At 40.3% G+C, this 63,387-nt stretch overlaps 3 protein-coding genes across 6 annotated transcripts; 1 reads left to right on the forward strand and 2 right to left on the reverse strand.

Annotated features, from left to right (window-relative positions):
- Positions 1 to 26,446: 26,446 nt before the first annotated feature.
- supt7l (SPT7 like, STAGA complex subunit gamma) lies at positions 26,447 to 32,058 on the reverse strand. Of its 2 annotated transcripts, XM_027001441.2 has the most exons (5): positions 30,991 to 32,058; positions 30,461 to 30,785; positions 29,606 to 29,843; positions 29,121 to 29,417; positions 26,447 to 28,880 (listed from the first exon to the last, which is right to left on the reverse strand). In XM_027001441.2, the coding sequence occupies exons 1-4, from the start codon at positions 31,437 to 31,439 to the stop codon at positions 29,155 to 29,157; spliced, it is 1,275 nt and encodes a 424-aa protein (XP_026857242.2). In that variant the 5' UTR covers positions 31,440 to 32,058; the 3' UTR covers positions 26,447 to 28,880; positions 29,121 to 29,154. The 2 variants fall into 2 exon arrangements, with proteins under 2 accessions (XP_026857242.2, XP_026857241.2); XM_027001440.2 differs by having other exon boundaries at positions 26,447 to 29,417.
- A 69-nt stretch (positions 32,059 to 32,127) lies between these two features.
- slc4a1ap (solute carrier family 4 member 1 adaptor protein) lies at positions 32,128 to 38,373 on the forward strand. 2 transcript variants are annotated; one of them, XM_027001437.2, is made up of 14 exons: positions 32,128 to 33,006; positions 33,091 to 33,310; positions 33,423 to 33,551; positions 33,640 to 33,700; positions 33,823 to 33,962; positions 34,211 to 34,371; positions 34,459 to 34,528; positions 34,631 to 34,820; positions 35,030 to 35,138; positions 35,322 to 35,538; positions 36,060 to 36,191; positions 36,280 to 36,326; positions 36,475 to 36,544; positions 37,390 to 38,373. In XM_027001437.2, exons 1-14 carry the CDS (start codon positions 32,170 to 32,172, stop codon positions 37,437 to 37,439), a joined length of 2,433 nt encoding a protein of 810 aa, XP_026857238.2. In that variant the 5' UTR covers positions 32,128 to 32,169; the 3' UTR covers positions 37,440 to 38,373. The 2 variants fall into 2 exon arrangements, with proteins under 2 accessions (XP_026857238.2, XP_026857240.2); XM_027001439.2 differs by having other exon boundaries at positions 36,087 to 36,191.
- A 980-nt stretch (positions 38,374 to 39,353) lies between these two features.
- Positions 39,354 to 60,207, reverse strand: si:dkey-16j16.4. 2 transcript variants are annotated; one of them, XM_027001489.2, is made up of 5 exons: positions 59,553 to 60,207; positions 48,533 to 48,614; positions 47,756 to 48,234; positions 45,803 to 45,856; positions 39,354 to 41,162 (listed from the first exon to the last, which is right to left on the reverse strand). In XM_027001489.2, the coding sequence occupies exons 1-5, from the start codon at positions 59,622 to 59,624 to the stop codon at positions 41,037 to 41,039; spliced, it is 813 nt and encodes a 270-aa protein (XP_026857290.2). In that variant the 5' UTR covers positions 59,625 to 60,207; the 3' UTR covers positions 39,354 to 41,036. The 2 variants fall into 2 exon arrangements, with proteins under 2 accessions (XP_026857290.2, XP_026857291.2); XM_027001490.2 differs by lacking the exon at positions 59,553 to 60,207 and adding an exon at positions 49,781 to 49,848.
- Positions 60,208 to 63,387: the final 3,180 nt, after the last annotated feature.

Genomic DNA, 63,387 nt, shown 5'->3' on the forward strand with positions numbered 1-63,387 from the left:
TGACAGAGCAGTCATTTGTAGGCTTTGGTTGAGGTACTGATACTGTGCCACTTTGACATGGTACAGTATTACAGTTTATGTCACCCTGACAGTTTTTAATATGCTGCCCCAGCAAATCACATGTCCTATATTTACAGGAAGGTCTGGGATCAGTGTGTTCTGTAAGCACTTGGATAGTGTAGCAGTTAGTTTACCTGTATATGATGCACCAAGGTTTGATCCCAGGTTTTCGTGAGTGCCCAAACATTACTAATGTCAATAAGAGTCCCTGGGGGGAATGTTACAATTTACCTACCTCTGAATCAAACTGCTGAATCACTTCTGTAAGTTGCTCTGGACAAGAGTGCTAAATGCTGTAAATGTGTATGATTTGCCTCAGTTAAACTCTGTCAGGTTGCAAAGCTAAGTTACTATATATATATATATATATATATATATATATATATATATATGCACAAAAAGATTTCAGGTGAGTAGATTTCAGTGTACTATAGTAAAAGATGTAGAGAAAGTGAGAGAACTTTGCTTGCACAGCTGATGAAGGACCTCTGTCCAAAACATCTTATTTCTCTGGAAACCTTGTGTACTTCACTGCAGTTTTAACTATCTCTCTCTCTGAATCCAGACTGCAGATGAGTAACTGCAGTGCATATATATATAGTAAATAAATTAACAAGGTCTTACAGCTTAATTAGTTTATTAGGGCTATAGCTTAATCACAATTATAATTAGGAAAGGCCAGGTGGCGGAGGTACTCTGCCTCGTCAAACCTTGTCCCAACAATCAGCAGCTTGACGCAGTGGCCTAGTTGTCACAGAACGCTCCTCCCCCCATGAGCCGCGTGCAAGGGGACTCACAGTTGTTGTTGTAACCACGCCCACTTCGGATAGCACACACCTGTGCTGGGTTGAATATTACATGTTTGTCAGTCTATTTAAACTCCTGTCAGTGTGTGCCCTGTGTTGGTCATTGTTGCTATTTTGTGTTTACGTCAATCTCTATGTACATCGCTAACATGGTTTTGTAACATGGTTTTGTGTTTGTCATTCATTCATGTGTACTTGTTTAGTGTTAAATGTTTAATGATGTTCTCCATAGATGTTATATGTGAGTGCCACTGTTGTTTTATGTTGTATACACGTCTTTCACAGACGAGGGGGTCTGTGCATCCTGCTCCGTGCCCATCGGCACTTGGGCAGACCACGTTACACTAGTACTCTGAAAAGTAAACTAATTGATGCCAACAAAGCAGGAGAAAGCTATAAGAAGATCACAAAGCATTTTCAAGTAACCATTTTTTCAGTTTGTATTGCAATTAACAAGAACAGTGGAAATCAAGTTGAGGTCTGGAAGACCAAGCAAACCTTCCAAGAGAACTGTTCATAGGATTACTATGAAGGCAAACCAAAACATAATTTGACTGCAAAAGGCCTTCAGGAAGATTTAGCAGACTCTGTAGTGTTCTGTAGTGTGACTCTGCGCTGTTCTTCTGTGAAGCAACACCTGCACAAATGTGACTTCTATGAAAGAGTCATCAGAAGAAAATCTTTTCTGAATCCTCACCACAAAATATAGCATCAGAAGTTTGCAAAGGAACATCTAAACAGGCTTGATGTATTTTTGGAAGAAAAAAAAATCCTATGGAGTTAAAATAGACCTTTTTGGCCACAGAACATACAGGAAATGTATGTTTGGAGAAAAGTGTGCAGAATTTCATGAAAAGAACATTTCTCCAACACTTAGTATGGAGGTGTTTCAATCATGCTTTGGGTGTATGTTGCATACAGTGGCAGGGGTAACATTTCACTGGTAGATTTCAGCAAAGTCTGGAAGCAAACATCACAGTGTGTGCAAAAATTTAAAGGTGAAAAGCAGATGGCTTCAACAACAGGATAAGGACCCTAAATGCACCACAAAAGGTGCAAAGTGAAGGTTTTGCCATCACCATTACAATCCCCCAACCTAAACATAATCAAAAACGTCAAAAGAAGAATGCATGCAAGGACGAATGTGCAACCTTTTGCAAGGACGAATGTGTGAAAAATCTCCTTAAAGAAGAATTAAAACTTAACTGTCTATAAATAGCATTGGCGAGCTTTACTACATGCCAGAGGGGGTGTTAGTAAGTAGGCCTACTGACCACGTAAGAGTGCTTAAACTCTTGCTTCAGGCCATTTTCCCATTTTTATTATTTTGAAACTGTAAAAGCTGAAACTAAAATGCAATCAACCTCAGTATATTAAAGAAATGTCATCTTTAACTTTGTTTTTAAAGTATAATAAAGAAATGTCTTTAACTTATAATATTCTTAACAGAACATCTTTTGAGAGATGTATCAAAACTGGTATTTTAAACATTTTATATAGATAGATAGATAGATAGATAGATAGATAGATAGATAGATAGATAGATAGATAGATAGATAGATAGATAGATAGATAGATAGATAGATAGATTGTAATACCTCTTTCAAAAGATGCCCTATTAAGAAAGTCTTTGAGTCACCGCTGGAAAGTGGAATAGTTAAACAACTTCCAGCAGCTGCCAATATCCACAATAGCCGAAGGTGCATGTGTAAGAGGTTGCATACAGTACCTCCTAGATTTTATTACATTTTGCAGCCAGTAATAATCTTAAATTACTATCAATTTGATTAAGACTATTTTTGTAGATTTTCATTTGCAAGGTGTACAAAACAACCTAATTCAAATTATGTCTTTAAAACACATTTCAGCTGCAAATTTATTAACACCCGCTGTCAATTGGAGGCTGCAAATTACGACATTCACCGTCTTTATGTCCCTGGGTGCTCGTGTCTGTCTCTCGCTCTCGCTCATTATACAAGACAAGCTGGTTTTGAGTGCTTCTGTATTCAGCTCCGGGAGGCTCCTTGCCCACACACTCGCCATCTTGCCATTTCCTTTTGAAGCTACCACCACCTGCCTCATGCGGCACATACATGATTGACCAAAACCTGCATCAGGAGAGCTCACAGTGTTCAATACAAACAAAGGGTTTAATGGAATTTATGATTGGGAGAAAAAGAGAGCATTTGAAATGGACAAGAGTATATACACATTGTTTTTTGCCTGCTTGTACATTCGTGGGTGCAGTAAATATTATAAGCCTATTTATTTGACTCACACCATCACAAACCATGTCAATGCCTCAGGGTTGCCCTAATTAAAATGAATCCAGTGTTTCCGGAAATGTCCCAGAATAGCTCTTTAACATGTTTGCTAAAGCTGGCAGCTATTGATTACACGCCACTGGAACTGTCCCACTTTCTAATATCATTATTCATTTCCCGCATCACACTGTTTGTTGAATGCAACCTTCCATGATGATTAAACAGCAGCCTGAAACAAAGCCATGATTGTATGTTGATGCGAGCAGCGCTTCACTCTCCCCTCAGAGACCCAGCTTCCCTCATGCACCACACCGGAGGATTTAATCCGCCTTGCTATTCTGAGCACGTTTGACTTTCAGCAGCTGACAGAGGAGGAGCTCGGAGTCTTCTGCACAGCACTCTTCTTCCCTCCCGCTCCAACTACAAGGCCCGCCACTCGAACGCTGTCTTCCCCCCATTCTCTTCTTTGAACATGCCAATTGAACCGTTTCGAACATTTTGAAACAATATCTATCTCCCTGACAAGTAATATGTCAGAATATATGATATTTTGAATGGGCATGAATTAGCACAGGCCTACACACAGAAAAATGACTCAAGCAGCATTTGAATCAGCTATAAAGAACTGAAGTATTGTCATAATATTAGTTTTACTCTCTTACCCAAGAATAAACATCCATGAATAACAATTAGGTTAAATAGACCCTCTTCTCACTTCATCATTATTTTATGTATGAAAGCGCAAATAAAATTAGAAAAGCAAGTAACCATGGCCCTGCAAAACTATGTTTAACACTGAATTTCTATCATTCTATTTTCCTTTGAGGATATAAAATACAAATCTATGGGTTTTAATTTAGCTTACTACTAACTCTCACAGGCATCGCATTGTTCCTTTTTGTTTAACTCTGTGGCAGGGGGCATTTTCTGAACAATACCAACAGCTGTGCTGTCTCTGCCTGCGGAAGTTCATCAAAATCCTCACTCCACTTAGTTTCTCTTCTCCTTCTAATTCGGTCTGCTTTCCATGCATTTAGATTCCATCTTCTTGAATTTGGCGCAAATCTTCCCAGACTGATTGAGCGTATGTTCAACCTGCATGGGGTGAGTCTGAGTCTGAGTCTGGTCCATTTTTGGTATGCGGCACCCAGCAGCTCTGTGCAGCTGAGAAATTGCTCTTAAATGTAACAGAGGGGGAAAGTGGAAGAGACACTAAAATTGTTCTCCACAGACCTTCAAAGCTGATGAATAGCCTTGTTTGTTAAAAATACTTTTGTTTCTGTAAGAGTTAATGAAAACCTGTGTGTCTACAACACACCTACAAGTTCTCTTGGGTTTGTTTGTTCTTGAATCCGGGTTTGGCATTAAAATATCCTCCCTGGGCTTCTATTGAACCTTTTGTCATAGGTTTTCTGATTTTGCCTTCAAAAGCTTTGGTTTATTTTGAGACATGCTCCTATCTGTTTCCACCTGTTGGAGGCCAATTGCTTATAAGGAGGAATAACAATAACAATTAAAAAGAAACTGAAGCCTTATGTAGTATGTGCTTTTCCACGGCCTTGCTGATGAAAACATAGCATCAATTCATGGTCATTACCATCATCATGTTCATTACCATTTTGTCATTTAAAAAAGTGACAGGCATTCTGCTTCAATAATATGACACAAATATAACATTATCTGGTATTACAAGAGACACCAGTACTTGATGTAGCAAGTCACCTCTAAATGACTGCAGAAAAGCTTGCAAGACAAATACTATTAAACTGAGGTCTGACGCACTGATAAAGGTCATTGCTGCTGATATAGCTCTTTTTTTATGTCACTGTCAGCTTTTTCAGACAGTCTGGTAACATCTTCACTGAAGTTTATGCGAATGGGAGTGGTTTATTGTGCTGTTAAATACATTCTATTTTCAGCCTAATTCATTTGGCTACTTTTGTAAGATTTTGTGCTTGCAGTAACCACAGTAATTGTAGGTGCGAGGGTGCAATCACTTGAAGGTGCAGTTTGTCACGACCTTTTCCGCTACTGTTAAAATGCTTTTGAAAGAGTTAAAATCTGAAGTAGCACACGTGCACACTCCTGAGCGGTATGACACAAACAGATTCTTTTTGTTCCTTTTGTAAGCTTCTTTTGTCTTCAGCTCAGAGTTTTGCATATCACAGCATATGAGACTACTAAAACTGTAACATTCAAACACATTTAACATTCCAGCACACGTGAGATAATGTATCATCTCTGTCTTACATGGAGTCTTTGTCTCCCCCTTTTGTCATGTTGTCATTGGGGCTTGAACAGGATGTATGTGAAATGATGAAGACAGAGCTCTCAATTACATTCATCACACCAACATATCATTACAGTGTAGGCGTTACTAGTGTTAAAATAAAATGTTCCTGCTGCTGTATGTCATACAATGTAGGCACTATACTGGAAACCTTCACAATCCATTCTAGACTAAACTTTACTTATACAAAGAATATGAATGATGTAGGAAGGCAAGAAAGGAAAAGGCCAAAACATTATTTGAATCCACTGTTTAACAAAAACAAATGGTCGGTGTACTGAAACTCCTACAGTTCAACTAAGACCCACTTTGAAAGAAATATGAGGTTAAGCCAAATTGCTGGAGCAGGAGAAAAACTGAGGAGGCACGTTAGTGTCCACTCTGTGACCACTGCACCATATACCTGGGATCTAAACATTGCTACAAACTTGTTAATTGGTGGTGTGCATGCGTGCTCTTGTCTGAAGATGAATCAATGTGAAGTGGGAATCTTCAGTTCAAAATCAAGATGCTACAGTTTTATGATGTTCTTCCACATTACCATGCAATTAAACTGAAGTGTGCTGCAAGTACTTCAAATACAGTCCAAGAGATGCTGAGAGGGACAAGAGAGTGTGATGTGGTAATTAAAGCAGCGAAGGTAGTCATGCGTTCCTGTCTCAACAGACATGCCACATCACGACAATTTGGTAATGTCACAAAAACTCTGGAGCATTTACATTAATATTTTCAACACAAATGATTCTTTTTAATGTAAGAGTATTTCTGATTAACTTTCAGGGGTTCACAAGGTGCTGTAAAATCTTATTCACTTCCATCATCCATCACTACAGCTCTCATTTTTGCCTAACAACCAAAAACAAGAAGAGAAACAAGATATTATGGGAGCACACATAAGTTACTGAGAGTGTAATTATTTTAACAAAAGTGTGAACTCAGTTTAGCATTTGCTACAATGGCCAGGATTTGGGGCTGGACTCTATCATTTTTATCATCTTTCATTTGATAAATTATACAAACATATGCACTTGTCTTTTAATCTTTTTATTGAACAAAAGTTTACTTAAATAAAGTAAAATACATGGACTAAAAAAAGATCTAACCAGATTAGAATGACCCTTACTGAAATGAACTCTAAAAAATGATTAATCCCTATGATTGGTTGATTACATTCTTGGGAAGCTCATTTGATGAGGGGACCTTCTCAAAAATAATGATGAAAAAAAAAATGATTAAGATTTTTGTGACCTGTATTTTATGACCTGTTTTTTGTGTCAAAAAATTAGTACATTTGGTAAACAACTTCTGTAAGTCAGACACAGGTTTCTGAGTGCCTAGTACTAAAAAAGAAAGTAAATGGCCATTTCTAACCTGGGAATAATGACTTTTTATCAGGAGTGGGAGAAGAAGCATGTCAAATGTACTAATCCTCATTTTCCAGCACACAAGTTCAGACATTTTTATTGAGACAGTCCCCGATCAAAGACACCTGAGCTACTGAGAGCAGATCTTTGAAATACTGTTGTGTTTGTCAATTTTACTTATCAAAATATTTGAAATGTGAGATACATTCAATTTCAGTCTATTGCATTCTGTTTTGCCACTGGTTCTCTTTTCAGCAGTCACTGGACTTCTTATTTAGAAAAAACAATATGACTTTGTATGATTAAACAACCCAGAATAAGACATGATACCCATGGAGAATGCTTCCTGATAATGAAAAGGTAATAGCTGAATATAAAATAAACTGGCAATGTTTTAATTGGATTGTACTGAAAGTGTTAAAATATTCAGTTTGCTTGTGTCACCTTCAGTTTTGCATAGATGGCCAAAAATGGATTGATGTATTCGTAATACATGATAGTTCAAACCCAATTGCAGAGGTGTTACATGCATTCCAGGCCAGTAAACAAATCCCCACCTTAATGGATCTGTTCATATGGCATATTTACAAGAACCTCCACTGAGTGGATGAAAAACAGGTGTTCATTTTCTCTAGACATTCATCATATCCCACATACCTACCTGCTTCCTGCAAATTGATCAATGCACTGACAGCAGCCACAACAGACCCCCACCCTCACCCTAAGTTCCTCCTTGTGAAGATTTGTGATTGAAGGAGACCCCAAAATTGCTGATTACCTACCTCAGCTCTGGGAGAGAAAAATGGTGATGGCAACAAGCCAATGCGCCACTGCCTGAGGCCTTCATCAGTGGCTGCCCCACCAACCTGCCAATCATAAAATAAATTAGCATATGGCCAGCAATGGAGATATGTTTGCTGAGAGTCATCGGCAGTGTGAGCTCTGAGATCTCATTGTTGTCTAGCATCTGGTCAGCTTCTCCAAGTCATAAAACCATAGTGTACAAAGGGCCTACCCTCTATAGCCTCCTTTGTTCTACAAACAGCTTTAAGAATTCAGAATAGCTGCAGTTGTTCTATAATGTTTGAGCCAGCCAGTGGCATTTAGTGTCACTGTACTAATGGGCTAATTATTCATATTCTGGAACACTTTCAGTTTTGATCTATACCCAAACAGAAATGAATTACAGATTTCCTTCTGGCTGAGACACAGTGAGACTCCCTGCAATCAGACATGGCTATTCTCTGTGGGAAAAGGAGCTCAGTACAGATAAGAGTCAGATGTCTTAAAGACGATCCTATAAAAGCATTTGGGTTCAGTGGGGTCTGACATTTCAGCTTCTCTTGATCATAATAATATCTTTGCAAATGACTGACAAGGGCATTAGTTTTTTCTTTGACTTTTCATCTGCTTAAGATTCTGCCAGCCTGCTATACTGTATATTGATGTGATAACATGTTAAAGTTTTATTTATATCTTTTCATTAGGAAAGTGCTGTTCTAATTACTTTAGGAATTATAGCAGATGTGCCAGATCTGCTGTTAGCAAGAGTCTTCACCGTCGATACAGTTCACTTGAGAATTATTTATTGAATGATGAATTAATGTGTCTTACACCGCCCTCCTTGGAGATTCCCTTATACAGAGAAAACAAGCAGGAGGTGTTTAATTAGGAAGTGAATCAAATACACAAGACCCTTGTGACTTATGCCCTTTTCTAATTCATAACACTGCTGTGTTAGCTTACAAAGTAGTGTTTATGACAAGAAAATTGCTCTGTACTGATGTTGAGAGTAGGTAACAAACTAATTCAAATTGATTATATCCCAGCCGTATTCTTGAGACTGTGCAGTGGGTAACCCATGATTAGTGTGGTCAGAACACAAGGTAGATTACATTCCTTGGTAAATATGGCATAATATTAAGCTTTTAATGGTCTCAACAGCAAATAATTGGAACATTTTGAACACCTAGATGTGTTAGTTTAAATTTTATTTTAAATATTTACATTATTTATGATTTTGTCTTTGTGAATATCCCTGTTTTCAACATTTTACTGTAGCAAATGGTGGCACAGGTCCCAGGAGTGCACTTTTTAAGCTGTTATTAATTTTCTAACCAATGATTTGTTGTTAGGACCATTACATTTAATTTTGGGTTTCGCCCATATTAGCCCAGGAGTGTAGACTACGGCACTACAGCCCATGGGTATTGATTGGTTGTCTTACGGGTAAGAAAAATGGTATGTATAGTGGCTGACACTATATGTATGTATGGCACTATAGGGCCATCAGCACTAGGTGCTGTCAGCCACGCCTGTCAGTTACAGATATGTTGGCTTCCAGTTAGGCACATTACCACTGCAAACTCAGGCATCTTTCTCTGCCAGAACACTTGAGCTTAATTTAAAAGTATCTCTAATTTCCATATATAATCAAAGTTATGCAGTACAAACTGTTTTAGCAGGTAAATACATCGAGACCTGACTGTACTGTCTTGAAGCCTATTTTGGACTGTTACATAGAAATGCTATTGGGGACTTTTGTGAATTGTTATTTGGACGAGCCTCTGTCTGCACTTAAATAAGTTATCCATGGTACTCACAAAGGCCTATCTACAGCAGGTTTAGTTCGGTGCAAAGTTGGCTACAAGTCCTCAGTAACCCTCCCGTCTCTCCTCACCTGAAAGAACAATTTGCAATCTTAAAGCAATTTTACAGAGTTCAGTACACAATAGGACCATGTAGAGAGACATGGGGAAAGAAATGACAGTATAATATTCAACCAAAGTGAATATTATAACTGAATGAGTAATGAACAAGTGTCTGGAAGTCTATCTATTGACATTTGCTTAAGTTGTTCAAAAGGCAAATGATTAATTATTTGCCTATCTACCATGATACCTTTGGTGGAGCAGACCACTTGACTGTGGTTTGAATCATTTTTTTCCCACTTGTCACTGAGCTTTTCTGCTGGTTTCCTGGGCTGTCAGCCACTCGCCAGAGTTCACTGCCGGGGATTATTCCGCAGAAAACGGCACGACAAGCCACATGGTGACATTAATTGGGTCCACGCTGAAGCATAGCAAGGTTGCTGGAAGAACGCTGTAGAGAGTGACAGTGTGCCCAGTTTTCTGTGTCTCTCTCCTGTCCTGTATTGCATTGCAAGTCCAAAATCCTGCCTCATATATCATCACCATATTACAGCTAAGCATAGCACATTACATTCTAGCAAGCCCATCACCCCCACCCCACCACTGTTTCTGCAACAATATTTCTAAGCCATAATGGAGGAAATTTGATTTACTGATGTTGTAGCACTGAAAATCAAAGACCTATTAAAAGTGCTCTGCTTTTAAAGTTAATCTATTTAACTGTTATCCATTTTCAAGAGTTACAAAAGGTTGCAAGGGGACCACAGTTTGAAAACAAAAACATAAACATGGGAGTACAGACTATCTCTATATCAGATAATCTACTACACACTCTCTGTAGACCAGACACCAATACACTATACAGAGCATGAGTGGTAGGCCTTTCTCAAAGCCACTATGACACATGTTGTGTACCATTTATTAGGGGCAAGTGTGACAGATCACTGTGTGCTGTGTCACTGGCACATTGTCACTCTGTCAGATAAACAAGACAGAGTAGCGAGCTCAGACCAATATGGGGTCAGGATTGGACCCCTCACTACCATTGTACACTGACACCATCAAACTGACTGCTTTTGCAGATTCATTTATAAATTCTAAAAATAACACCTAACCTTTGCAAGCGATTTTCTCACCTAGTCAGTCATTTGTCAGTTTTTGTGCAAGGCGTTCAGGTGATAAAATTAAAATAAAGCACAGTTCAAAGTGAGAAATGAAAGCAGTATTATAAAATAAAAGCAGCAACTGCTCTTTTTAAGAGGTATCTGACCATGTCAAAACATACTTGTGCCTCGACATATACAAAATATTTCTACGCATAGAAGTAAATGTCTCAAAATGGGGAGATTGCCATTCAATCTTTAATAAAAGTAGATGAAACCTTGAAATCTGTTAATACACAAGTATTTAGGAAGCGGAATCACATGAGTAGAACCTAAAGAAGTTAAAGGATGTTACTAGGCACTTCTTACTGAAACTGAAGTAAATTAAAATAGCCCTCTAGAGTGCCCTCTCTAGGCCTTTATGGGCAATATATCTTTGATCATACTATATGTAACAATATTACAATGGGATTTTCTGTGGTTCACAAGCATAAAAAACAGATTTAACAACAAAACAGTACTGCCACAATTATGAGTACTATGAAAAGAGTTCACTGTCGGTGACTATGAAAAACTATGTGCTGCCGACAGTACTTTTTAATTCGGTGTTTGACTTAATAAACTATGTAAGAACAAAAAGAGTATAAATCAAACCACACATTTTTTTTTTTTTTAAGTTATAAAAGTTACCAAATAACATAATGGGCTAACATCCAATCATGTAAACTGTGCTATGTTATCAAATAACTTAATGGGCTGATAATGTTCTAGATGTTCTAGATTGTTCTAATACCCCTGATATGCTCAAAAAAGCTTCAGTCCTTCACAATAATGATAACATTATTATATTGTTCACCTCAACTTGGGATTCAAACCAAATAAAAATGTTTAAAGATGGGCAAAGGGTTGTGCAGTAAAAGAACAGTATCATACCTTTTATTCAGCATTGTCTCATTCCTCACATGGAAAATGCAGTATCAGTGCAACAACAAGGTAACCTCTGACTCACTTCTGGTGCAACCTGAGATAGCTTATGTGACCTTAGACAGAGTGTACAAATGGCACCATAGTTTTTCAGCAACTTACATTTTTCATTTTTACAATCTACCTTTGATGGACTACTAGCAAATACAGTTTAATAAAGTAAATAAATAACTGCATGTAGTATTGACCAAATTTCATATGTGTGTAGTTAGGCTACAAGGATAGCCTAAATTAAAATGTATTCACAATAAATTACTTTTCCTTTCTAAGTAAACCAGAACATATCTAAGTGGAGAAGGCGCTCTCAGTGAATCTGATTGTAGGTACTATCATAAGACTCAATTATTAAATCATAACTACAGATTTCCCACACTGTGTTGTGCTGAATATTGGATTTATTAGTGTTTATTCCCAGGTGTAACCTTATCTTAATGAAAAGCACAGTGTTTGATGTAGAGTCACCAGTCCAGTGGCAGGAACCACAATCAGATCAGGGGCTAGCCACATAGTCGGTATAGTGTAAATGCACTGAGCAGCCCAGCTCATAATGCTGAAACAGAGGGTCTCTTCTGTTGAAATCCACACTCTCTTACAATGGATACCTCGCTGGCCATCAATCCCCTAAGGCCAGAAATCCAATTTAATGGAAGTATTCAAACTGAAAATGGCAATAAAAAAGGAGTCAGATGCAGAAAAATGTAAATGGGGCTTTTAACCCCCTCCTGTCCTATTATCTAGAGTCAGATCCTAGTCACAATATAGGGCACAGGTTCAGTACTATTAACGTAACTTAAGACTTTGCTTGATTAGCTTATGAGGGACCTCTGAAATGTCCTGTTGCTCTGGAAACCTTGTGTACTTCACTGTAATCTCACATCTTTTATTACAGTACACTGCACCTGTAATCTTCTCACTTTCTCACTTGCAATCTTCATATATATATATATATATATATATATATATATATATATATATATATATATATATATATATATATATATATATACAGGATATACATACTCCCTCAATGGTTACAGACATTTACTGACATAAAATAGACACAGCAGCTCTCACATACACTATATTGCCAAAAGTATTTGCTCGTCTGCCTTCGCACACTTATGAACTTGAGTGACATCCCAATCTCAATCCATAGGGTTTAATATGATGTCAGCCCACCCTTTGCAGCTATAACAGCTTCAACTCTTCTGGGAAGGCTTTACACAAGGTTTAGGAGTGTGTTTATGGGAATTTTTGACCATTCTTCCAGAAGTGCATTTGTGAGATCAGACACTGATGTTGGATGAGAAGGCGTGGCTCACAGTCACCGCTCTAATTCATCCCAAAGGTGTTCTGTCGGATTGAGGTCAGCACTCTGTGCAGGCCAATCAAGTTCTTCCACACCAAACTCAAACTCACTCATCTTTATGGACCTTGCTTTGTGCACTGGTGCACAGTCATGTTGGAACAGGAAGGAGCCATCCCCAAACTGTTCCAACAAAGTTGGGAGCAGGAAATTGTCCAAAATCTTTTGTTATGCTGAAGCATTAACAGTTCCTTTCACTGGAACTAAGGGACCAAACACAACTCCTGAAAAACAACCCCACACTATAATGCCCCCTCCACCGAATTTTATACTTGGCACAATGCAGTCAGACAAGTACCGTTCTCCCAGCAACTGCCAAACCCAGACTCGTCCATCGGATTTCCAGACGGAGAAGCATGATTTATCACTCCAGAGAACACATCTCCACTGCTCTAGAGTCATTTTACGTGGCCTATCACTTCATGACTGAGTTGCTGTCATTCCCAATTGCTTCCATTTTGTTATAATACCACTGACAGTTGACTGTGGAGTATTTAGTAGCGAGGGAATTTCCTGACTGGACTTGTTGTACAGGTGCCATCCTATCACAGTATCATGCTGGAATTCACTGAGCCCCTAAGAGTGGCCCATTCAGTGGGAAGGGGAGTGTTCCGAGACACTATATATATATATATATATATATATATATATATATATATCCAGGAATTTGGACACTGGAAATTTGTTTTCAAACTGGAAATGTTGCTGTTGCTGTGTTGGCATTGTATTGCAGAGCACATTGGGTTTAGAATAAAACAGTGACTAACAGTTTAAAGCACAGAATGTCAATTGTAATGATTTGGGCATGTCTCTGACCATTTTATTCCGATCTTTTTGACTCTTGATGGCCTTGTTTATTGGCACTTCTCTGCTCTATGCTAGGATAAAAGGTTATGTGTACACTCATCCTTAGAACTTTTGTTAGCTCTCTTGTGCATAAAGCATTTCAGTATGAAAAGAATAGACAACAAAAAACTGAGCAGCCAAATGTCCAATTACATTTGGTCCAATTTATTTTGCATGTTTAAAAGGTGGTATTTCCTACACAGATATGGATGTCTATACCCTCAAATCAAGATTGTCAGTCTAGCTTCTTGGTCAGTTATTGTTGACTGTACATTTTGATTTGTTTCTTGTTTTTTTCTAGCCTGGATCATGTTTCATTAAGTCTCAATTTTTGGTTTGCATTTCTTGGTTCCTATTGTTTGCTACTTTATATTCATTAAACTCTTTCCTGCTTTTGCATCCTGGCTTCCTCCTTGTCTCATGTTACAACCATTACCAATTTAATGGAGCACATGCCCCAGTAAAATGTTTCTATGCCTCACTATAATCATATGGGTAAAAAATGAATCCAAAAGCTTTAATGCTTCATGCTTTAACTTGGATAGTTGAGCAGAGCTACACAATACAATCATTAGCACCACACAAATTCAATACAGGTACTATATTTCCCATAATCACCCAGCATCTTCCCAAACGCTTGAGTGGTTGACACTCTCTGTCAGAGCCAGCTTCTTTCAGTTTCTCTGTTCACTTTGTGGAGCTAGCAGTCGAAATTGGCCAACAGTAATATCTAAAAGCAATTAAGAGAACACAAAAGACAAGATAATGATAATGCATACATTTTAAGTCTGCCATTTAACCTATCAAACCCACAAAAAACTCATATGAATCCACTAAAGCAAAGGCAACACTACATATGTTAGCAAAAAGGGGCACTGCTATGTAGAACACAAACTTGTAAAATGTAACCAGTAAACTGCTCATTTTGCAAACTTGTGTTATCTAGCTAGCATGAACTGATGATACAAAAACAAAACTATATAATTCACATGTAGTTGTACAATGAATAGCCACTTTATTAGAGTCACCAAGCTACTAGTGCTCTGGACCTCTTTTGGCCTTCAGAACAGCAGCAATTCATCATGGCATAGATTCCACTAGATGTTGAATCTTGGCCAGTGTGGACAGGATAGCTTCTCGCAGTTGATGCAAATTAAACTGCCCATTCTACCTCATTCCAGAAATGCTCTATAGGATTAGGATCTGGGGACTGGGAAGGCCAGGGAAGCAAGCAAAACACTCTGTCATGCTCCTGTCATGCTCCAGGAGCTCTGTCATGCTCCTGGAACCAGTCCATGACTATATGACCCTTGTGGCATGGTGCATTGTCCTGCTGAAAGTGTCCAGCGATAGGGTAAAGAACTACCACAATGCTTTGGTAAGCCCTACTGTCCAAACATTCATCCACAGTTATGAGAGGAGCTAGGGTCAAATACTGGTCCTCATTAATCTAGCACTGATGACCATGCCTTGTTTAAAGTTGTATTGATCACTTTATTTTCCCATTCTAATGTGGCGTCACAACGAAACTGATCTATGGAAAATTTGCTCACCTGATTTTATGATGGCTAATTTCTATGCAGGGAGGTTCCAACTGTGAAAGGACAAGTGTCTCTAATAAAGTGGCCATTCAGTGTACATATTTCAAAGTAAATATTTCATATTTACATGTGTGACAATATTATGAAACTGAAAAGTATATGCCTAAATATAACACAATGAAATAACTATGTAATAACACAATTTAATAATGCAATGCAAAAACAAAAAGTAATACCACAATTATCACCATAGTAATAATACAAGGTAATATCAAGATAGGCAAGATAATGGGTTTGGTCTGGGCCCACTGGCATAGGAGAATGGTACAGCGGGCACACTCTGTGTGCACAAGGTAATAAAACTTTATAATAGCATTGTAATAACACAATAAAGGGGTTGGTCTATGTCCAGTGGTATAGGGGATGGGCACAGAGGGCATGTTCTGTGGAGGGGTTGACGAGGAACCCATAAGAAGATTATTATTTAAAAAAAATAAAAATAATTATATATATATATATATATATATATATATATATATATATATATATATATATATATATATATATTTATTTATTTTATTTATTTTTTTAAGGGCCTCCATTCTGCCTCTTGCAGTAGGGCCACAGAACCTTGGGCTATGCCACTGTCTGTGCCTCCTTAATTAATTAATTAATTAATTAATTAATTAATGTGTTTGTTTATTTATTTGTGTGTGTGTGTGTGTGTATACATGCTCCAATACAGCAGTTCATCTGCCAACATATGTACTTCTCACACAAGTTCAATCACAAGTTCAATCACTTTTTCATTATTCTTTATAATGTAATGAAATGGTAGTTTGGGGTCTCCGTTCATTATTTGCCCTTCTCCATTGGTAGGCTTCTCAGATGGTTATATATATTGAGGAATGAACTTGTTTCTGTATTGGACTTAAACCTGTAGATTCTGGCAATGCCATTAATCGTGTTTAAGTGTGAGTAAGTGATTTAAATAAAGCTGTCTGTATGATAAACACATTATTATATTTCTGTCTTAAGAGGGAACATTACTTGCATTTGTTTAATGCAGGTATTATCTCTACTTCAAAATATAAAATTTAATGTTCACTTATGCCCTACATGGCATTTTGATAGACAACATAAAATCCTTTCACCCAAACAGGAGATGATACTGTCATTTGAGCACTGCGGATGTGTCACGGAACGCTCGCCTCCTGTGAGTCACATGGTTCGGCCAGTCACGTGCAGTAGGAGGACTTTCGTTTGTAACCACACCTGCACACACCTGCACCTCGTTTTGTCTGTGTGTATTTAAACTCACGTCAGGGTGCGCGGCCTGGTTGGTCATTGTAGATGTAATGTCTAAATGTAACATTTGTTAGATGTATCCTTGTGTATTGTGTTCGTCTAACGTCAATTGTTTCTTGTTCATGTTTATCGTTTGTAATACGCTGTCGTTTATGTTATTAAATGTTCGTCCCTGTCGAGGAAGTCTGTGCGTCCTGCCTCGCGCCCTGTGGCACTCGGGCCACCACGCGTTACAGGATGATGACTAGGGGTGGGACATTAAAAGCAGCTGGGTGTGAAATTACACACATCCTTCTGCCAAAACTACCTGAAATTAGAAGTGACTATTTTTTCACCCCCCCAAAAAAACCTTTAAAGGTACTACACTTGGCACTGTCCGCTGAACATGTCATTTACAAGAACTGAACAAATCTGATACCAATAGGAGGCAGAAGACAAACATTATTATTCACCAGATCCTTGGCACAAAAATAAAGTAGGTTTACCTTTAATACCGTCATAGCTCATAAGAAAGTATTCTATTCAGATACCATAAAGGTAGTTGTGAAGAGACCTGAATCCCAAGTCCCTGGACATCTGACTACACAGCAAACAATACCCGTGAGCCTTGTTCTTTGGTGAGCTCAGCTGAAGAATTCCTGCTGACACAATTTGCTGTGAGCCATTTCGAATGACGGTTCATCTTCCCCTTCCTTCTGCACACATTTTTCATTTCCTGGCTGGACAGGACAATCCAAAACTGTCCCACAGCATTTTGCACACAGCGATAAATTGCAGCAGTACACATCCCTGATTCAGGAGAAGAAGCCAAAGACAAGCAGGGCAGGACAGTAGTGCAGGGCTCTTTAATATAGGAGAAATAAAGTATGTCTATTTAGCAGGTTTAAAAAGGCAAGATGTCATAAACTCCTTCTGTATCTTTATATGGGAAGATAATAAATGGCGTAGATGTTTGTGTTTTATTATTGTGTTACTGCATATGACGTGGGTGAGGAGGTTGAAAGACACAAGTCTGACAGGATGTGACATACTCTATTCGTCTTCCTGCTCGAGCTCACTCAAGTGAGTAATTTGGCTTTTGAGTGTGACTCAAATATTCAACTCAAAATGAACATTTCCCAGCTTTGTCAGTCACAGACACACTCTATCACCACATTTTGAAAAAGGGTACAAGAGGCCGTAAGGAATCTGCAGGCGCAACTTACTTTCCATAAACTTCAAATGAATACACTACAGACTGGAGCATCAGGAATAAGAGCTTGGGGTTTTATCAAAATATTGCAGTTCTATTTATTTCCTCCTGCACAGGAAGTAATATTATTATACTTATTATTAAATATATATTTATATATATAACCCAGTGTATTATATATACTTATATATATATATATATATATATATATATATATATCTGTTGTGTAGTCATATATATATATATATATATATATATATATATATATATATATATATATATATATATATGAGACAGAGAGAGAGAGCGAGAGAGAGAGAGAGAGAGTACACATAGTTTCCACAGAAATAGAACATTTAGGACAGAGGTCCTTCATCAGCTGAAGGATATATATATATATATATATATATATATATATATATATATATATATATATATAGTAATTAGTAATAGTAATATAGTAATATAGTAATAGTAATAGTAATATAGTAATAGTAAAATATATATATAGTAATATATAGTAATTGTGTTATTACATATTTAATGTTTAATAAATAGCCAAATGCTTGTGTGTGAGAGAAAATGAAAGCAGTAATGAGCCATGGGGAGCAGAAGGTGCATGTATCCCGCATCATGCTCAGTTACTGCTACTGCTAATGATGAGAGCTGGTAGGAGACGTGAACCCACTGATAATCAGGCCCTTCTCTCAGGAAGACCTTAATGGTGCTTCTGCCCCTTGTTAAAGACTGAGAACATGACCACAGCTCACAGCCACAGCACTGTCATTAGTATGTACAAATGTGGGTTTTTTTCAATATGGTGAATAAAACATTCAGACAAAAGAACATGATTACATGATCATCCACACACCGTTAGATTTTATTATTTTGCTCAAGTTTATTCATAATCATTCATAATACAATTTGATTAAATGGCAATATACTCAAGTTTCGTTCTTATTTGGGAAGGAGAGACATAAATTTGGTTTAAAACCAACAACAATAAATTTCCCTTACCATATATATGCCTTTACAAATTGCCCATACAGTATATGCCTTTACAGAGTATATGATTGCACAACTGTCAACACATTTATTTGTGGTTGACTTCATTGCAACTTCAGGGGATTTCCCACTTAGAATGAATGACTTAATAAGAGCTATATTAGCCAGCGGGTGTTTCTTCCAGCTGGTGTAATTTGTGCCTGACACCGCCTGGAGAAGCAAACAATTAGCTCCTGCTCTACATCATGTTCAACCTCCACCCCAGCCAGTTTGGCACAGGGCCCAAAGGGAATTATCCATTTAGGGGTACCCCACAACCAACAGACTGTCTGCTTTTTTCCAAATGCCTAAAATGAAATAAAAATGAATGCCTTCTTTGAGGTGTGTGTGTGTGTGTGTGTGTGTGTGTGTGTGTGTGTGTGTCTTACATTACAATTTACAATGTGATCCATCAGACTGTAGACAGTAATACTGTATATATGCTGTTGTTTTGGTGTTGAACTCGTACAAATTATTAAATAAAATGTTTATAATGGCCTATATCAGAGGAGCCATTTACAATTTATAGCTCATTTTATACAAATGCTCTTTTGTTTAATGCTGTGAAAAATATTTGGATAGTTGACTGTTTCTTATCACACTCCATGTTTTGGTAGATGTGACAACAGTGAGACTGCACTAATGTCACTAAAAACTTTGTGTGTAGAGGGGAAACACACTTTATCTGTGAAACCTGGTGGAAGAAGATGCCTTGAGACTCTTCTGCATGACTGCGGCCTGAACTGGTTCACTTGTCTTCACTGATGCAGCAGGACTATAACCCTAAACACTCTGCAATGGCAAAAGAGCTCTGAGCACTGCAAGGTGCTCCTGACTGGTCAACTCAATGATGTTGTTGTTTGTTTGTAAACATGACATCACTAAAACCTCAACGATTTAAAATAGATTCAACTAATGAAAAGCTGTTCAGTTCTTGAATCATTTTACAATGAGTGCTGTTTTAAAACCAGGAGGCTCATAGTTGGCTGGCTCAGAGCTTTCTCTAAGATGGAAAAGGCGTGTTAGCTGGGTGCTCTGGATCCCTTAGTATAACTAGATCTTTTCTTCCTCCTTGTAAACATCTGAGAAGCTAAGCAGGCTGTCTACTAATGATCTTTGAGGCACAGCTCACAGTTCTCTCCAGTTTTCTTTGTTCAACTTTGAAATGCTAGTACTTTTAAGGATTTGATTTACACTGTCTTCCTATGTTAGAGAAAGTGAAACGATTGTTCCAAGAAACCGGAAGCTGTTCATAACCACTAGTGCTTTGGTTTTGGAGATATTCAGGGCCAGATTGTTGGAACTGCAACATTTCGACAGCATGGACAAATCCATAGGCAGACTTATCAATACTTGAGGTACAGCCACAATTGTAGTATCTTCAGAGTGTGATGAAGGGAGGGGAGGCGAGCTGTCATTTGAACAGCCACTGAGGTTTATTCAACACACAACAAAAAGCAAAAGCAAAAGATGAACAACACAGTGAAAACAAGACAAAAATGTAACAAGCAATACATGGTCTGAAACACAACATGCACAGGGTCAATCAACGGCAAAGGACAATAACAAAACAGGACCTTAAATATACACGTTAACATGGACGATAACAAAGGACAGGCGTAACACAAGACACCACACAGAGACGTCAACAAGATGTCACACGGACGTGGGGAGGCGTCTAGGAGGAGGGGGCCATGCTGTGACACAAAGTATTTAAAAAATTGAATAAAATCACTGTGGCAGATACAATAATTTATGCATACAAAAAGCTGGGAAATGAAAATGCTCCCTAGTTCCAGTGTTTGTCTTATTTTAATCACCCATCTCCAGTTCTGTAAACAGCCCAGGATTCAGTAAACTATGGATTGATTGACCCCTAGTAGATTTGTCAAATGATTTTGAAGGTTAGGATTAGTATTTTGGCTAATATTGTTGTATTACAGAGCAATAATCCATAAAGTGAACAAGACCATAGCTAGTATCTTCTAGATGTTACAGTATGCAGTGAAGGCAACATGACACAGCATCATGGACTGACCAATTTGACCAACTGGTACTAGTTCAAAGACAGCACTGTAGTTAAGTACTTACAAACAAGCTGTTCAAAGACTTTCATTATTCCCAGTGTTGAAGCAACAGGTCTAATAATTTAAACAAAAGATGTCTGTATAGCACTGGTAGCATAAGAGCAGATTTAAAACAGGCTGGAACTGTTTTATTATGATGCTGAAGTCATGCAGAAGTCAAACTGAAATACTTTGTTTTTCCAATTTACAGCAGAGCTGTCAGGTAATAACATTCTCTTAGGTAGAGCTAGAAAGATGTGTTGGAAATAACACAGTAATTGGAGAAATGCCAGGGGTCAATCTCTGGTGTCTTTTAAGAAAGACTTAACAACTGACAACACTGTTAGGTACTGATGACATTTCTCGTAACCTAACCTCCAAGTTGATGGTTGCACTAGAGGTCAGAATCAATATATAGAGCTCACTATACCACCACATGAAATCCTTAAAAGGTTTTTGGAAAATGTTGTCTCCAGACTGTCTTCAGAAGTGTTTGTAGAACATAATAGGTTTCTTAATGGTCTTTGTTTTCTTACGAAACAGAGAACATAATGAATAGTGCATATATTGCACATTAAGAACCTACCATTATTTTTATTATTTTCTATCAAGTTTGATAAATAACTTGTAGGCCTCGTAACAAGAGATTCTCTCCATACTAGTTGAAAGACTTCCTATTTATTTTATTTTATATTATTTATTTTCTACCCTCACCACTATCTTTGTTTACACAATCTAGAGAATTGTTGGAGGGCATATAGTTGTTTACCATTCCAGGGTATGACTCTAAATGATGGTTTTGCTCATGTGAGTCATTACATGCTACACTGTCCAAAGTAGACCTTAGCAATGTGTTTAACCCATCAAACAAGCTATGTGTGTTTATTCTTTGGCTATAAATGTTGTAAGCATACACTTCCTGTGAAAACAAGATCTACTGCCAGAGTATATACTCTTCTGAATTTTAAAGCAATTAAGACAGTGATCAAATGATACAGCATTCATTCGATGAACTGTCAGTGGGCTATCTTGTTAACATCAGTGCCAAAAATCTAAATTAGTTCTAGTCTGATTAAACTTGAGTGGGTCATAAAAAAATTCTGAAAAACCTCATCAAGTTCAAAAATACACAAATTAAACCCTTAAGGAAAAACTCCAATATTTTTCCAACTTAACCTACACCTTCCACATGGGTAACAGAGGCCTAAGGGTACCTCTGGAGAAAAAGATCACAGATATAATATCAAGTAAAACTATGTAAGGACTATATTAGGATTTTCTCAGTCTGTTTACAGAATCACAAATGTATACAGTTAATTAACATATGTTTTGGCCTCATATTTTCAAATGTATTTGCTAGTCTCACCAACCATCAAAAAGTATCCCATGGTTAAGGTGTGTTTTTTTGACTACGTATTGTAAGTCAAAAAATCAAATCAGAAAATAAAGGATTTCTATGCCCTTGTTGAAGCATCTTCTCATGCCTCAGGCACTATAAAAATTTCACAGGTACAGGATGCGAATCTAAAACCTCCTAGACTTCCAAGTGTTAATCCAACTAGCATTTTGTAACACTGAAATATCTGTAATTCCCTCACCTGGTGTCACGCTGGGGGTGATACCTTTATGTTTGATTGAGACCCCCTACAGTAAGATCAAGGCTTAAAAATAAAGATTTGACCCATTCTTGCTAAGCTCTTGGCCATCTGACTTTTCTTTGTGCAGTAAGCTGTTTTAAGTTTCTGCCAGCAATGAGCATATACATAATTTATACGTTACACAGTAGTGTTAGTACAGTGGTAGGTGTCAAGTATTCACACAGAACGTCTTCAAATTGCTAAGAGTGCATAAAAAAGTAACATGTAATGCACCATCCAACATGTACCACAAGAGCTGCTGAGATAGAAAGGAATTTCTCATGAGTAATGGGTAGCCAAAGCATCAGGTCAAGGCTGCCACCCTCAGCAGACAGATCACTCTGTAAAAATGAGTTAAAGTGTTAAAACCAATAAGTTAGCCAGTATAGCAGCAGTTAGTAATAAGTCTAGCTCCACAATTAAGATATATGACCTGAGATGTCTGTAATTAACAAGTATGTTAATGATTTCGTTAAACGATATGGTATGTGATATGAAGTTACACTTATAAAGCACATTATAAAGTACCCAAGGACACTTTACAATCAGCACACTACATGACACTTTTACATCCAGTCAACACACCAGTGAGAAGCAGTAACCAATTGCACATAGTGTACTCTCAGCCAGAAACCACAGCCCCCTGGGGGACTACATCAAGTACAGGAAGGCAAGAGAGGATAACACCCAGGACAGAGCTCCATCCATCACTGGGTATGCAGACACAATCATTCAGAAGCACTCACACCAGGAAAATTTTTAGGGTAGCCAATTTTTACCTAGCCTCCATATTCTTGGACTGTGGGAGGAAACTGGAGATCCTGAAGGAAACTTGCACAGAGTGAGAACATGGAAACTCCACTCAGATAGGGACACAAACCTGAGACCCTGAGGCAAACATGCTAACCACCAAGCCACTGTGCTTTTCAAAACTCATGAAACTTGGTAGATTACAACACATTTGAATGTTAAACTGTGATGATTTTCTTTTTCTGTACTAAGTGTTCAGAAATAATTTGTTTTAGTGTCCATTTGGAAGAGCTGTGATGCTCACTACTCCTCTGTTACATTATCCTCACTCTTCCCAATCAGAGTGTCTGCCTTGGTGACTTTGGTCTCTGTGCTTTTCTGTATACTGGAAAGCTGCACAGAGGCGGTTACCATGGTAACAGCAGAGCGCGGGCCTTGCCTAAGTAGCCTGGTTGTTGTTGAGAGGCTGCTTATCCAGACCCCATCGCTGTAAACAGCTGGATCAAAACAGCCTTGCTGCTCTGCCGGGAAGGCAGGAGGCCAGGAAGAGCCTCACCAGGAAGGCAAGAAAGAGGTTTCTATATTCTCATCAGGGCCAAGTTCATTCCTAATTAGCTGGATGTAATGGATAGTGTATTGAATGCTGAGATTTCTAGGTGGCTCCTGAGATGCTGAAGAGGATAATGGCTTTCTTCAGTTTTGTATTGCCTCTTTCTTAATTACCAGTGAATGTCATTAAAGCATCTGGCAATAACTAAGCCATACCTTAAGAGTCTAGAGAAAATTAATAATAGTTAATAGCAATAGTTATGGAGCATGAGAAGGTCCATGTGAGGAAGCACCATATGCTGTCTATGCATTTGGAAGACTTTCTCTATACAGTGGCTGGGCTAACATTTCATTATCAGATATATCCATGTGGCCAGCTTTGGGTCCTGGTGGTGTCCAGTAAACACTGGTCTGCAGGGAACACTGCTGAAAGTGTGAATGCATGACAAGGCGAATTCAAATGCAGAAGTGCACTTCTTTTTGACACAGCGGAGGCATGTTAGTTGCCCATAATAAGTAAGATTTGAAATAAGTGCTTAATGTATTTAAGAATACTAGGCCCAAATTCAGCTCATAATGAGGGACTTAAATAACATAGACGGTACTGAGATATGCTGCTTTTTTTCATTCAAACATAACTTTTTTCCTAGAAGTTGATGCATCTCAAACAAAAACATACAGTATTATGCAAATGTATTAGGCTACCATTAGGCAAAAGTCAGTATTTAGTGTAACCTCTTTTGGCACCAAGAATATCTTGAACTCTTTTGGGGATACTGTCATGAAGTATTCTGAAGTAGTTTTTTTGTACGTTTCCATTCCGGTTCTGTTCCATTTAGGTTTAAGAGAGACAGGTTCCTGCTAATGCTCAAGTGTAAGGGAAGGTCACACTAAATACTTGCCAGTGTAAAATATAGAAGCTGTTTTTTTTCTTATTTTTTTGTTTGTTTGTTTTAATACTGCACATTTCTTGTATTTTCTAGATGTATTCCAATAAAGAGACTGAGAAATTATATATGGTCATTAATTATATATCTAATGGTGGCCTAAGACCTTTGCACTGAACTGTAACTTGCAACATGACATATGTTTAGAGGTATTAAGTGTATGAATGGGAAAAAGCATAAAACATGGATAATGAACATTACCTTGTTACTGCTGTTTAACATTCCGCTTTCTACAGCAAGGTTGATATATTATAAAATAATACATAATACAAGTGTATATGCAATCCCCTTAATTGAACTCACTGTTCTAGAACACAACCAAAGGCAGAAATTTACATTACAGTGAAAGTTGTTTCAAGTAATGGTCCACACCATGCTGTGCACTGCACTTTCTAGAATAAAATCAGACATGTCTAAAATTAAAAAAAATAAAAAACTGCATTGGATCTAGAAGCTGTCAGTGTTCTCTAACACTTAAGGTCACCGTGTCAGTCTTTTGTAATTAGCCTCTGCCTGTTAGTATCCACTGGTTACCATCCTACATTTCATGCATTTATTAGCATTTTGCAGTCACAGGTCCAGACTCTGTGCATCCACTTTAGCAAATGTACTTTTGATCACTGCAGCCCAGTAGGACATGGAAGATGGTCCCCGCACCAAAATTGTGCTGTTATTTTTGCAATGACTCACTCTCCTAGAATGAGTGATGACTGCTAAGGGGAAAAGAACTGCTCATGCGTCATGTTGCTTGCCTCTCGTTAAACTGAATAATATTCATTTTCAGCTTGACAGCTCAGATTCATTCTCAAGTACCTTAATTCATTAAGTCTTCTTTTCAATGTAGACTTATTATGCATGCATTCTCTAATTCACCTCTCTGTCATCCCATTATATTAATAGGTTAAGAAACTTTAATCCTGTCTTTTTTTCACAGTATCATGTTTCAGTTGAATTATGCTTTCAGTAACAGTCTTATGTGAGGATAATATTTTGTACAATGTATCCAACCTCTTCTTCTGCAGGAAACTACTCTGTGTTGTCTTTCTCTATCATTAGTTCCTTTTATCCCTTTTTGTACTCGACCACTGTCATGAGTACCAAGTCATTTTAAATGTGACAGTTACATTCAGGTCACCACCATTTTCAAAAGTTGGGCCATTTTCAAACTGAACGTAAAAACCCTTGCAACCCAGAGCGTAAATAAGCAGTCTATCAGTGTGTTGAAAATGGGTTAGGATATCGGTAGGCCATGGGAAGAAGGCAGCTAATATCCATTAAATCCATTTGTATTGCTGCAGGAACAATCCGTGCAGAACTTTCAACAGAAGACAACATTCATTCATTATTCGCTCTTGAAGTTAGTCCATATTTTGTGGTCCCAGAGTGTTTGTGTCAGATGATTACATTCAATTTCATCAGCAGAATACTCAGTGAACCTAATGATAGAAATAGGCACAAACAAGTTTAATTCACTGCTACAAAAAGCAGTATGCCACAGCTAAGAAGAGTTTAACATGTGGACTAAATACAACCACAAAATAATCTTGCTGATGGCTTATCTTTTAAGACTTGGCATGTCAGAATCATAGGTGCCAAGAAATAATTTAGGCTAATTTAGGTTTCATCTTTTGTCTGTATTTGAGGAAACATTTTTAAATCGCAGTACATAAACATTTAGTTGAAAAAATGAGTTGATTTTTTATTCCACTGTTTTCAATGTAACATTCATGTTTCACTGGGCAGCTGGGGTATCATGTAACAGTTCAGTTTAAGGCTTGCTTTTTGCGCCAAACACGGTTCGGCATGAACCCACACCAACTCCAGAGCATGGTTCTGACCTTCAGAGCTGCATAATGGCACAGCACAACAAAGCAGCAATGACAGTATCTTCCACAAGCAAAGAGCAAAGCTTTCGCAACATAGCATTTCACGCTGTAACATACTTTCACAAGTGGGGAAGGGCTATGAAACACTCGGTTAAGAGGTTTTGATTTTTTTATGTGGCATTTCTTACAGTAACCCACAGCTTGATATCAGTGCTGTCAGAGGAAAACCTGACATCCAACCACCAACTTCTAAATAAAAATGGACTCTTCAGTGAGCAAAAAAAAAAAGGTGCAATTTAATTCACTGTGCAATTATTACTAAGCTTCAAGGTGTATGGAGTCCATTTATTCATTGCTGGACCTGTATGATGCATGCAGAGTGCAAAAGGCACTTTTGCACATGAAGGTCCAAAATAGAGATACAAGTATATAACTAACAGCAGGAATATACTTTGGATGCTGTAACGATAAGCATTTACTATTTGCACATACTGCCTCACAGAAAGCCAAGTTTTTTTGAGAAGAGCAGTTAACATTTTTACATTATTAACAAGGATAGGTTTTTTTCTGTAACAGATCTCACTGTGAATCTCAACCAGATCATAACTTCTTTCTTCCATTATAAAACCATGATAATACCCATATCTGAATCCCCAACTGGAATCCCAGAGGCAGGGCAATTTAAGATTAATGCTTACCACTGAGCAAACCATGTGAGGCAACGTATGGTTTGCTGAAGCCAGGTGCTCCCTGTTGAGTGTGTGAATCCCACGACCATAATATGGCATGAGAAGAGAAACAAACCGCATTTATCTGATCTAAAGTTGGAATTATCAGTTGTCAGAAAGAATGAAATGCTGGTCGGCAGGTGGTGTCTTGTACAAGACTGAAAACTGAGGTCGTTTCACTTGACACAGGAGTTAACTTCATGGTTTTCTTTCCGCTGAAAGATAGAGATATCTATAAGGCCTTTTGGGGATAATTATCTCACCAAGCTATGTACATGATTTCATTTTATTAAAGAAAGCTGTGAAGAAATCACATATGTCATTTGGAGACATGCAGAACAGATTACTCCACCTGTTCAAATAGAACTGTTGCTTTTTCAAGACGCAGAAGGTTCAATATCGGCAGGCACAGCCAAAAAGAATACTGAACACCTGGAACCTGGCAGTGAATGCTGCTACCAGAATGTGGCACAAGACTGCCCCCTGCCTACTAACATGTGAATAAAAACAATATTCTACACATTGTATTCACAAGTGAAAAGGGATTTGTTTTTTAAGACTGTTAAAGGCCAAGGAAATGTATAAAAGCAGGCACAAGTTAATAAAAACTCACATTAACACACATTTGATTGGTAAACAGATTTTGCAAAATAAAACTGTGTGGAACTGTCCTAACCACTGGAATATTTATTCTGAAAACAGAATAACAATGAAACTGATTTTGATGAAGGAAATATTTTTTTGTTGTTGTATAAAAAAAATTCAGAAGTCAAGTATTGGTGTCTTAAGTGGATCAAGAGATGAATCACTCAGGGATGAAACATTAATGATGTCATTTTACCAGGCAAGTTGCCATTTGTTCATTTAATATGGTCCTAATATTACACATAGGCCATTACTTTTGCTAGGTCCCTAGCAGAGCTTGTCACTCTGTGTTGTTCTCATGGAGCACAGTACAGTTCACCTGCTGAAGCACTTCAGCTTGCAGGGGACCCACTTCGTGAAACAAAGTATTGTTAGAATTTATTTTCAGTAGTAAAGCCAAACAAAATTTTCATAAAATAGCATTAATGTGCTCATATAATAAAGCTTTGCAGAGTTCAGCACTGAAAACTAATCAGCAAACCAACTAGTTTCCTTGTAGCTTCTCATTGTCAGTTCGACATGACAGTAGACTTCTGATGGGCTGATTTAACCCAACTGAAAAGGTGTTTTGTTAGAGATGTTAGATGAAAAACAAAAATTATGTTTACATGAGGCTATTTCAAGTGCTTTCAATCGCTTTGCGCTTGCTATGAAAAGCCAACACCAGATAAAAAAAATTTAAATATCCACCTGTAATTTTCCACCCTAATTGAACTTTGATGGTAACAGTGTGTGCTTGTGTGAATGGAATCATTTAGCCAGAGCTGTTTCTTGTGCAGGTGCTTTGGAGACAATAGTCTGCTTCCACTGGAAATATGGTAACAGGTACCAAAATGGTGGCATTCATTAATATGTAGATTTATGCATCCTGTAATTAATTTGCCATTATCCTTCAATTTATGTCCCTGTGCATCTGAAACAGACATCAGGCTATAATTATTCCACATGTTGTTACTGATGCATTGTTCTGCTATAACAAACAGATGGTAATTTTACTATACCAAACAAGTAATTGCCCAACACCCTAAGTGGTAAGTGGCTAAAATGGTGACCAGCAGTCATTTGCTCAAGAACATACTCTCATGTACGTCCTCATTTAAACATAAACGCAGCCATTCTCACCCACTGTCCGCAGTACAAATCGCAAAATCACCTCATGCCTGTGCCGTTGATCTTCATGCAAGCAATTACACTTTCCTCATTCGTTTCTTTGGCCGTTGGTTGAAAGGGGAGGTGCCCATCAGTGAGTCTGGTGACTGAGAACCGTAGCTGCCGTCTGAGCCCCCAGGTGATGGAGGTATGCCTGCCTCACTCATGGTAGACATGGGTCCCTCCTCAAACACATCACCACCCAGTACCCCATGGCCCGACACCTGGCCCTCCTCACTGTCCTGGGGCTCCATCTTCACCTGTGTCAGCTGCCACAAGGGGGAGCTGTGCCCTGCTGTTCCTGTTCAGAAACAATACAATGCCACACTGTGATCAGCAACCATGGCTAAATAAATAATTTGCCTTATTTTTAAATATTGGCATACTTCATGTATGTCCTACAAATCAGTACATATAACAGTCATATTTTAAGAACAGAAACTTGTAAAGGGCAATTCTTTACTGTAGTATGTGGATTTGATTGAGTACCTGATGTGTGAGGGGAGTGTCCCTCTTCAAGACCTCCTGGCAGTCTTTCACTGGATGTAGCCAGCACCCCAACGGGGAGAGCCTGGTCACCCGAGGCCGGATCCGCCTCTGGCTCCTCACTCAGGGGGAAAGCAATATCGCTCACGGGCTCCTCCTTCACCTTCAGGGGCTTGGAGTCCTCCAAAGCCTTCTCTGGGTTTACCAATCTTTCATACTCCTCGGAAAGCTCTTTACTGACCTAGATAGAAGGATTTAGATGTTTAACTATTTTGTAAAGCCACACTCAATCAGTAAGGTGCAGACTGTTAACCTGCTTGTGTTATAGGCAGGTAACAGCAATTGTTATACACACTCACCACCAACTTATTTAAAAACACCTTGAGCACTCACTGGCCACTTCATGAGGTTTAGCTAGGGTGCATTTTAAAGTTGCAAGATAAAGGCTGTAATCCATCTGCTGCCATCTGTTATGTTTATCCCAGGAGAGATTATTTGGGTTGCGGACACAGCAGTGACATTGACATGGGAGTGTCATGGCAGCAGGTATTACACTGGTTTGGGTATTTCGTGTAAAGCAGTTTTTCTATGGGTCATCATCACTGTTCAATTGACAGTGGACTGCCACGCAAGATTAACTCCACAGTGGATATCGTCAACCACTGATAGATCTGAAGGACAATCAAAGCAAACTGCAAACACAAATTGTGTGTTTCTTTTGCAGAAAGTGAGCTCTAATCTCTAATCTAAACTTTACACCTATAATGCATTTCTAATCAATAAATTGTCTCTAATAAAGTGGTATGTGCTATATGGAACATGACAGTACACAAGCTAGATGTAGGTGGAAAGCTTCACCTGGAGCATGTAGCTGTGGTAGTCTTTGATGCGGACCTGCCAGAAGCGCTGGAGAGCCAGCACGCTGCCAATGCCCACCTCATGGAAGACCTGCTCCACCACATCAGGGAACGGGGTGGAGCCCAGGCGAGCCTCACGGTCCACAGCCACACGGAGAAGCCGCGTCAGACGCAGGTAGTGCTCATGGACCAGGTCCGTAAGCGTCTCCAGCACACTCTCATTGGCTGACTCGAAGCCGGTGTGGGCCAGCACTGTGGCAACGGACTGGTAGAGGAGCTGACGGCACGAGGGCCAGTTCAACTCCGTCACGGGTTCCCCTTCACCTCTGAAAGGGAAGTGAGAAAGAAGAGGTAAAAATAATAATAATAATCAACTCAGGCTTATGCAAAACATTAATCTGCCTTCCCTAGGTGACAAACTGCTTAGTGAGCAGACAAGTGCATAGTTTACAACTGAAAGAATGAGGCTGTTCATTCATCTGCCAGGCTGAGAAAGTGTGCGGATGAAGCAGCACACAAAGCCTTATTCACTTGTAGAAGTCGCTCTCTGGATCACTATGCCGCAGCTGGAAGGGTTCACGCGGAGCTTTACTGTCCAGAGGAAGCAGGTCGTCTGGGGCTGCTGGGGTGACTGGACGCGCCGGGAGCGGCTCCCCGTCCTCCGATCTGAGAAGGCCTTGAGCATCAGACAAACCAGTCACGGGTTGTTGGCCCAGTTGTGCCGCGGCGAGAAGGCTCCGGAGGCGTCGTGCGTGCTGGCTGAGTTGCACCGTGTGGATCGTGAGGCTGCAGGGTTCCGAGGGGACGTCCAGCATGGTGGTGGGTCGTGGACGCTGTGCTGATGGCTGGTGCAGCGGAGGATCTTGCATCTCTACCTGCCGAAACTCGCGCTGCAAAAGGTCAAAGGAGCTGCGGCCCGGTGGGACAGACGCGACAGGTAACTCGCCCCAATAACGCATCATCCTTACTGGGTATTTCATACGCTCCAAACAAGATGTTTAGTTCATTTGAAAACCAAAGAGCTCTGGATTAGGAATTCATTGTGACCGTTCTTTTTTTCCGAAGAGGATTTGCAGAGTACATCAAAATACGGGAAGGCTAATTATTGTGTTCTGTGCATCATACAAAAGCTAACCAGATAGCTAGCTGTCTAACGTTACAGGACAGTGGTGTGTAAGTCTGTGCGAATCTTCAAAAATCACCGCACAAAAATCGTAGTTTTGTTTAGTTTAGCCTGTTAGCTGCCTAGCTCGGAAATCCGAGATTAGTTGTAATCAGTCATATTAAATTTTTAAAATGCCAGCACAAGAATAGACGGAAAGTAACAAAGCAAACATGACGCAATACATACAATAATCAAGAAAATTATTTGGTAGCTGTTAGCTAAATACAAAACGATCCAAGTTGATAAATAGATAGTTCAGCATAGACGTAGTCGATACGCAATCTACGAGTACACGCGCTAAGCATTTCCGTGTAGCTACATAAGATAATATATAATTAGTTCCTAGAATTGAGTGGCTTTTAGCGTTATAGGATAATAACTGATAAATGTAGCGTCATACGTAAAGTCCCATTTATGTTTTTGAAATAGGTATAACTATAGAAAATTGATATTTACGAACTCTCAGAAGAAAGTGACCACTGACCTGATCTCTTCATTGAAGAAACAGCGGATCGGAATACTTATATCGATACACCAAACAAAAAATGGCGGAGGCCATAAACACGATGGATTCGGACAGCTTTTCAAAGCCCAAAAAGGACACGGAGATGGAGTTATCAATTGCTCCTGTTTGTGAAAATCCCGAAAATTGTGACGTGAAGGAGGATGCCCAAAATATATCCGAGCTAACTACAGATCCTTTCAAGAAACCCGCTATTTTCGCGGCACCATCCATCGTAGGAAAGAGGACCACTCCTGTCAAGAAGATCGCACAGGAGTCCGAGCAAGTTATCATCAAAGATGAGCCGCAAACTACTGAATGCGACTCACAGAACGACACAGATGAGAAAACATTACAGGAATCCGAGTCAAACAAACTCTCATCTATACGCGGTCCTCACAGACCGTCGGAAAGTCAAGAGAAGCGTCCCGCAAAAGAAATGCATAGGCATACAAAACCAAAGCAAGACATTAAAGCCAAAGTTCCACCAACTGGGAAATTTCCTCCTCTCCCCTACACGGAACCTCCATGGGGTGGTGTTACGGGTATCCCATACTCTTTCGAACTGCTCAAAAATGGTGCGATACTTGACAGCGTTCCTCTGACTCAGCAGAGTTATTTTGTGGTGGGCCGTTTACCAGTTTGTGATATATCTCTTGAGCATCCCTCTATTTCACGTTATCATGCTGTGGTGCAGTATCGGGAGCATTCAGGAGAGCAAGGAGTTATGGGGGAGGAGATCGGTTTCTATGTCTATGATCTTGGTAGCACTCACGGTACCTTTGTGAACAAGAACAAGATTCCCCCAAAAACCTACATAAGGGTACGGGTTGGACACGTGCTAAAATTTGGAGGAAGTACGAGACTCTTCATTCTCCAGGTTAGGTGCTTGGTGTTTTTTTAAAGTTACATTGAAGCTAAAGTGGAATCACATGTTTTATGCCTTGTGAATGCCTGCTTTCAGGGTCCTGAGTTTGATGAGGAGGTGGAGTCGGAGCTGACTGTAACAGAACTGAGAGAACGAGCCAGGAAGCAGCGAGAAGACCTGGAGAAGAAGATGATGGGAGATGGCTCTGATGATGATGATGATGATGATGATAATGATGAGAAGGAGGAAAAGAATGGAGAGACAAGGACTTCTGGGAGAAAGTCTTCAGAAGACACTGGCTGCTCTTGGGGAATGGGTAACAATATGATTGAGTTTTTGTTTGTGTACACTGTATTTCTTAATCTCAGTAGGAGCATGAGGTTTAGTAAAACAAGTATAAAAAAACAAGTATTATTCACTGAATCCAGGAGAGGAAGCAGACCTAGTGGAGGATGAGAATGAGGAAAATCCTTTCGCCACTGAATTTCACGAAGACCAGGAAGCGGCCTACCTCAGAGATCCTAAAAAGGCTTTGCAGGGCTTCTACGATAGAGAAGGTAGTATGTGGTAATAGTTCGCAATCTTAGTCGCACAATGCTGGTTTTCTTTTGTTATTTAATACGACTACATTCTTTATGACTTCAGGAGAAGAGCTAGAGTTTGAATATGAGGACAAAGGCCATGGCACCTGGCTTTGCAGAATCAAGTAACTATCACTTTTTCATATAACATTTCTTGTTAAAAGGTTTGGACGTGAACTAGTCGCTCCCTACGTGATGTGCCGAGGCTGGCAATGTTGGGATCAGCTGATGTTCGTGTTCATCACAGGTTGCCTGTGGACGATGCTTTGGGCAGACAGCTGATTGCTGAGGTCACACACTCTGGGAAGAAGAAGGAAGCAGCTATCCAGTGCTCCCTGGAGGCCTGCCGCATGCTGGAGGCGCGAGGACTCTTGAGGCAAGAGGCAGGTCAGTGGCAACCTGGCAGTGGTGTGTTAGAGCCTGGCAGAGATCCAGTCAGCAAGTAAAGACCAAGCACTGTACAAAAGCAGCTTGGGTCATTAGAGTTAACCCAACACCCCCCCCCCCCCCCCCCCCCCCCCCCCCCCCCCCCCCCCCCCAAAAAAAAAAAGAGGAGATTGATTTTATGGTGTCATACTTGGACTTCCTTGCAACTGTTGCTTCTTTTTATCCTGTTCCCTGCCTCTTCCCTGCAGTCTCCCGCAAGCGCAAAAAGAAAAACTGGGAGGACAATGACTATTATGACAGCGATGATGACTCTTTCCTGGACCGGACGGGTACAGTGGAAAGGAAGAGGACAGAGCGTATGAAGAAGGCCGGCAAGATCCAGGAGCAGCCCGACACCTACGACTCTCTGGTGACAAACTTACTTGGCAACAGTGCATATTTAACAGTGTATATTTATATTTGCATGTTGATGTGACGACGGCATGTCCTCTCTAAGGTCGCTAAGCTAGCTGCAGTGGAGAAAGAGCTGGCCGAAACCGAGGGCAAACTCGGCTCTTCAGCAGAAGGTGAGGTCATCGTGACGGCTGCCTGCCCATCGCTGCCTAGTGAGAGCATAGTGAGAGCATGCACTTGCGTTCGTGCTTTATTCCCCGTGTCTGTTCCATCAGGAGGCTCCAGCTCGTCTGCGGCAGACCCGCTAGATGTGTTCATGAGTTGCGTGCGCAGCCAGACGGCTCTGGACAGCGTGGAGCGCAAGAAGCTGCACCTGCACGTGACCGAGCTGAAGAAGGAGGGCCAGCGGCTGCGTAAGCTCATTGAGGTGACGCGGCCCACGCAGCTGCCCTCCCTGATCAGCGGGTGAGAGATCTGTACCTGAAAAAGCACAGGCTTCCCTCATATGGTTATTTAAGGTGACATAAATGTTTGGTGGTTATTACAAAATTGACCAAAACCTGGTTGATTCTTTACATACTCATTCCCATTCTCTCTATATAGTATGATAATACAAAGATAGGTATCTCTTGTGAGAGCAAATGGATAGCTCTCTCTCTGTCCCTGTCTCTCAGGTCTGCTAGCCTTCCATCTGACTTGGAAAAGCCTAAGAAGATAGCCCTGCCTCTGTTTGGTGCTATGAAAGGTGGCAGCAAATTCAAACTAAAGACAGGAACCATAGGGGTGAGTTACTCCTCTTTTCTTCTGTGCTGTGTGTTGTAATATGGTCTTGGAGTGGATGTGAGTTAAAACATTTCTCTGTTGTGACTAGCTCTCTGTCAATGACCTAATGCTCCTGATGAATTCTCTTGAGTGTTTGTGTAAAGAACAAAGAAAACTCACATGCGCATAAATGCACATAAATAGAGTCTGCCTCCAAAGAGACCCAACCTGCCCCCTGAGCTCTTCAGCTTGAAAGAACTACCCCCTGGTGAAGAGGAGGAGGAAGAGGAGGAAGATGATGAAGGAAAAAAAGAAGACAAAGAGAGTAAGGCTGAGAGGGAGAGCCCAGCTGTGGCAGAGTCAGCGAAGGAGGCTGTTGAGTCTAACGAGGCCTCTGATTCTGGCCCACACAGCCCTAAAGGTTAGTGTACGGCGAATATCCACAGCTACAATATAAGGTTGGTCAGGATGTTATGCTGCATCATTAATTTGGTGTTAACTGGCAAGTAACACAGTTGGCAGGCAAAGTGATTCCAGGCAATATTTATGCCCACTACTTACCAGTGTTGTGTCGCATGGCTTTCTGATGCATATTAATGACAGAACATTCTCTGGATATTATGAATTTAGATGAGCTACTCTAAGCCTGTGTATCCATAATGTGCTGATTTTGATTGACATTAATACAGGACCAAATTATGCTAAAGCCATCAGTTAGAAGTTTTTTTTCTTCCTTTCTTTCTTTGAGGAATAGTGTGTGGTTGGGAAAATGCTGTAACAGTGCTGACAATATTCAAGCTTCCGCACTTCTACCTTTTGTCCAGAAGGTTGCAGTGTTGAGCCTTTACAAACCAGGTCACTGTTGACCATGCCATCATTTTATGGAACTTAAACAAAGATATATTCATTATTCAGCATGGATTGACTTTCTTTGTTATAAAGGCGAGAGGCGTGTGTGTGTGTATTTAGAGGTGAAAGACTCCGAAAGACGAACAGTAAATAAGGCTTCACTTCATGGAAAAAAGACTGTGAAGTCAGTCCATCCCAAGGAAGACTCCTCTTCACTTCTGCCAAGTACTGACATTTTATTAATGGGATTTTTTATTTTACAGTTTTGTACAACAGAAAATATAACATTTTAACCTTTCCTTTTATATTCAAGGGGAACCTCTGAAAAAGGGTGGCAAGAAAATAACTGGCCAAAGCAGGGTGTGTCGTGATTTCTACTACATTTCAGAGCACTAAATCACTAAGGCCTTTCCTGCCTGTAAAGACACTATAATGCACTCTGTGGTTGTGTGTTGATATCCATGAATCAACTGTATAAACGTGCTGACACCGTTTCTTCCCTGTGCAGCCTCCTAGCTCGGTGTCCAAGCAGTACCCGGAGGACGACCCTGACTACTGTGTTTGGATGCCTCCAGCAGGTACTATAGCAGACGTCTGCAACCTCGCCGTCATCGGTGGTTCCCCCGGCCTTGGCTGTTGTGGGGCTGGCTGAACCTGTGCTGGAGGCTAGGGCAGTTCCTCTTCACACTTCAGGGCTAACTAGCATTCAACACACAGCACAGCCTTTAGGAGCCTTTGAGCAGCTGACTCTTCGGACACTGTTTTGACATGTCTCATACCGAGCCAGTACATTCCTGCGCCTGGGGTAATCCATTGTCCGGTGGTGCTGGCCTGGGGGGCGTGGCTAAGAGTGGAGATGAGGGAGGAGAGAGGAGGGCAGTAGTTTAGAGAAAACTGAAGTATTTACTTGCCATTTTGTTTCAGGGACAAAGTATTCACATCAAAGGCAGTGAGTTATGATGAGATAAAAGCATTTTTTCCATACTGAATAAGAACTAAAGTCTTTTTTTCTTAAGAACTTTTTTTCTTGGTATGCAAATTTGGGCTGCGATCACGCTGACATTAAAGCTGACCCGACAGGGAAACTAATGGCCTTCATTACACCATTATGTTAGCTGCATGGTCTGTTATGGCTTCACAGTAAGATAAGCGTTTAACTATTCAGATAGCTGTAATGAGTGTTTGAGCAGTCTGCCAACAAGAAACGTTCACCGTTATACTTCAGACGTTTCCACTGAACAGGCTTTCTCCAGCCTAAAGATCATGGCAGCGTCATATTTTGTGTTGATCTACAGTCATGGCAGCTTCCTGTATTGTGTTAATTATGGCAGAAGACCATGGCAACTTTGTATAGTTCTTGTATCTTGTATATCTGGCTCTTCAAGGTCCTACAATGTAAAGTTGGTCTTTTTGGTTTGAACAGGTCAGACGGGTGATGGTCGGACTCATCTTAACGATAAATACGGCTACTGAGAACAGGGCAGACAAGTTCATTTCACCCAGCATCAGTGGGGGGGGAGCTGCACCGTAACGGCTCAAAACTGCATGGCTACATTTCCCTTTGTCAAAGAACTTCACTTTCTTGCTTGGACTCCCTTCTCTGATTCTCTCTAGTGCCCTTCCAGAACACTGTGGGCACGGGTTTGCGGGTGGGAGCACTGTACAGACGTGCAGTTGCAGAATCAATTGCTTATGTTCACATCAGTACTGATTAAGGACATAATCTGATAATTACCACTACCAAGACACTTTTGTTTTAGGGTGTTTTTTTGTTGCAAGAATATATAGCTGAGTGACCTAGAGTCAGTTAATATCTGTTAAATGTGCAATTCAGTGGGGTTTTGGGTTTTTAAAGAGGCAGGCTTCTGTCATAAGTGCTTTATTCGGCAGATGCTGTCCCCAGATCAGTTTAACAGGCTTAATGAATGCTCTGTGTTGTCAGTGTACTGGGTCACTGTAAGTAGAACGCTGGCCTTCCTGGGGAGTTCACTAAGCCACTCTGATACAAGCGCAAGCTCTCCCACTGACTCTGGCTCCACACACAGCTTCTGTTACCTTTCTGTAGAAAGGGCAGTGAGGAGAGAGAGAGGGAGAGGGGGAGCATATTCACCAGCCATCTGGACACTTGCTCTGCATTCTGGGATTGAGAGCGAGCTGTTAATGAATCAAGTGACGTGTGTGTGTGTGTGCGTGCGCACGCGCTTTGGAGGTGGAGTGACAGTGTACCTTGTGTGTATGCGTGTTCCCTTCACTTGCTATTAATGAAAAGTGACTCAGTGTTAGAGTTTGGGGGGAGCATCCCACAAACCCTATAACTGCTTTAGCCCTGATGTTTCAGACATATTGTTATGGAAAAGTGTATTTTATCAATGTTCTTTTGTAAAATAAATATTAATGTAGTTATTGAGTGAGTTTCAATTTGTAATTTTTTTTGGGGGGGCGGGGGGTGAGTAGAGGCATAATTATTCTGGGAGGGTTAGAGTGAGCCTTAAGCCAGACTTTAATGTAAAACATTATTCAGAATGAATTTATTGTCTATAGGTGATACTTCATGCTTGTAACACAGAACACCAGCTTGTATAACCGCATTGTTTAGTAGTATCTTTTGATCAAGTATCATCCGCCCACCTTAATTGCGCCATTCTTGGCCGGTTTCCTCTGGCTCCTCACCGCTGCGGTGTACTGACGTCAGCCTCCACACTCTCATCCACAAAACACGCACAGCTTATCGCTCTGTTTGGGAGCTGGCAAGGGCTGGCCTGTGGAAGCGGCCCACGCCGCACCCAGCATGCAGCTCTAGGGTGTGGAACTCGCAGATGCTGGCAGACTCATGCTCATTACCCTCCACACACACTCACAGTGAACAACAAACACGGACGCGGTCATCTTCCTGTCGTACACCCTCATTCTGGTCTGGTTTGAAGAATACAGAAAGCAGACCAGAAATCATATACTTGAGTGACATGAACTTGGTCAGAATCAGATGCTGGTATTGCCCACTTGGACTGTGAGGAAGCGCGATCCAGTCCTAGTTCTAGCTTCGGCTCTGCGTGTCCCACCAGGACCCGGTTCTGTGGAGTCTCTGGCTGTAAACTCAAGTCCAGAAGGACTCGATGACCGCAGCATCAGCTCCCGCAGTCCACCCCAAGGCCCAAGCTGAAGCAGAGAACCCACGCAGCGAGCTCAAATCACACACAAATGTGTCTCTCGACACCCTTCCCCAGGATTTACAGCTGGACAGATACTTCTGTTACAAAATTAGGTGAAATGAGGTATGGTGATCAAATAGGTTGAGGTAAGTATAGGTGTTCTGTAAGGCAATTCATGAAATTGGGCTACAGGCAAAAGTGATCCTAATGAGTAAAAGTGAGTATTGCAAAGTCCATGTTACTGGAGCCAAGTGATTTTTATTCCTCACTGAAACATGGGCAAAAGAAAAGCATGTGCTTTTTTTAAACAAACATGTTTATACTGTCCAACCTGCAGGTATAGATCATATTTATTACATGTAGATGCTTGCTGACTGCATAATAACTTAAAAAAAAAAGTTCCTTGTAATTATTCTATGCTTTGAAAATCAGTGATCCCTATAACTGTAGGCTACATTTAGCAGAAGGTTAGGTATCTTCTGTTGAATACAGTACACGGTTAATTAAAACATTAATCTTACACAATGTGATTACTTATTCAATATACTGCACACATTAACATGTTTCATATTCCATGTTTCATATTCAATATTGGTTTTTTCCAAAACAATAAATTTTAAATTCAAAGGGTGCAGAAACATGTGAATTACTTATCGACTTTGGTACTTAACTGTACATAGTCCAAACACAATCAAACATGGCCAAGGAGCATATATACCATAGTCCAATGGCACTCTGTTTAGGCACATTACATTGAGTATGCTGTCTGATGAAACACTTGTCTTAAACTTGTAACTGTTCAACAGATTCACATGCTTAATGCTAAGTCTAAGGCTGGACTAGTACCATGACTCCTTTTTATTTTGTCTATTTACCTATTATTGTCAAAGTACAGTATACATTAGGCAAGCACTAAGGCAGACACCAGAGAATCTTGATTTTCAGATTACAGTCATAATTTAATATTGATTGTACAGGTGGATTGTTGATGAAATCTAAGCATATGAATTTCTTTTATGTGTGATTATTGCCAAATTGTGCAATGTCTCCTCATGAATGCTTCCATGCTCATGTGGATGATAGTACGTCCTCATGAATGCTTTTGTGCTCATGTGGATGATAGTACCTCCTCATGAATGCTTCTGTGCTCATGTGGATGATAGTACCTCCTCATGAATGCTTCTGTGCTCATGTGGATGATAGTACCTCCTCATGAATGCTTCTGTGCTCATGTGGATGATAGTACCTCCTCATGAATGCTTCTGTGCTCATGTGGATGATAGTACCTCCTCATGAATGCTTCTGTGCTCATGTAAATGATAGTACCTCCTCATGAATGCTTCTGTGCTCATGTGGATGAAAGTACCTCCTAATGAATGCTTCTGTGCTCATGTGGATGGTAGTACATTTTATGTTAAAGACAGAAGCCGCCTTCCATAAAGTCCATCACTGCTACTTTGTCCCATTCAGTCTCTAAGCAACAACCAAATGCTCTCAGTTTAGACACTGACTGATCTTCAAATAGTCAAGACGCATGTGGTCAAATGGTAACGAAACAAGCCTATACCTGAAACTACGATAAGTGGCCAGTTGTAAAGCATTATCTCAGAGCCACTGACCTAATTATGCTGGTTTATCATGCCATTTCAATAAAACATAAGGTCATTTTCAGTTGCGTGTAGTGGCTATGGCCTTGTCATTCTAACAAGTTTTAAATGGGTTTCCTGAGATAAGGTCAGAGAGCTAGAGAGGGTGAGACAGCGCAGGACTATGTTGATCATCTGATCTTCCTCCTACATTTTGCGAACAGCTCACAACACAGGGACTTTGTTCGGGACAATAACATTTGTCTTTGTCCTAATGTGGGAAGCGTTGGTCCATCAAACTGTCGTTTTGCTTCAGACACTTCCAGGCATTTCCCTCAAACACAGGAAGGCTCTTCACTGGCGAGCAGAGGACTGCGGGGGGGAGCCGTGCTAAGCGAGTGGAAGGCAAAGCTGGACGGATCGTAGGTGTATCTGGGGGGATGACGGCTACTGTTCAGGTTCTGCAGAGGAAAGAAAAGATGGTGTTGGCAGGAATGCTGAACAGTGATCAAAAAGCAGCAGCGAAAAGGAAACCACCTTTCCTGTAGTTAATCACCGAATTATCCTCTCTGATCCTAAAGCTCTCCAAAGAGCATGTCTCAACCCACTTCTAATACCATTATCCTTAGCCACCAACACACTCTGTGTTCAGTAAACATGGCCACACTCAGACAGCCATATACACCATTCTTCATTCAAGACTACCGAAAACATTACTCTATGTCCAATCATACGGGATGAACACTGGGTGAAACAGCATGTTCATCACTGTTCAATAGAATAAAGCAACAGCAGAATTCCCTCACAGAGTTCTGATGTTTTTGGTTTTCTGCAAATATGTGAACATTAAATAAGATGAACATATGTCCTTTTTTCTGGATACATCCTCTTTTTTGGGACCTAAAAAAAACGTGTCTGTCTGGGATTTCTAAAATGCCTAAAATTAGGCTTTCCTTCTATGTTGACATTTGCTTTCTACACTCAATTATTGGTCAGACTGCTTCTTAGGGTGTATAGCTGTTTCATAGAAGCATTTGGCCAGAGATGGTGCATGAAGTTTACCTTCAATATAATATTCTGTATGGTGCCTTATTGAGGTCTAAAAATACCCAAACGCAAAGCTGATAGGGACGCTCTGAGGGTTGGGCTCAAAATAATCTGACATAAATCTCACGTCCCACCACCTACTCTCTGATTAAATAACTTTATGCTTTTATGTCTAATAAAAACAAATCTGACAGAATACTAGATGTGACGTGGCCAGAGCTTTTGTGGAAATCTATGTGTAAGTCAAGATTTATGTATTATACTAGATTCCCACATTTGGATTTCTCAACTGCCTTGTTAGATATCATATCTAAAACAGACTGATCTTAAGGAAAGTATACCTGGGTACAACAAAACTACTGAAAAGTGAACTGGATTTTCATAGAAACTGAATTTCATTTATTCCATCACTAGTAAAATACATATAATTTGTATTTTATACATTTTAATTTATTTGTAAGAAACAGCTGAAAGAAGAGGAATAAGAATCTGGCCATGTAGGCCCTGAAGGTAATTGTTATTGGTCCTGAAAGTAAATTTAATAAATAAACTTGTTAAAAACGGTTTTGTATATGGTTACCCTACATTGTAAAACTTTGGTGTTTTAGCATTTCTAAATGCTACCTCCATAATTTGTGGCAGATCTGCAGTTAGAAAACAACATTTTTGCATTACGGGATGTTTTTGGTTCAGGGTTTTTGGTTTTGGGGTGTTCTCTGGGATTTCTTTATGGGAGAGAGGGGCCTTTCCTTGAATATTTCCTTGAATTTTTATTCCACACCATCAGCACAAATAAAAAGACTAACTAGACTGAGAAACACATTCCACATACCTACCACTATTGTATCTTAGAAAAATGATGGATATTTCACTTTTAGCAGGGGGCCCAGTACTAAAATGCTGGATGATCAGTCCTGCCCAGATGAATTAGATTTCACCCACCAACTTGTTATCAAGGCACTGATTTGGCTTTGCTTTTACTTATAGTAATAAATTTAATAAACTACACTTTAAAAAGTCTTATCCTGTTTGCTTCTTTTGGTGCCTAGTCTGGCCATTTGAATACCTTAGAAGGGAATACTCAGTCTCTGGCCAAGACAACAAGCTAAATGAAGCAAACAGATAAGAACAAATAAAACTGATACCAACACCAATCTGGAGAAATATTCGCTGAATTTAACTGAGGTATACTTATAAATATTTTTTCCAAGCAAGTCAGCAAATGGAAAGAGTAACCTTTCCATATATTCCCAATAATATGTCAGTCAAAAAGTCATGCTCCTTCTTTCCATGGCCAAGGGGATGCTTTCTAAAATTAGCAACTGTAAAGCACTTCCCTCCCCTACAGGAAATGGTTTTGTGTTATTTGGCAGTGATGCAGCACTTTCTCCAGCTCTCTTCGTGTGGGAGTTTGGGGGTCATGTGTGCTCACTCTGCTTTCAGGAGTGGCCTCTGTGGACAAGGCCCTGCCCGCATGGAGAGATAGGAAAGACTGAGGTTTTTCCTGCATAGATGTGGTTAACTCCCCCATGACTGATGCCTCTGTATTCTGTCTAACCAAGGAGCCCTTCTCAAGTTCACCTTTGTTTACTTTAAAAAAACAACAAGATCCAGTTATGGATAGAGAACCTAAACAAAAATACTCCGATATCAAATAATTATTTGTTACCATGGTACCATGTCTTGTCACCATGCATGGTGAAACTTTTGAGAATTAATGACCTATACATGTATGCCCTATGAAAAACATCATCATCAAGGGTTATTTCAAGACAGGAATTTGTTACTCCAGGCCTCTACTCAACATGAATCCATCAAAAGATCTGAATCAGTACATGACTATAGTGTTGTCACTATGTATATTTCAGCATTTGATATAATGCCCCAACCAGAGCATGCTGTTAGCGAATTAGCCAATTAATAAAAATTCATGCCCTTCCAAAGTTAAATCATTTCCCTTACAAAAAAAAAACTGTTGCAAACCTGGAACATTTGACATAAGATAATACATTACATATGTAAGCTGATCTTAAGAGTATTAAATCATTGAAACTCATCTCCAATAGTCCTCAAGTGTCTCGCTGCTGGGCTGAGTAGTAGAGAGGAAGAAGAGAGGTTTCATTCATGAGGAATGGAAGCAAAGGTTAAAATGCTTTAAATATGAGCACCAGACCCTGGCACAACATGTTTTATATATGCACACCTGACAAAGACCCAAGGTAAACAGCACTAGCTGTAAGAGAAATAAGGTGAGTAACATGGATCCAGTCCCATATAACGTCTTTGTTTGAGGTCTGTTGTTCAGGATGCAAAGGTACTAAAGTGTGACAAATTTTAGTTTTGTTGTTAATTCATATTTAACTGTGGACTATATTCAGAGTGTGTACACTCTCACTGCTTTAGTTTTGTGGATGATTGTGCAGAGCTGTATCTAAAGAAGCTGCTACAATGTATTGCCAGGTTTGGCTGTCGACATTCTACCTCTTCCTCCACAAACTTGTACGTCACTGCTCAGACCACAGCAAATACCTTCATAACAACATTTTCCATTACTGCTTTGTCCCTGGGACCACGGTAAGCCCTTCTCCATTCTGCCCTGGCGACAGACGCGAGTCTTCTCTCGGCGGCGGCAGTGGTGAGGCTATTTGTCTGCTCTGGTTTCATCTGCAGATGACTACGCACCTCCATTCTTCCCTTTCCTCATCTCTGTCTCGCTGCCTTAGCCTCAGCCACCAAGCTCCGACCACACACTCTCAGACCCAATGACAATCACTCCGCTACCCTAATGGGGCACACCTAGGATAACTGCCATGACCCCTCCTCCAACTTTCACCTGGAACACAGCCAGTAAGAAAGGGAGATGAACTCTGGAAGTAAAATGGTTGGGGATGGGGGTGAGAAGACCATCTTTAGTGTGCTATCAGGACACAGAATGGGGGAGGACAGGACAATAACAGGGCATAAGAGACATCTGGGCAAGAGACAGTGTCCAAAATACCTGCTTTCATAAACTAAACAAAAAATCTCTCATCCTCTCAGTACTGATAATCTACTTGAGGCTGAAAACCCCACAGAAAGGGAGTGACAGAACGAACATCCTTCTCTCTCCATGTCTCCATGTTTCTCTCCATGTCTATAGATCACAGATCTTGCAACAGCAGGCACTCTATAAATGGAAAATGACTTCATCCCAACACACACACACACACACACACACACACACACACACACACACACACGCGCCAGATATCTCTCCATCACTTGTTCCTCTTCTCCCCTTTACCTTAATCCAATAAAGGGGACATTCAATCCCTCATAGATGAAATGGAGGTTCTTGGATGTGCAGAAGAGAAAGGCTATTACAGAACAATTAAGTTTTAGGCTGATTAGCCAAAAGCACTAACGGCTGTGACTTACACAGATGCCAAAAGTTCAGAGTGCAGAGAAAGTGGCACTGCAGACACTCAAAGAAAGGCCTGAGTCTCTCTTTAGTGTAATATCGTTGTCAAAATGGTGTAGGCTCCTTATTTGGCTCTTGTTCACAAAAACTTGTGTCTGTGCCTCAAATGGAAACGTTTCTTATTTTTCAGCCTCCAGCAAACTGAGTGGCATCCTCTGTGGTCACCCACGTGTGCACCTTGATTCCTGTGCCATGTTTGGTAGGGAGCAGGAAGAGGAACAGGTGCCAAGCTGACAGTGACATGACACACCATGCACTACACCCACCTTAGGCTTTCTGACCTGGTGCAGGTCCTAATAGAGAAAAGCCATTTCCTCTACCACGATTTGCAGGGTCAGTGGTTGTGTTCTAACCCACACAGCTTTGCATTACTAACATATAACGTGAAAAATTTGGAGTACACATTATTCAGGTGTCAGGAGTCTGATGGTGATTAAACTGTCCTGCATCAAATAATGCTTCCTGTTATATTCTTTTGTGACCAGAGAGTCTCAACACCATGATGTCACATGTCATAAGAAGGCAAAACACTTATTAGTACTACTCCGAAGATGAGATGCAGTTTGGATCTGTTCATGCTTCAGATGCACTCACCCGAATCTTGATAGTCCTTGTTTTCCCACCACAGTTCTTTTTCAGGAGCATTTTCTGGAACACAAAACCAAGGGAGAATATTGGCACCAAGATCGAGCCTAACAACCATTCTCGGGTTGACAGTGCCGTAACGTCCCGCACCTCACCAGGTTTTGAGCATACCGGTGCTCTGCCTTACACCACACATCCACTGCTCTTGTTAGTGTACTTCTACACTGTAATATTAAAGCTAATGGGCCTTTATGTAATGGAGCACATTGTTCTGTAGCACAACCAGTATGTCAACCAAGAAGCCCTAAAGGTAGGCTGAACCTAATAGTGCAATTACAAGTGATGTTGAGTGCACTGACACAGTCTGATTGCTCTCAGACATAAGAGATTATGGAACCATCATAGAAAAGGATTTAGGAAAGCTGTTTCTGAAATGCTGTTCATCTAACCATCCTAGTCTGGTTTTGACATCTGTTATCAAAACTTTTCATAAAGTCAAAACAATGACTAGACCCCTGTGAACTGCTTATGAGCAGCAGCATATGGCTCTGGATTAGATTGTAAGGATTACGGTAATAAAGGGAAATTGGACAGATTTATATGACCATTGCCCAAATGTGGGTCATCATCCTAATACGCAGCATCTGTCGCCACAGCAACACAAGCTCAACATCCATTACCTGTTTATTTACATGTAGTAAAACTCAACTCTGTTTGAGGACAGATCTTAAATGACACTGAAAATGGTAAAATGATGAGTAAAAATGGACAAAAACAGGAGCAGGGAGACAGAAATCCCTGTGGGATTTGGCTGTCTAAGGGTTAAACCATGAGGAGCTTCTGGCAGCCACTTGAGCGGGGCCCATATTGTTTTCCCTCCAACACCTCCCATTCCACTCGACCGAGCGCTGGTTCACTCACACACACTGCCCCGCTGCCTCTCATAATCTGCCCTCGCCACAGAATCCTAGAGACATATGGAGGCCCTCAGTACGATGCCGCTCTGTTCCCCCTCCCTCTCTGCATCTCTGTCTCTCCCATTCGACATTCTCCGTACAGCCTGCTATCCGTCGCAGGACACCACCACTGGTCTGTCCAAAGAACTTTTACAAATGGCTGTTAGCTGCTTGGAAAGTCTCCTCCTCCCTCTGTCATTTTTCACTCTTTCACTTGCATACAGGCGCACACACACACACACACACACACACACACACACACACACACACACACACACACACACACACAGAATCTAGCTTGGCTTCTCATGGAGGAAAAAGGGTACTGGGAGGGGTGAACCGACATCTGTCATCCGTTCCTCTCTCTCTTGAGGTGGCTGGCACAAGGGCCTAATGTGAATGTGTGTGTGTGTGTGTGTGTGTGTGTGTGTGTGTGTCAGCCCTTTCAAATCTGGCCACCCAGGCAACACAGAGTGGTGGTCTGGACCATCACGTTTTGCACTGAATACACTGCAGTATAACAGCCGAGGAAGTGGTGATGGCCATGCACATACTGCAGCACAAACATTATCCCCAACCCTGAAAGCTTCACTGATGTAAAAGCCAATGAAGTTTACTTCTCTATTATTAGGCACTTGACCGGCCATTTTAAACAATGGTTTTGCCATTTCAACAGATAGTTCAACAGTCAGGTCACCTTATGAAATGTTTCAGTGAAAAGGACTATGAAAGATTAAGGGCCAAGATAAAGTTTATGTGAAGATGTTTAGTCCAGTGAAGATTTAGAAGTAGAGCATTAAGGTCACTAATCTAGTATTTTTGAAAACACATACTGACTGCTAGGTATCACATCATGCTAGATTCCACTCATCAATAATCACATTAATGCTTTTAGGTAAACCAGGTCTTTAATATACTTGCAGAATATAGGTAAATCATACCTTTAATACCTGCTCCATAACACAATTCCACTAACCAATCAGCCCCAAGAGAAGCGTGTCCTAACCTGCTGCATCTTCTCTAGGTCCAGGCTGGGCCGGCCATGTTCTCCGGCAGACGTCGGCCGGTGTCTCCAGTAAGGCATGGCCGGCTGCTCAAAGTGACTAAGGATGATGGGCCGGGCAACGAGGCGGCCAGCGACACCGGTAGGAGGCACCTTGAGGCCCCGCGGTGGGGAGGAGCTGAAGAGCACGGGGCCGGGAGAGGTGGCACGCAGGCGGGTGGCGGGTGGCTCACATAGGTCCTTCACCTCCTCATCACTGGAGGCACTGCTCAGGTCACCGTGCCTGGACCACTTGCGGCCGGCATCGGGCACCGTAGCCCCAGCAGTGCCCGCGATGCGCTCCAGCTCTTCCTCGGAGCTGTGGCGGTCCAGTGCTGGCTCCAGCAGCAGACGCAGGCGCCGCAAATGGGCCGGCGAGAGTAGGCCCTGGTTGTGCTGCTGGCTGGTGGCCAGGGGAGTCAGGACGCAATTCCTCCTGCGCTCTGTGGGACGGCGGCGGGGTCAGTTTACAGCTCTCTCAGCGCCCGGTTACTTTTGACAATGAGCTGATGTAATGCTGTATTGATTGAGCTCACACAAAGTCTAGAATTACAGCTCAGGTCAAAGTAAGGTTAATTCTTAATAAGTCTGGAGGCCACACATTTTAGTGAACTATTATATTTGTGCAAACTACAGCGCAGTGTTGAGTCAGGACAACAAGAGAGGAAAGTGTGAGAAGAAAAGATAAAGCAATTTATGGCTGTGATTAAGAAGCAATAAAATGCAACCAAGCATGCATACCTCTGTCGATCTGTGCCAGCTCTTGGTTCTCTTCTTCAGAGTCATCGCTCTCGCCACCCTCCTCACTGCCATGGTAAGAAATCTGTGTTTGGAAAGGGGCACATAGATTACATCCTGGGTCATGATAAAGCAGACCCCACTCCTAGGGGTAGGTGGACAAACAATGACCTTCATACAGCACACAGGCCAGAGAGATTCAGACAGTGCCTACTTGACATCTGTTTTCCAACTCAGCTGCACAAAACAGCAGTGCAGTCACTAACGTCATACTTTAGCAGCCCATCAGGAAATGATCCATCAGATGTTTTTTTCATTTACTCTTTGAGGCAGAGCCGGAAAAAAAAAAATGAAAGTTACATTTTCACATTCAGCCTGTTTTTCAGGATGTTTTTTCAGTGTTCCATGTTATAACACAAACTAAACAGCTCTGAGATAGAGGAGTATGCATGACACGCAGGGCAAGAGCGGGACAAATCCGCAAGAGCTAAAAAGATTTTAAAGCAAGACCCTAAAAAAAAAAAAAAAAGAGATTTCAAAAACCTGAAATCTATTAAGCTTACACTCAAAATAGGGACAGTCCCACCCAGTAGCTGGAGTACTGTAGTGTTCAGACTAGTGTAGAGAGCGATGCTCTGCTGTCCTGTGTTTCCTCACAATGTGTTTGTGTCCGTTCATTTCCACAGCCAAAACAGATCCTTTAAGAGCAAAGCCTCTTAGAGAAAGATGGAGTGAGACAGAAAAACAGACACAAAGGCCCACAGAGAGAGAGGAGTGTGTGTGTGCAAGAGAGAGAGAGAGAGAGAGAGAGAGAGAGATAGAGAGAAAGCTAAAAGGATATGGGAAAAATAGCAGGCTACTCTAAAGAGTTAAGTAACCCAGTGCACTGTAATTACCTTGCCTTAGCCAGGCCAACCAGCTGCCATCTGTTCTCAAGTACACGCACGCACAAGCCCATGCGCACACACTCAAACGCACACCTCTCTTCAACCTCTCGCTGAGCAAACAACCAGTGAGAATGTGGGAAAGAAAGGGAGAAGGAGACATAGAAAGACCAAAAGGGAGAGAGTGAGAAAGAAAGGAAAGGACGCTGAATTAAATAAATGGGCCCTTCTTTCTTGCTGTGTAGAATGAGTGCAAAAATACAGTGCAATTCAGGACCCCAAAGAGAGGCTGCCGAGCCCTGTGCGAAGCAGTGCCTCTCAGACCCAGAGTGCCATTTTCCACTTGGTCTCAGAAACTACTCCTTACCTTCGCTGGGAAGATCATTAAAAGTGCAACTGTGCGCAGCATAGAAGATATCTATGTATTAGTTCCAGCAGCTCCAAGTCAGACCTGAGCCTTTCAACAGAAAAAAAACAAAAACAAAAAAAAAACGGTACAACATAAGCTAAGAAAAGCATGCAACATTCAAACACGAATGTATTTCACTCAGTACTCCCATTTTTCTGATTGAAACACTGAAGACCCACAGTGAACTAAAATAAAATCCTATGATGGAATAACAGCTAATCAGCAGGCCAACTGAGTACCTCAAAGAAGATACATGTTAGCAATGTTTGACCAAGGAACACTCAGGAACACTCAATGTGAAAACCAAGGAACACTCAATGTGAAACTCTCAAAGATGCACAAGGACTTTCAGATCACTCCTCTAATGGAAACTCATGGAGGCCCTGCAGTCTATGCAGAATGGCTCTATTAAGAGCTCACTGCAGAAACGCTCACCACACACTGGTAAATGTGGACAGGAACCACTGGTACAAAACATGAAAAACTGGGTATTATCAAATCATAACTGCATTCAGTTCCAGCCTTCAAGTTTACTGGGCTCACGCAAAAAAAAAATTTTTTAATTGTCTGAAAACTTACACATTTTATTGAGGTGAAAAAGATGTGCCCTGTCCTTCAAGTTAACAATGAAACCCTAATACACACACATACTCACACAATGCAGTAACCACCAAATACTCCGGCACCATGAGGGCCTGTTTCCCAGGGAACAGTCTCCAGATGGGACTACAATAGCATTGCAGCTTGTGTGTGTGAGTGTGTGTCTTTGTTTGTGTGTATGTATATGTATGTTATCTTAACACACACTCCTTATGGACCAGCAAGCATGTGGCAACCAATCAAGATTACCATCTACTCTGAGACACCCAAATTCCACATGCATGCTTGGCATAGCAACTTTCTGCTGTTTGGTTTCCTAGATGAGCATTATCTAGATGGGGAGGTTTGGACATGCTGTAGGTCTATGCATTTGAAAATACTCCATTATGTCAGCCACATCTTCCTTTCTGGCAACAAATAGTATACCATTTTGTTACTGGCTATAAACTATTAGTGTTTCTGCTGTTAAGCTGTCAGGACTAAAAGACTAAACTGGTTAAACTTGTAAACTAAACTTTTACCAGTAAACCAAGCAAAGCTAACAAAGATTAAGCAGGGGCATTTTTACAGGCTATCAGGGACACATACAAAGTAGGTCTCAGCATAGTTTGCATATTTGCATATGCGTCACTTAGTAATGAGACTCAAACTTGCAGCTCACTTCATATCCTTATTTAGATTTACACCACCCACTTGAGGCAGTTTTTTCATCACTCCCACATTTCTCGTTATACTGTAGCTAAAACAACCTGAGTGTAGCTGACCCAATACCCCTGTTTGTAATACAAACACCTAAATTTTATTTCCCTTATATTGTTTAAAAAAAAAACCAAAAAAAAAAACTGGTGAATTGGGATAATGCGTCCCAAAACAATAAAGCCATTAGTCATAAAGCTAGTGACATGAGAGCATCTGAATGCTCTCCATCCTTTTTCTCTGTCTTTCCTGTCCATGTTTCATTGCCTGACTCTGGAGAATGTCTGCAGCTCTGTAGAGGGTGGCGACCAAGGATACAGGGGGGTGTAAGATTTCCTAGAGTGAAGAACATACTGCAAAAGGTCAGTGTGTGTAGATGTGTGTGCATGTGTGCATGCACCTTGAATTTGAAAACTGCACCAAGGCAACATCCTGCAGTACCAGTTGAGTAGACGTTGGCCCACACAACTAAGAACCAGTAGGTCTTGCCTAAGTAAGACAGTTAGTCTCACATACTTCCATGGCACTGCATAATCAGGTGTGCCAACATGTTAGCGTTGTAATTTAGAATCTCTGTAAACATCTATTCCAGCATATTTCTGTACTCACCATGTTTCTCTGCCTGGCAGACGTTAGAAAAAAAAAACTGAGACGATGATTCTGACAATTAGAGACCATGACCGCCTAACTGTAAGTTGGAGTGAAGTGTTTGCGAACTTTAAAGAGAAACAGCCATTCAAAAGAAAAATCAGACATTCAGAAGGGAGAGCTTATCTTTAAGAGTGCACCACCATGCACTTCAACAGGCATCACAGAAGAAACAGAAATTTCCCTGCACTTGTTTCCTCAAACCTTTTAAAAAACAAGGAAGCAAAAACTGAACAGTACCTTTTTTGATAGATGAGGGTTTAGAAGCTACATTTACTCAGATGCAAAAAAACATGATGACAGTTTGTTTCATCTATACAGGTCCTATTTGCATGGTCAGTACAGCAAAGTCAGAATAATTTGCTTACTCGTTCTTACAAAAAACATGATGAACTAGCCCACCACCTGCCTCAGATGGCCTATCCCCTGGCTTCTTTGTGTCAAAACACCTATTCTATGAGCCATGCCAGATTGGAGATAACACATCTATAAAATGAACACACACATTGAGAATAGTATATCAATTACATTTGGGATGCATGGAGTCCAAGAGTGATTTTTTGTAGTATTATGGAGCTTGCTTAACGACTGAAAACCTGTGAAACTATTGAGATGAAATTGCTGAAATGTTAAGAGATCCATTTAGTGAAGAAGGCCATCCTATACCTCATACCCAGGTTCTAGTTCCAGCTGTGCATAAGTCAGGGTTTCCAAGTACATGCTAAGCCAAGTTTTCATTGAGAGGCATGAGCAGCACATTTGTTATGTAGTTTAATGGCTGTATGTGTCTATATGGTCATAGTAGTGTCCTTCACCAAGCTCAATAAGGTGCTTTACACTGCTGTGAAACTCATGGTTTTAAAGGAAGCACCATTAGGCTTAATACACACTAGAAGATGGGTATGCAAGCATACTAATAAAGGATAAAAAATGATGCTGCTCAGAAAGGTAATGATGTCTATACACCAATTTGAAATGAATGCTTCTTCTTCTCTTGAAATCCTGAAGAAATAAAAAAAATACATTAAGATTATATATCAGACATCTCCTACATTTATCTACAATATGTGCAAACAAATAAAAATGTCATGGTGAAAACCATGTATAACCTGAGTGCAAATGACAAATAATAAAAGACTGGTTATTTTACACTCTCAGACATGCCAGCTGGTAAGCTAGCAGCCCACAGAAGTTCTCTCCCATGTCTGTGTGGGTAAGGTAAGCAGCAGTCTTGAACTACAGTAGTACTTGTACAGTAGAGCCCAGCTGTGTGCTGTGTGTGGAGAGAGCAGTTACACTACTGAGGATGGATTTTCAGAGTGGCTGTTCTTATCAGAAAGGGTTGGAGATTAGAGCCAGCAATGATGGGCATGGATTAAAGGCTACGGGGATGGGGAGTGTAAGTTTGTGTGTATGTATGAGTGTGTATATGTAAGTGATGAGCTTAGAGGACACAGGGAGGTATTGATATGATGATGGTCAAGGGTCAGTCCCTGCTTGGCAGTTCATCACCTCATTGACACTGATACTCAAACATACATTTTACAGAAGCACAAAGAAACCATGCATGCACACATGCAAACACGTGTGCAGACTCAAACACAAACAAAGCAGAAGAACTGCTGCTTGGTTTCAATAGCACTGATGAGTGCATTACACTGTAAAGAAACATGTTCTAGCCAAGTCATCTGCTAAAACAGCTTGGATTGGAAGGTGCCTCTACCATCGTGACCAGTGTGTGCGCGCATGTGTCAAAGAGATTGAATGTGTGTGTTAATAGCGACAAGGAACTTTGCCTCAAGTACATTTTACAAGAGAATATTACTTACTTACTTACACACACACACTTATATACTATTTGAGTTTCAGAGGGTGATATATTTGTACAGTAAACATGCACTCCTAAACATGTAGCTCACCTGGCAGAGCAGGTTGAGCATGGTGCTTGCAACAAGGGTCATGGGTTCAATCCCCAGGGAGTGTATGCATGTTCATGCTGATAAGTATACAACGCACTCTGCATAAGAGCAAATGGCTATAAATGTAAACATGGTTTAAAATCTGCTTCCACACCCTTAACCTCTGGGTTTCTTTCACTTTCTTTGTTAAGCTTACATGCATGAGTAAATGTTTGAAAGAATGTGGAACTACTTTATCTACACCTCCTTGCACCACACCTGTACCTCAATGGTGTAAAGAGAGGAAGATGGGCAGGAACCCCCCTCACATTGGTCTGTAAGAGTTATCTCAATGATACATGGTGGTGAGATTTCCCAAAGTGTTGGCCTAGTCTTGTCCCACTAGGCTGTTCTCATTCCCAGGCCTGATAAGCCCACACTTCATGTGAGCTCCATTCAATACATTCATCTGTCCACCATTAAGCCCTTCATGGCTTCATCGCTTAAGGCAGGTGTGTTCAATTAGAGAAAATCTGGAAATGTGGCAGTATATGAGGTTCTCAGGAGAATCCCAGACATTCTGAAAAACTCACAGTTTAAACAGCCTTCTGCCTGATTTCAGAATCAAGACTCTCATCTACTGAAAGCTTCAAGTTACAGCTGTTTCCTGTTGTGGATCAAATAGACCTATGCATGATTTGAAAGGATAATTACCAACAATGGACATATGCTTACATACAACATTACAACTTTACTTGTGTATGAATGTTGAGTTAAATTGCGTGTGAGCTCATTTGTGACAGTTTTTTTTTTTTGGGGGGGGGGGGGGGGGTATGTAAAACACCAAAAACACATTACACATAAATTTAAAGTAAACTGCTACATGACATGAAACTAATTGTTATTTTATTATATGATTATATCCTAATAATCAATATCTTTCTCTTTTGTCTCTTGTTTTTTCTCTATGTCTGAATTACACTACCGTAATCATTACCAGTCTACACCAATCTTTTCACCACCTATAATAGCACTGAAATGTTATTAGTCTTTAGTGAAAAGCCTGGACAAGCTCTACAGCCCAGAATAAAATAAGATTATGAAAATGAAACAGAGGCGGTCTATGAACAGGCAGTCTATAAACGGAGATGGTCTATAAACAGGGGAGTGAGCAAAGAACATCATAAATCACTGGAGCCCAGTTAGCATAGGCAAAGTTATATATCAAGTTTCAGCTGAAACAGATTTCCCATATTCATGCTACTTAAATTAGTTCTGAAGAGTACTACAAAACTATTTTCATGCTGTTGAACTGAAAATGGAGATAAAAAGGAATGTGGCGAAGTGGACAGGCAACGAAAGGATGACAAAGAAAGGACAAGAGATGCGAGTTCAGTGCTTGTTCTAGCGCACAGGAAGCTGAATCAGACAGAGTGCGCTGGCCTGAAAACTGAATGATGTCTCACAAGAAACACACCTGGCAGTGTGATGTACCAGGCCATGCAGTCATTTGTCTTCTCTGTCGTGGTGTCTCTCTGAGTTTGCTCAGGCACTCACCAATGCTTCATGGCTAAGAGTTCAGGAGTAAAAGTGTGTGATGGTCCTGATCAGTCTTACGAATTCCAAGTGCACTCATGAGGAAACCTAAAAATGGCTTCTTTTTTTTTTTTATATATACACTCTTTCATATGTACCCTCTCACAGGGGGACCTTTACCACTACAAGATAGTGTTGATCACTAAAATCTCAAAGGGAACCCTTCCTCTAAACCGGCAATATCCAATTCTTCAGCAGTTCTTGGTTGGTATATGAACTGCAGCCCCAGTTTAATATATATATATTTTTTGCTTCTCCTTCTGTTTCTCAGGCGCTTCGGTATTTGCTATTGGGCTATTAGCTAATTCTGAACGAAAGCTCATTCTAAGCGCCAGCATCAGTCAATGCTCAACACTGGATAGTGACAGGTTGCCCCCACCAGGATCCTGCACTGGGTTGGGTCTAAAGGTTGCAGAGGATGTCAGCAGAGAATAGGGAGGTGATGGAGGCATTTGTAGAAAGAAAGAAAAAAAAAAGAGGATCCCAAGCACATACAAGTGGGCTAAGCTTTGTCCATGCACCTCTATCTTAAAAACAATAATGATATTCAAATGGAGACAAGAATCAAGAAAGTTTAATATGCATTTTTCACACAGTATCATTTCCCTTTGTACTATAGCTATGAGAAAGATCAGGCATGGTTTCAAGTTACACTAAAATTAAATGCAAGGTTTCCAAAACAAAATTAATGAAATCTGTTTTTCACTTCATTAAAGCTATTTACAGGACACATTGTAACACTGATATCAATGAATAGTTTAATCATTTTATCTTTTAAACTGCCTCTCTGAGTCTATTTAATCACTACAAAATAGCCCTGTAATGCGATTTCAAGTGTTTTTTAAAGTCCTCATTAAAATAGCCAGGGTACAAAACCAGCCTCCAGAATTAGTGTAGGTGCACCATAATCACGACATATTTGTTAAGGGTAAAAAAACTAACTTTCTTTGCTGTTGCATATGACTATTTTATATTTTCTGAACTTACTTTTAGATTAAGTCCTCGGACAACATGCAAATGATACTTGGCTGGAATTTCCTGTGTTTTTCCTCTTGGCGCATGTAAAAGCAAATATTTCATAAATGGCTTGTGGCGTGCCAGTAGGATTTAGGTCCATGATTCACAGCACAATGAACACACTCATTGAGTGTGAAGCACTGCCAATTATTCACAAGCTTCATGACACTTTAACCAAAGCCTTCCCAGCAACATCTAAAATATCATCCACCAGTTTGACATCTACAACATATTGATAATATGGTTTATTTAAATGTCATGGAAAACTTATGTTTTTAATCTCTCTCTAAGATTTGACTAACATACAGTGAGCAGAATTTTTCTTCTTGGCAAAGAGAAACAAATTCACAGCACAGTATAACCTTTGACAGGTCAACCCTGGGACAATATGAGACTCTCACTGTAGTATACCCAGCCGTAGCTAGCTAGCACAGAGAGATAAACCCATTAAAATTGCTTTCCCAGTAAAGGTTGCAGTAAGCTGGCCCACTCAAACACAGGAAGGTACACCATAAACACAGGTCTGAGCCCACACAAACACAACAGGCCTTAGGGCCACATGGCTGAGTGCGAGAGAGAGAGAGCGAGAGCGAGAGAGAGAGAGAGCGAGCAATTGAGTAAGTAAGCAAAGGTCTGAGTAAAAGTAAGCAAGCATTTATAATTATATCTTGTCTGTATTAAACATGGTTAATTTCCATTTGCACACCTTTTACAGATTCACCAGATTCCTGCTTGAAGCACTGGCCCTTGAGTAAAGGTCAGCATGGGTGTGCATAGCAGTGCATGTGTCATGTGCATGCACCCTGAAGATTATGAATACAGAGGACTTCATTCGCATCCACTGGACCATATCCGATACATACGCGCGCACACACACAAACATACACAAATACAAACAGATGTGTGGCCTAGGTCAGCACTCTTCTAACAGCACTAAAGCCATTCCTGGCATTAGCCTGGACTCCAATTACCATAATTGTATTTGCAAGTGCAACCCAAGGGGTCAAGCTCGAAGGAGGGCAGGAGTTCAGTGGTACTGGCCTTTGAGAAAAGTGTGGTCACTGTAAGACCTCCCCCTTCTAACCATGTCCAACATGCAGTGTATCAACAGTTAGGAGACTCCCAGAGCAAGCAAGAATTTATATTTTTCATATAGGCAGATGAAGACACACAAGGCTTAAAATGACATGACAAGCTTATTACAGCCATTGACAATCATGTAAATTAAAGTATTTTTCATGCTAATGCTTTGCTGGTTTATGAACAACACAATGACCAAAGTCTGTTCAGACTAAGGAGAACCCTTTTGTCTTAAATACTAGACTACACAAATATCAAAACTATATGTGTTCAATTCTATATAATTATAGGTCAAACTTGTCCTTGACCTGGAAGGCCAAAAGATTAGTGTTTTCCTTGGTTTAACTTTCATTTCCAAATTGTTTGATAGTGCAAAAAATGCTCTGTAGTTCTGTGGCCCAGCAATCCCTGATTGTGACACCCCTGCTAAATCTTTATCTAGAAATAGGACATATCCTAAGAAATTCATAAATATTATTACAATGGTCTGTATTTTTATATAATATAGAGCAAAAATATGAATAAAGAACCTGGGATTTGCTTCTAATCACCACAGCATTAAAAAAAAGAACATGTATCCAGCCTGAGGACGACTGAAAGTCTTTGGCACTGTGCAAGTTTACTGGTGGATACCCTAAAGCTTCCCATAGACATTGTAGACATGTGGTAGGATGCACTATAAATTATTTAAAAAAATAAATAAATAAAGGAATAAGTTATAATATCATCTCCTGGATATATATGCTTGAACTTGCACATATATAATGCTCAATCAAAATCTCAAACAAGTACAAAACTTCCTTCATACAGATGATGAAACAAAGTAACAGTCTGATTACAGTCAAAGGGAACAGGAAAAAGCTCAGAGGTCTGCTCATGGCAAAGCTTGTGGGCTGGCCTACTGCTCACAGATGGGACTTTTTAAATTGGCTCCTAACTCATTTGCAAAGAGGAGACAGCTTCTGATTGTTAAGCACAAACTGTATGACAAACAACAAACCATGTGCTTTCACCTACCTCCCTGACAAGAGTAATTTTATCTTTACTTATACATTCAAAATTTCCAAAGTAAAGTAGTTCTTTAGAATTGTAGTCTTAATGTGTGAGCTTGATCAGTGTAAATGCTTGTGGCTTGTATGCATATCTATGTAGGGAAGCAGACAAAAGAACAGTAGCCTACCTGACATAAAAGTTACCCCATATTAATGTCATCATATATTCAGATGGGGAGACCAGTAATAAACCTCTTATTTCACCACAAAGAATGTATAGTTTATTTCGGGGTTAAAAGGCAGATACAGCTCAGACCCCAACTCTGAAGACTATGAATAATTTTCCCTGTGGACAAAGCCTGCCCAGGCAAAATGGTAACAGTCAACGTTTCTGGCCTGCACAATGGCGCTGAGTACAAACACATCCTGCAGGCCTTAAATGGTACGCAGGTTCCTCCTGACATCCTTCATCATGATGGCACAGTAACGAATCAATTGTTCATGGCAGCCAGCATGATATGTCTGTGTGCATTCAGACTCACACAAAGAGGTATCTATACCCAAATGACCTGCAGATGCAAGGAAGCTTCAACACCCTGTCAGCTGTGGTTCCATGTGGAAAATGAAAGTGTGGTCAGTGTGGAAAGTGGGACAGCTTGGTTTGCTAGCCAGCAGGTTGAATGCTTCAGACATATTTATGTCTGCCATGTTTTCAGTATACTCTGGACAAACACAGCCGTGGCTCTCGTCTGGGGAAGGGTTGGGGAAGAGGTTTCAAAAACTGACCAGTCATTGTTTTCAAAGGGAACTAAATAACCCTGGAGGCCTGATAAATATATTGCCCTATGTATGGTGTTAATCAGTAATTGCCTGAGATGGAGTCAACACCAGTCGATATCATTATATGACTTCAGAGTTAAAGTCCAAGCACTGAAAAGAACAAAACCTTGAATAAATTCTTCACACAAAAGTGGAGTGACGTTTCACTTGGGTATAAAGGTATCTGAAACGTAGGCCTCTACGTGTTGAAACCCATGAGAAAAAAACAGCCTTACCAAACAAACAAACAAAATGCACTGAAGACTGCAACTGTTTGTGTAATGTGTGGAACCAAGCTTCACTAGCTTTTTGTAGTCTCTGCCACTATGGAATATTGTTTTTGGAAAACTGTACAAAACAACATAAAGGCATTTACTTACTTACCTTCAGTTGGAAGGGGTGAATTTCATTGAGGGAATGTCTTCTGAGCTTTTTAGTTAGGGTCTTCAGCATCATGACGTAGAAAGAAACTGCTTGTTATTCGTTTTGCTTAAAACTCTCTCTACACATTCATTCCCAGTCTAGCAGACATCCGAGCTAGTCTATTTAGTCGATTAGTCACCACGTTCAACGTATCCTCCGTACGTTTCCAATGAACTGTTACCAGCAGCCTGCTCTCACAAACATAACCTAGAACTATTGCCCCGAGCGGCCGGAGCTGAACCGACGTGCACACGCTGCCATTGGAAAACATAAACAGAGATACTGCTTTAAATAACGCTACAGAAAGGAGCCTGCTGATATCGTCTTATACTTCCCATAAATGAAGCATCGTTACTGGATACAAATCTAGGAGACTCCATCAAACTTTGTTCAAAATAATAAGCGATAGAGTCCGCTGTCGTGTTTTGATTTAGCCAGCGCTGGCTATGTTGCGTTTAGTAAACGTTTCCAATATGTCAAACTTCTTTAAAATGAATGTAGCACGGCCCTGACGGAAAACTACCTATGAAAAGTGAAACGTTTTGGGGGTTTTTTTCCGCTATTCCCTAACTCACTCACTCACTCACTCACGCACGCGCGCACACATACGCACATACACAAGCCTACGCGCGCGTTGACATGAGAAATACACATACCCCACTACTTTTTCCAGCGCTGTGAATCCTGTTTTGCTATTGGCTGATCAGATGGGTGATGTCATTCCGTTTTCGAAGAGGAGGGACCCCATGGTTTCTTAAAGGGGAATTTCGAATGCAAATGAGCAAGTTCATAGTCAAATTATCTATGATGTGCAATAATGCCACAAAAACAGACATATAGAGATAGAGAAGGAGAAAGAGTGTCCTTAAGTAGATTATAGTTATCTTGCATTTTTAAAAAATCCTAACAACTTGAGTTTCAGCGCAACTATTAGATTACATGACTAGCCTGACATCTGTCACAAAAGTTACAGCAATTGTTTTTACAAGCAGAGATGTCTTCAGGAGTCCCTGGCAAATACGCCCAAATAATGTGTTTGTTTTTCTTTCTCTACAAACACCACTAGTCAGCCAACCACACACAGGACACTCAAACTTTCACCGACAAGATATTTACCTATTTTCTCATCCACAGTGGTGAATACATTAAATACAGAAAAAACTGTAATTAGTGCACCTAATTATAAAGTTTATAATACATGTGAGGGAGAGATATCTAAGCAGATCCTTTATGATTTGTGATTTTTGGTGTGGTGGCATTTACATCATATATTTTATGTTATTCTTCAGTGGCCACAAGTCCTTTGTAAAAATTTGATTAATTATAGAGACCTCTGTTTCTTAATAAGCCTTCATCCTTGGCCTCTGAACTGTGCACTTCTTTATTTATCTGGTATGAGTCTTCATTTAGGCCTCTTAAATCAGTAAGTGGGAGACTTCTGCTTTGGGGTTCTAGCAATATCACTGGTGAAAGTTAATTGTTAAACTACACTCATGAAATCATATGACTGTAGCTTTTCTTCATAAAATTCTTAACATACAACCTTAGTTTCTTTCTTTTGTATAAAGTGAACACAAAAAAGTTAGATTTGTTGTGTAGAAAAGATGCTAGGAAACCTTCAATGCTTTCTGATTATAACCAGAATGCTCAATTTACTAAATTGTTTCTGTGATGCCCAAAAAATTACCCTGATCCTTGCTTGCCCAAACACAGCTAGCATCTAAAAGACCACTGGATGCTTTGATATCATGTTTTTCTTTCTTCTCTGTATCTGAGTAGTTTAATGTTTTCAAGGTTTCCAAGCCACATAACTAGAGGACTGCCACATTGTTTAGTGTTTTCCTTAATCCCACCCACCAGTTCATAATTGGACACTAAATTGTAGTACTTAAAAATTGACTCGATAGAGAAAAGGAAACATATAACACGGGGTAACCACTAGAGGGCAGTGTTAGTCTAGCTATTACAAGTAAAAAAGAAGCGATATTATAAATATAACGTGTGTGTGTGTGTGTGTGTGTGTGTGTGTGTGTGTGTGTGTGGTGTGTGTGTGTGTGTGTGTGTTTGTGTGTGTGTGTGTGTGTGTGTGTACATATTTCCTGCATTTTCTCTTAGGTATCTTAATAAAGAAACTGTGAAATAATTATATATGGTTATTATACCATTGCTAAAACAGCATATCGAATGATGGCCTAAGACTTTTACACAGTATTGTATATATAAATATTGTATTTGTAACTTATATGTAACTACACAGCTATATATACATATACACTCTTGTCTATATAAATATAAATATATATAAATCTGAACTGTATTCCTCCTACTCATACTTTATTTAAAATAAATGTAATGCATTGCTTAATATGTTATTTACAAAATAGCTTTCTGTACTATAATAATATTAAGAAGTAAAAAATTACTAACATCCCAGGTATGAACGAGGTACAACAGAAATAAAAAAGGAAATAAATTAGCTTCCATCTAATTTATAATGTGGTTCAACAGGTCTCACTAGATGGCACTAGATGACCACTGGTTGTGTCTTAAATTCTGCATCTCTATTGCCTTTTGTTATTGCAAGACAGTTTTCCAAAAGCATATGTATATTTACTGGTTTTGGCACACAGTGCAGTTGAACTGAGAGCACTGATTGGTGGCTATTCAATCTACTTTAAACTGCTGTATTTATGTATATTTATTTTTTTTAAATCTGCTCATGAACACAAAATGCTTTTCAAGTTTTGTATAAAACAGATATAGGCCTAAACTAAAATCTCAGATGATGATGTGATTTGATGATGCGCCAGGCAAGAGGTGATTTTTTTTTTAAACATTGGAAAAACAGTTTGCTTGACCATTGGCACATCTGCATTTGTTTGGACCCCTTAGCAGAAAACATTGTTATAAAATCTCTTTCACAAAGAGCTTCAATGTTCCTAAGTTATGAGCTTATTTTAGACTTACAAATCCCTGTCACATAGAGTCCCAGAAACATCATAAAAAAAAAAAAAACATGTGGAAGTCTGTGCAAGCATTTTTCACTTCAGGCCACCTCAGCGCCAAAAAGGGCAGAAATAACCAGTGATGTAATAGAGCGGGTGACCTCACTGCACCCTTTGTGCCAGTGTAAAAACTTCCCTCGGCCTACTTGTCCTGCCAGCCCCCTGCTTTCCAGGTGCCCACTGCCCACACGGCCTGCTCCTTGCCTGCCTGCTCCTCCCCACAGGCTCCCTCCCGCTCTCACCCACTGACCCAGTGGCGGAAAGCGTGGGCACCATTCGTTTGAGAGAATGCTTTTAGAGCACCAGATGGCTATTTTTTCCCCCCAAACACTCTAAAAGGAGCACTAGCTTACATAAACTAACGTTGAACAAGATATGTGGCTTGGGTAAGCGAACAGGAAATGAGAGAAAACTGATTTCGATATCAGATGGTCATTATGATATTATGATAGATTACGATATAACATCTGAGGATGTTAGAAAAATGTTATAATGTCAGCACTCTTGAAGTGGAAAATATCATTCTTTTTTGGTGCAAAGGTTAGACATAAAATGTATGTTACTAGAAATGTCCTTTCCATGAGTACTACATGAATGGAACAGAACCCCTAACACAGAGAAAATGACAAGGAAATATTATGCACACACATGCCCATTTTTCCAACAACATGGCTGTGCTGTGAATGTGTGTGGTGTAATGATGTGATGTAATTATTGCATGACTCTATTTGTGCCTTTAAAAAAGGAAATAACCTCAGCCTAAAGTTCATGACTGGACATATAAACTCATG

The sequence above is a fragment of the Electrophorus electricus genome, chromosome 13, assembly GCF_013358815.1.
Source record: "Electrophorus electricus isolate fEleEle1 chromosome 13, fEleEle1.pri, whole genome shotgun sequence".
In the NCBI taxonomy this organism is placed as follows: Eukaryota; Metazoa; Chordata; class Actinopteri; order Gymnotiformes; family Gymnotidae; genus Electrophorus; species Electrophorus electricus.

What these genes read in the sequence shown, in the direction of transcription:
- supt7l (XM_027001441.2), bottom strand. Translation starts at nt 31,439, where the DNA reads ATGAAATACCCAGTAAGGATGATGCGTTATTGGGGCGAGTTACCTGTC. An exon ending in CCAGAGAGCGACTTCTACAA is followed by an intron (nt 30,786 to 30,990) that starts GTGAATAAGGCT and finishes CTTCCCTTTCAG; the next exon opens with AGGTGAAGGGGAACCCGTGA. An exon ending in ACCACAGCTACATGCTCCAG is followed by an intron (nt 29,844 to 30,460) that starts GTGAAGCTTTCC and finishes CCTTCTATCTAG; the next exon opens with GTCAGTAAAGAGCTTTCCGA.
- si:dkey-16j16.4 (XM_027001489.2), bottom strand. Translation starts at nt 59,624, where the DNA reads ATGATGCTGAAGACCCTAACTAAAAAGCTCAGAAGACATTCCCTCAAT. An exon ending in GCTGGCACAGATCGACAGAG is followed by an intron (nt 48,235 to 48,532) that starts GTATGCATGCTT and finishes GCCGTCCCACAG; the next exon opens with AGCGCAGGAGGAATTGCGTC. An exon ending in ACCTAGAGAAGATGCAGCAG is followed by an intron (nt 45,857 to 47,755) that starts GTTAGGACACGC and finishes TTTGTGTTCCAG; the next exon opens with AAAATGCTCCTGAAAAAGAA.
- slc4a1ap (XM_027001437.2), top strand. Translation starts at nt 32,170, where the DNA reads ATGGCGGAGGCCATAAACACGATGGATTCGGACAGCTTTTCAAAGCCC. An exon ending in ACCTGGCTTTGCAGAATCAA is followed by an intron (nt 33,701 to 33,822) that starts GTAACTATCACT and finishes TGTTCATCACAG; the next exon opens with GTTGCCTGTGGACGATGCTT. An exon ending in TGGCCCACACAGCCCTAAAG is followed by an intron (nt 35,539 to 36,059) that starts GTTAGTGTACGG and finishes TTTGTTATAAAG; the next exon opens with GCGAGAGGCGTGTGTGTGTG.